This window comes from Martes martes, assembly GCF_963455335.1.
Source record: "Martes martes genome assembly, chromosome: 11".
Taxonomy (NCBI): Eukaryota; Metazoa; Chordata; class Mammalia; order Carnivora; family Mustelidae; genus Martes; species Martes martes.
Window position 1 is genome coordinate 673,888 of NC_137899.1, and position 71,756 is coordinate 745,643.

A 71,756-nucleotide genomic window follows, 5' to 3' on the forward strand; every position below is an offset into this window, starting at 1 on the left:
CCCACCTTCCTCCTTAATGACAGAAAATGCGATTTCAAAAGCCATCCCACGGTAAGTTTCTTTTTAAAGGAACCAGAGGGGAATTCAGACCCACTTCCCTGTGAGGAAACGAGTGAGGCCACTCACTTATTACCCAAACTCGCTTGGCCAGAACCTACTGCTCTTAAAACCACAGGAATTTAAAAGGAATAAAACCATAGGTAAAGATTCCCAGAAGAAAGAAATTAATTATAATTCTCTAGTATGACCTTCAGCAAGCACTCTACAGTTCTGCTTGAAGATGAGCAAAATCATGACAGACCCATCAACAGATCTGTGCCTTCATTTGAATATGGTCACGAAGAGAAAGGAATGTGTCCTCACCGCCAAGGGTCCTTACCAGCCAATGCTTCGAACTTCCAGCGACGGATCCCGCCGGTTTCACATCTCTGTCAGAAAGGATTATACTTAACCTCTATCAGAGCCAAGAGAGGACCAGATGATTCCACAGAAAATGCTGAAATCACAAAAGAGGAGCCAGGATAGTGCAAGGAGAAACTGTCTTCCTCAAGCACCTCCCAGAACAGTTTCCACCCCTCAAAACAACCCTACCTTCTATTGACCATATAGATGCTCTGTCCGTGTAAATCACACACACCAGATTTTAAGGATTAGGACCACAAAGAGAAGGTAAAATATCTCCTTTATATTCAACACACCTCATTGACATGATATTTGCATATATAGGATTAAATAAACATACAGTTAAAATTAATTTCACCTGTTTCCTTTTTTTTTTTAGGAAATTTTTAAATTACATAAGTGCCCACCTCTGAGGCCAGCACTGTGCCCTTCTTGCATAGTTCTGGTCTAAACAGAGCCCGAGTTCCCCCCAAGCTCTATAGCCCGGTTCCACTGCCCTATTACAATAGGACCTGGGTCTGCTCCGGCCGGCCACGGCAACAAAGCAACACTGACTGGGAGGTTTCCATAGAGGCCAGAAATCTAAAATCCAGGTGAGACAGATTTGATTCCTTCCAGGGGAAGGATCCATTCCAGTCTTGTCTCTGGCCTGTAGATGGCTGTCTTCTCTGTGTGTCTTTATGTGTCTTCCCTCCTTGGGTCTGTGTCCAAATCTCTCCCTTTCTAAGGACACCAGTCCTACTGGATGACAGCCCAGCCCAATGCCCTCAAAACAACCTGTTCCCTGTGTCAAGACCCTCCCTAAATAAAGTTGCCTTCTGAGTTATCAGGGGTTAGGACTCCAGCACGTGAATTTGATGGCGGGCACACGATGCAGCCCGAAACAGGACGTGAGTCTGGAGAAATCCCCCCTGGATGAACAGGGCACTTCATCGAATCAAAGGAGTGGCAGCACCCCACAGTGGTGCTTACAAGGGCGCATACCTCGTTCGGCAAATCCCGGCATTCTCCATATCCAGGTCGTTTGTACCATCCTCCAGCAGCTGCTACAGTAATTCCCCTCTGATGTCACTCAAAGCTTCCATTTCCTTCAGATTTCCCTCAAAAGACTCAAACTTCTCCTTTTTCTAATTTTTTCTGATTTTTCTAATAGAAGACCCAGCTATACCAATGCATAATTGATTATTAGGGTCACTATGGAAAGGTTCAAGCTTAGAGTGGTACAGGGTGGCAAAATTCTTTTTATTACAGTTCCTACAATTTGTTTTCATTTCTGTCTCAATTAAAATTTAAAAATGTGTCTGAATTTTTAAAGCTCAATTTCAAAATCTGCAACTTTGTTTGGCTGAGAAAGTTGGCAGTGTTACAAATGTGCAAAGCAGGCCAGTTTAGAATTTTTGATATTCTCCCTGTGCGTACTGCAGGAGGGCATAAGGAGCTTAAAGAAAGAAAAGCAGGGTTTTAAAAACCACTTCAGCAAATCCTGGGCCGGGGACGGGTTGCCATGGAGGCAGCATGGAAGGAATCTGTAGAAGCTAGAGACGTTTTTGCAAATAGGTATGAGACTGCCGCCTTCTGACTTGATTTGAAGTCACATCTGGCCCAAAGTCGACCCGATTTTAGAGCTGACCAAGGCTCGTAGGCCTGGATGTGAGTGGCCAGTGGGAACACTCAGATACCGGGAATCTTCAGGGACAGGGGGCCCCCCAAGAGGGTGGACCCAGATATAAGGGCTGGAGCTCCGCTTGTACACAGCGAGCCGCCCACTCTGCCGCCTGCCTCGCGGTGGGGAAGTCGCAGCGTCCAGGACGGCCAGACGGGTGTCCACCAGGGACCGGGTTCAAAGATGCCGAGCACAGCAGCTCAGAGCTGGTTGACTGAACAGCGCGACTGGCTCGATGCTTTCCCGGGCACAACCTGCTACACGCGTCCCTCCGGTGTGAGCTGAGCAAGCAAACCCTAGCAGGAAGCGGAGGGTCCGCGCTCCACAGAGTCCGAGCGGCTCCCGGCTTGCGACCGCCCGGGGCCACATGGAGGCCGGACGGAGCCGTTCCCGGGTTTCAGCCGCGAGCAGCGGGTTTCCCCGGCCATCTCCGTGCCCCGAGCCCGGACGGCACACCCGCGCCAGACCCGCGTGCTCCCCGCTGCTCCAGGCCCGGCGCTACGGTGTGGCTTGGGGCCCGGGGCCACCTGCCCCGCGGGGAGCCGCCGAGGGGAGCTGTCGGGCGCGCGTTGTGGGCTCGCCCCTCCGGTGAGGCGCAGGGGGATGCGGGCTTTCTCCCTTCCTAGAGGGCGAAGGCACCCCTTGCCCCTCCCGTTTGAGAGCACGGCTGGGGACAGCTGCGTGGGGCTTGTCCTGTGGATCGAGGAGCCCTGGGGGAACCTGTGTGGGGCTCACCCCACGTGCATGAACGAGCACGGGGGTGGGGGACCCCACGGGCTCACCCCACGTGCACGAACGAGCACGGCGGTGGGGGACCCTGCGGAGTGGGGGATTCGCGCACAGGGACCGCACGGACCGTTCAGCACTGAGATCCCACGATCTCTCCCGATCTTGCCTTGGCGTCCTTCAAGATCTAACTCCTGGTGCTTTGAAACACTTTACTGAAGAAGCCGAAACCAGCCTGTGCTGTACTTTGAAACAGCAGTTTGCTCCTCGCTGGGGGGTAAAACCTTATAGCGCAGCTAGGGAAGTCGCCCTGTCAGACCGGGCAGAGGAAAGTGGGGAGAAACCGCCTCTGCATGGAGGCTCTCTCGATTCCTTTTCCATTTGGTGGCAAGTTCTGACCATGCTACTGCCCATTCCACGCTGTTTTGTTTTACAGTGAGAAACTTGCGCTCAGAGCAATTTAATCCTAATCCGGACAGGTTATTCTAATGGCGTGGAAGCTTCTGGAAGAGCTCCGGATCAGATCCAGCCCCTCCTTTTCTGGGGGACAGAGAGGCGTCCGTAGCAACACCAACTGAACAATACGGGGAGTTCTTACCTCTCGGACAGAAGGAGGGAAAATTCACCATCACGTCACATCTGTGGGGCTCGGAGCCCTTCCTGTGTTACCTAGAAAGCTTGTCCTTTTTATGAACTTGAGAATTTAAATAAACAAGCAAAAGCGTCTTGGGTTGGGGTACAAGCCATAGGTGATGCAAGGACCAGATCAGGTGGGGGGGGGGGGCACAGCTGCATCAGGATGGCCCCTCTCCCTTCACAGTGCACTCAGCCGGCCCAGCCCCCTGGTTTTTTTCTTTTTTTTTTTTTTGAAGGTAAAACTTCACTATTCTTTTTTCCAACCTTGGTCTTCTCTTTGACCTAATTCAGTGACGGTTTTGCCCAGACAGGCTTCCAAAAATTAGTGAAAAAAGAAAAAAGAATAAAATTTAAAGCCCACATAGAAACTTCATCTTTTGAAATTCAGCGCCAGATCCAAATTCAAAACCTACATCCCTCAGATGATTTATGCGTGGACAGTGAGCCATAAGATTATTATTCCCTTGAAGGGAAAGGTAGCATCATTTCAAGGGAAGTTAAATAAATGAATGTGAGCTGCTCTGAAAGAGAAAGGAGATGCCTCCTCACATAGTAGCTCCCCATGGGATTTCTCTCATCCTGAACCCTGTGGGGTTTGGAATCTTAGAGCTAATGATGGAAAACAAAATAAACCAGGAACACAGAGTTGACAGCAGATACAAAGTCCTTAGAAGATCTGGCATTTCGTGTCCCCAGAGACAAGGGAAGACAGTTCTCAGACCACTTTCTTCATTAAGAACAGCCCTACAACATTATTTGAGGCACGAAAAATGGAAGTGGGAGAGAGGCGCCTCTTGCATGCAGTGTTAGGAGCCATACAGACAAAATGCAACAATATAGACTGAAACAGAAAACAGTTTATTAATGGGCGAAGTTTTAAGGAAAAGCAAAACAGGGGATAATGAATTAATCCACAAGACAACACTTGGTAGCAGACTTACAGGGGACCGATTTCTTTGGAGAGGATTATGAGAACCTACAGGTCATCATTGACGCTAAGAACTTATTAAATGGATCATAAGGCAAAGACTGAAGACTCTGATACTGTCATAAACTTAATTTACTCTTCTGTCTAGTTGTCTCATTTCTTTGTGTTGTAAATAATTTCCAGGAGAAATAATGACATCAGAGTTAATGTTTGTTTTTCCTGCAATTGATATACGCTCACCCTAAAAATGTCCCTGAATTTTCCAAGAGTAGATACATCAGTGAACACAGTCAAGGCCATCTTGTGTGTGGATGATGGGTACAATTCAGACCTGCTGTAGCAAGAGAGCCATCTTGGCTTGTGTAATCCAAATGCTCGAGATCAGGCTTCAGGTACAGCTGTATCCAGCACACCCACAATATCTTGGATTGGGTCTGACTATTTCCACCCTTGCCTTCTTTGGATTAGCGTCATTTTCTTCTGTTTTCTGCAGTGACTCCTCCCTGGCTTTCTTCGTGTGTTAGTATCTCTTAGTTACCTGCTCATGTTTGTGGAGTGGAACCATGACTGCTAGAGAGCTGGTGCCTATCTCCTGAGTCCAGATGAAAACCCTCTTCCCTGGACATGGATGTGGTTTGGATAAAAGGATGCTGGCTCTGGGTGATATGTGGAGGGTGCAGGCTTTCCTCCAGAGTGTGGGTATCTCTGATTCAGGTACTTTCCTGCTCTAACCTGCATTACCCTCCTGTGGCATTGCCCATCTCTCTTCCACTACTCAAAGGCAAAGGAGCATGGATTCTTCAGTTCCCAAGCTCTCACTCACCCTATTGGACTTCCGGGCCCCTCATGCCACCAAACAGCCCTCCAGATGATCCCCACCCCGCATCTTGTCATTGTCATTCCCAGCAGATCTCGAGCACCACTGTACCAACTCTCAGCACCAGGGGACAATTGTGACAGCTCACACCTCCTTAAAGCTCTCTCTGTGCCACAAACCCTTCTGGTTTACTTCCTGCCTCCCAGAATGTCACAACTCCCTCCAATTCCTGAGCACGTACTTCCTACCGGACTCAGGCCTGGGCATTCTCCTTTCCTTGTCCTCTGTCCACACCCTTGCCTGCTCCCCTCATCTATGTACAAAAGACACGATACACACAGGCACTCCTGTGCTGATGAATGAATGAGCTGCCAGGTTGGACTGAGCACTCCAGCACTCTAAGTAACTCCTTCCAAGCCTGGGGGACATTGACTTCTGCAGGACCACTCAGGACACCCCCACTAGGAGCTCCCCAGGGCATGACTTTTCCCTGCATGAACTGAACTGGCCCCAGACATGTGTCGTAGCAATGATGCTAGTGGTCCCCAAAGTTCATTCCCTGTTCAGGGAAGGAGCACCTGAGAACCTGATGCTAGCTGACTACCTCAATATATGATAAGTAAAACAATGACATTGAATTCCCACAGGTGTATCACAGATGACAATGCTTTCTTTAAAAATAAACACACCAAAAAATGTGTTTGATTTTCTGTGGTTGTCTTAAAACAAAAGTAACGAGTAAATGGTGACAAATAAAATCCATTCAGAGCAAAGGCCTTTTGAATTCTGTATCACAGCAAAGCAATATAAACACGCCAGAACCTTCGAAAGCCATTCTGACATGTAATGTTATCCTTCCTGACAGTCTAAGTTATCAATTTTGTGAGCAGCCATTGTGTAGACATAAAAAAAGAAATTTAAACTTTGTTGCTACTTTTCTAGTGGCCGAGAAAGAGAGAAATATATATGGAAATATCGAACGTTCTTTCATGACAAAAGAGGTCATTGTTTTCCCCCTGTAAATACTACAGTAAAAACCAAATTAAAACCACATTGAGATACCACCTTACACCAGTTCGAATGGCCAAGATTAGCAAGACAGGAAACAACGTGTGTTGGAGAGGATGTGGAGAAAGGGGAACCCTCTTACACTGTTGGTGGGAATGCAAGTTGGTGCAGCCGCTTTGGAGAACAGTGTGGAGATTCCTCAAGAAATTAAAAATAGAGCTTCCCTCTGACCCTGCAATTGCACTAATGGGTATTTACCCCAAAGATACAGATGTCGTGAAAGAAGGGCCATCTGTACCCCAATGTTTATAGCAGCAATGGCCACAGTCACCAAACTGTGGAAAGAACCAAGATGCCCTTCAACGGACGAATGGATAAGGAAGATGTGGTCCATATACACTATGGAGTATGATGCCTCCATCAGAAAGGACGAATACCCAACTTTTGTAGCAACATGGACGGGACTGGAAAAGATTATGCTGAGTGAAATAGGTCAAGCAGAGAGAGTCAAGTATCATATGGTTTCACTTATTTGTGGAGCATAAGGAATAGCATGGAGGACATGGGGAGATGGAGAGGAGAAGGGAGTTGAGGGAAATTGGAAGGGGAGGTGAACCATGAGAGACTATGGACTCTGAAAAACAATCTGAGGGTTTTGAAGGGGCAGGGGGTGGGAGGTTGGGGGAACCAGGTGGTGGGTATTGGGCAGGGCACGGATTGCATGGAGCACTGGGTGTGGTGCAAAAACAATGAATTCTGTTATACTGAAAAGAAATTTTTGAAAAATATCAAAGAAAAAAATAAAAAAAAATGTCCACTTCCACAGAACTTCTGCATTTGATTTTTTGTATTAAACAGTAAAAGTCTCTGGGTGCCCGGCTGGCTGAGTCGGATGAGTGTATGACTCTTGATCTCAGGGCTGTGAGTTCAAGCTCCACATTGTGTGCAGAGTTTACTAAAAAAAATAAAATATTTAAAAAGGAATAATGAAAAGTCTCTGCAAAAGGGCAGTGTGCTTCGCGCTGTGCAACACCTCCACCTAGTGACCACGTGGCTTCATTACATAGCAGCCCAAAATGAACTTCACCACCTTAAAGATAGATTTTTTTAAAAAATCATTCACAACCTGCATTGCCTTGGTGGCTTGGTAGGTTAAGTGTCTGACTCTTGATCTTAGCTTGGGTCTTGATCCCAGGGTTATGAGTTCGAGCTCTGTGAAGCCCACTTTTAAAAAATGGTATTAATTGTAACAACCATTAATACATGTAATTCATGGGGCACCTGGGTGGCTCAGTGGGTTAAAGCCTCTGCCTTCGGCTCAGGTCATGATCTCAGCGTCCTGGGATCGAGCCCCGCATCAGGCTCTCTGCTCAGCAGGGAGCCTGCTTCCTCCTCTCTCTCTGCCTGCCTCTCTGCCTACTTGTGATCTCTGTCAAATAAATAAAAAATCTTTAAAAAAAATACATGTAATTCATAAACAAAGACACAGAACCAGGATATTTACACGTGCAGCACACATCAAATACATTTTAACATTTTGTGACATGAGAATCTTTACATTCCTGAACAGGCTAAAATGTTCCTTTTCCTGAGGTTAAATTCTGACAGGAAAGGATGAAATAGTTCTGAACCACTAACATATAACAAAGCAAAAAGGAAAAGAAATGTAAGCTGATTTATCTGTGCAGAGTAACTTCACCCAGTGATTTACGGTCTTCTACCATGCGGGTGTCTCACCTGCCATGAAGCATGGCTGATGCTGTGCACATCTCTAGCCGTTCCCAATGTGACTTTGCGGAACACACCGTGAATTCCTGCCCGCTCGGGCCGTCCTGTTTCATATTCCTGCCGTGTGGCTGCGTCCCGCCAACTGAAAGAGAGCCGAAGCAGCCGCTGCCATTCCTTCAAGTACAGGAAATAAAAACACATTTGGGTGACAGTCAAAAAAACAAGAGCTAAAAGATCTTAGGAAGCTGAAATATTAGGTCCGAGATGATGTTATTAGACCGACCATCCTCAAGGCCTCCGGTGTCTTCACAGGCGGGGTGGCCTGCATTCTTCCTAGGTCCTAGCATTTCAGAAAACCTGTTTACAAGTACCATCTGCTCGACGGGAGACCAACCCTCAGAGGCCATGCGCCAGGTCCCTCTCAAGTCCACACTGGCTGTAGAAACTATTTCAGGCTTAGGAATCTCAGGGTCCAGCCGCAGGGCTGACCAGGCAAACACATCGTTGTGCTGGATAGTGCACGAATAGCAATATTTTCTTTTTAGAGGTTTTATTTACTTATTTGATAGAGAAGTAGAGCAACGACCACCTGGGGGGAGGGAGGCAAAGGGAGAAGGAGAAGCTGGTTCCCTGCTGGGTTGAGCTCAATCCCGGGACCCCAAGAACACAACCGGAGCCAAAGGCAGATCTTCGCCAACTGAGCCACGCAGGGGCCCCAGAGAACGATCTCCTGAGCACGAGTGGAGCTGGAAAGAGAGCAAGGGAGACTCTGCGCCCGGACAACACAGGGAGGTCGGGCACAGACTCGTCTCCGGCACAGAGACAGGGAAGCCGGTGCATCAGCAGAGCGCAGGGCACGTCAGCGGTCACTTCCACAGAGAAGGCACGGCCGGCGGGGGCAGCGCCACTGCACGCGGCCAGAGCCCTGGGAGTCAGGCGGGGCGGCAACGGGTGCGGATCGGCCTGCAGTAGAGCCGCTGTCCCCGTGCGGGCCACGACCCTCAGCGGGGAAGGGCGGGCGAGGCGGTGTTCTGGGGAAAGGACGTGCCCCGGAGGTCAGGACGGAGACCACGTCGCGGAGGAGGTTCCCGGGGCTGAGGGCTGGGCGGGGCCCGGAGGCGGCTTCGGTCCGGTCGTGTCTGACCTCCCGGATCCCGGCGGGGACGCGGACTTGGGCCCGGGTTCATGGAAGCCTAAGGACGCAAAACACGGCAGTTCGCCCACTTCTCTCGTGCCCCCGCCCCCGCCTCGAGGCCCCGCCGCGCCCAAACCCGTTCCCTGCCCCAGAGCGGTTCTCGGCGGCGGCGGCGGTGCCGGGGGTCGGGCCGAGCTCGGAGCGCGCGGACGTCCCCTCGGACGCACCGCGTCTGTCCCTGGCGGACCGCGGTCCCTCGGCGTCACGGCGGCGGCCCCGACCGCGCGGCCACGCACGCGGCCACTCCGTCTCCCGCACGGCGGCTGACCCGTCGGTGCCTCCGTGCGGGTGCGGGTGCGGGTGCGGGTGCGGGTGCGGGTGCGGGTGACACCTCCTCCCGCAAGCGCCCGGGCGCGCCCCGGGCTGTCCCGTCCGGGCTGTGGTCCGCAACGACGACCACGGCGCCGTCCACACGCGGCGCCGCGCCGGACCCCACGTGCCCGCTCCCCCACCTCGTGCGGACCCCCAGCGGCGCTCCCCGTGGACCGGCGGGACGCGGGGCGGCCCTGACCCGCGCTCCGCCCGCACGTCCGCGATGGCGCGGCGGCCGGCGTTCTCTGGCGCCCGCGGGCCCGCGTGGCTCCCGGGGTCCGCTCGCAAGCCCGCCCGGCGAGAACCAGGCGTCTTCTCCGCACCGACGCCCGCACGTGCCCGCGGCTCGCCCCGCGCCCGGCTCGCCCCCCCGCAGGAGCCGGCGCCCGCTCCCACCGCACCGCGCCAGCCCCGGGCAGCTCCCGCCGCCCCGCCCTCACCGCCAGAGACAGCTTCCGGGGCGGGGCTGCGCCTGCGCACAGGGCTCCGCCGGGGGCTTTCCCAGAGTGCTGTGCGCTGAGCTCCCGTGAGCCTCCGCGCGGCCTCGCTCGACGCGGCGACGGAGGGGACACGTGGGAGGCGCGGCGTGTGTCCCCGCGGGTGCCCACGAGCGTGGGGGGCAGTGGGCCCGGCCCTGCCTGCCCTCCGGGAGCCTCTCCGCTGGCCGACGGGGCCGAGCGCCGGCGTCGTGGGACCGTGAGGAGCGGTAAGCCCCGGGCTGCGGGGGCGGAGCACGGACACCCAGGCTGCTCGGTGGCCGGGACCGCGGGCCTCGTCCCCTGCGAGCGCGGACGTCCTGGGCGGCGTTGGACGGCGCGAGTGCCGGACCTCCGGGTGCGCGCCCCCGCGACGGTGCCTGGTTCCTTCCCCGTGCCGGGCGCTCCTGCCGCCCCACCTCCCTGGCGTCCCGGTAACCCCGACGTGCGCCTCCTGATGCTCCAGCGCCTGGAGGCCCAGCGTCCCCGCCCCCCCGCCCGCCCCCGAGCGCCCGGCCGCCGCCTCCGGACGCTGCCCCTGCGGGCTCCCCGGGGTCCCAGATTCAGGCCCTTGCCCGCGCCCCCGACCTCACGGAGCCGCGGCCTCCCCCGGCTCTCAAGGCCGAAACCTGGGCTCATCGCCCCGCATCCAGACGGTCGTTCCGTCGCGGGTCCCCTTAAAGCCCGTGCGTTTCCTGCCTCAGCTGTGGCCGCTGCCCCGCGCTCCGCCGCCCGGCTCTGGGGCCCCCGCGCAGCCTCCTCACGTGTGCTGTTGGCGACAGTCCCCAGTGAGCGCGCCCCGCGCTTTCCGTCCCGCACGGCGAGCTCCAGACCCTGCGGCGGTGCCCGTGGGGCCCTGGGCTGGCCCCTCAAACACGGCGCAGGTCGTTCCCGCCGCACAGACGCAGTTGCGGAACGAGCCGTGGTGCCTCACGCACCAGCCTCAGTGTCTCTCACCCGCCACACGATTCACATCTTGGGCCACTTTCTTCGTTGCGGGGCACTGACCGGTGCTCTGCAGGGCGTTCGGCAGCCTGCGTGTGCTCTGCCCACTGATGCCAGTACCGCACCCTCCCCACCTAGTTTCACAACCGCCAAAAGAACCCCACAAGCCTTGGGATTTTAGCAAATGTTCCCTGAAAAATGATCTCCAGGTGAGAACAACTGGTATTCGCATTTGCAAATGCTGTTCGTTTTGCCTGTGTATCATAGATACTTGATAGATAATCCCAATTTGAGACTATTCGGTGAAGGAATGAGAGCAATAAGAAGAAAACAAATTCACTGAGTCATTTTGCAAACAACAGATCTTATCTCTTCAAAAACAATGTCTTTTACCAGGCAGAACAAATCATTAAAAATGAAGACTGCCAAAAATGATAAATATGTGAGTAAATGTACATTGTTTTACTTTTTTAAAATAAGTTCTTGATAGCTTACTGTTTAAGCAAAAATAATACCCAAGTGTGATAGTGTAATAAAAATGGAACACCAGTACCACGCTGTCTTGGTGCTCACAGCTTTGTAGTAAACCTTGAAATCAGGCAACGTGATGCCCCCAGTTTTGTTTTCCTTTTTCAACATTTCCTGTGCAATTCGGGGTCTCTTCTGGTTCCATACAAATTTTGGGATTGTTTGCTCCAGCTCAAATAGTTAATGTTACTCATTCACATTTAGAATGCTAAAAAATTTTCATGTTTTATGTAGTCAGGGGTCCTTGCAAACGCTTTTCCCACAGCTGATACTGTTTAAAGCAGGACAAAATCTCACATAATTTTGACTACTTTCTTCATTCTATTCCTATATAAACTTTTTTTGATACATAGCTCATCTTATGTATAAATATCCCCAAATTTATTCTTTAATCTTCAGTGATCTTTTCTTACAAAATGGCAGTCTTTTATGTTTAAATTTTTATTTGTGTTTGAGATTATTTGTAGTAGAGATACACTTTTTTTATTATGAATTTATAAAATTCTAATTGAGAATTTTAAACAGAGCTTTGGTTTGTTTTTTTCTTGGTCTGCAAAACTTTCTTTTTCAGGATACACAAGTATACTAAGTGAAAATTAATAACAAGTAAAAGTAACTAAACTGAATGTGGCATGTAGCATCTATAGCATACGATATAAACGAATACATATAAATGTACTATTTGATCATAACAATGCTACTTTAATGTAAGTATGAATCACAAAATAACTTTTGTACTAGTAGCTAAATTAACTATTTTGGGTTTTGATGAGGATTTTCTACTCTCAGTTCAGCCTCCAAATTAGCAGATGTACAAATGAATATTCCTGCTTCCATTTTCAGTCAATAATTTTCATTAGTCACATGATCTCAATGTCAAATCACCTTCTTGAGAGGGACAGTCTGGATCCATTCCATGGAGTTCACATGAAAGATGTCCACTGCATTTTCACTGTACACGGAGAGATATGGGGCATTGTAACCTGGGAGATGGGGAGCAGGTGACAGCAAGTGTGGGCTTCAAGATTCACTTTTTAATTGGGTTTTTTATTAAGATAATTCTAAATTCACATGCAGTTTTAAGAATATGGAAAGATCTCTTGCACGCTCTGTCTAGTTCGGCCCAGTGTAACATTTTGCGAAACTAGGATACTAACATTGATAGCATCAACCTACTCATCATAGGCAGATTTCCCGTGTGTGTGTGTGTGTGTGTGTGTGTGTGTGTGTGTGTAGGTCTGTACAATGTTGTCACCTGTGTAGGTTCATGTATCCACAACCATAGTCTAGATACAGACTATTTATACTACCACAAGGATCCCTCAGGGTTCCCTTTTATAATCCCACCCACATACCCCTCCTTCCCTAACTCCTGAGAATCAATAACTTGTCCTCCATTTCTAAAATTTTGTCATTTCAAAAATGTTGTATGAGTGGAATCACAGAGCATTCTTGATAAATTTTATCTGCTAAGCCTTAATACATTAAAAAAAAAAGAATCCTTCAGATTGGAAACCTAAGAGAATCTCATACCATTATAACAGTCTAATTATCATATTGCTGCCTCAAATATTTTTTAATATGGTTAAGATAAGTAAAAATATAAATGATGATGTATATGGTTTACATTTTAGAATACGACACAGTGAAAGTCTGACAAAAAGCTTTCTAACATTTTCATCTAATGGAAGCTTTACTAAGTAATTGCATAACATTTCAAAATCTGTGGCCCTAAACTAATTCAGCTCACAGCAAGAATATAGTAGAAGATTAGAAAAGTATATGTGGAGAATGATGTTAATGAACAAAGCAGTGAACACTTGCAGCCACTGTTTTTGGAACTTTCTACATGACTAATAATAACTTACAATTATGAAATTCTCATATGAGCGTCTCCCCATGAAAACAACAGCAATGTAACAACTCTTCCTCTGCTCCAGTTGTGCCATCCTCCTCCCTTTTCCTAGAGCCGTGCTCTTAAGAGTGCCGCCACCTTTCTTCCCCACTTCCACACCTCAGTCCAAGCAGTCTGACTTGGGCCCTCACTCCTGCATTAAACTGCTCTCACGGCAAGTCGTCAACCACCAATCATTGCTGAAGCCGACACACACATTTTAGTCTGTCTGTCTTGACTGCTCAGTGATGCTTGCCTCCCAGGATTCTCCTCTGTCGGCTTCTTGCCTCCTGACCCTCCCTCTGACATTTGCGCTTCTTGGTTTTCTAACCTGTATCCTCTTACCTATTTACTGTCCCACTGGAGGTACACACTCAGCATGTCCAGGGAATCAGGCTGACCACATCAGAAACCAGGAACCCATTTGAGCATTGCCATGAGTAGATGAGCAGACATCACGTGCCCGAATGTGCTTCAGTGGGACATGCACAACACTATTAATGAAGTATTCTTCAAAATAGTCTTTAGAGCTCGTTTTCAGTTACAGGAAATTTAGAATATAAAGGAAGAAGCAAAGCACCATGAGGAAACATCCAGATTGTGGAATCTCCTGCAGGACAGCAAGTCAGCGGCATGGAAGACCGCTCAAGAGGGGACAATATCTAAGATGTAACAGTAACGAGGAACATGTGGACCTTCTTCAGACTTTGATTCCAAGAAATGCATTGTCAACAGAGACATCTTCGGGATAATCAGGAATGTTCGAATATGTATTTGATGATAATAAGGACCATGGGTAACTTCTTCAGGGGTGATAATAGCAATGTGGTTTTATGAAAATGTCCATATTTTTAGAGGTGTAATGTAAAATATATAAAGGTGGAATGATAGTGACTTCGGGGATCTGATTTAAAATATTTCCACACAACAAAAAAGAAAAGTTGAATGAGCACAACCTTGATCCCCTGTTCGAATCCTCTCTTCCTTTGGTTTTATTAGGAAATACTGGCATCCGCTCATTTGCTCAAGTTCAACATCTGAGAATCATTGCTGATTCTCTTGACCCTCAGCTTCCGCTTCCAACCAAGTGTAAATTTTGTCAGTTATATCTTCAGTATCCCTCAGATTCTCTCCTCTCCACCGTAACTGCCCCTGCCTTACACAGTTTTAATCCACAATTTCTACAGTGACCTCCAAGTTGGTCTCTTGGCCTCCAGTCTCACCTTGTATCATCTTTAATCTAACCATTGGAATCTAGGGGTTTTTCTGAAATTGCAAATCTAACCCTGTGCCTACAGAACACCTTCTGTGGTGTGGCTCATGAGGACCCCTCCAGCCCTGTCCCTTGAACTGTCATCTTGAACTCCATGTCTGAAACACTGAACTTAGAGGTCTTCACGAAGTGCAGTGTGGATGGCCTGTTCCAATGATGACAGAGCAGCTGATATTGGACATACCCTGCCACCATCAATAATTATAAAACTGGAAAAATATATATAAGCAGTAACTTAGGTATTAGTATACAGCACAAGACTGCCATTCCTAAAAAAAGAGAAAGACGTGAGGTAGATCCGACATTCCCCCAGCTTTCTACTAGGGAGAATTTCCAAACTGCTGTGCAGAAAAAATGGAGCCCAAGCAGAGAGTGGAAGTTTTGCTGAGTAGAGGAAACATACTAACGTGTCGGAATTTGCAAAGCAGGGTACACAGAGGAAAGAGCCACAGAAAAATTGTCACAGGTATGTGTACTCTGGTTCCCTCAAAGTCCCTGGCCAAATCCAAAGCTGCTCATGGACAGAGCAAAACTCCTTGAGACCTGCTCAGAGTGTTGAGGGATGAACAAAAATGTCGTATCTGCTTTGCATACACGGTGCCTGCTTGACTCTTTGTTCTTAAACTAAGTCAAAATACAGTCAGTGGCAGGACTTCATGGTGAAGGATAGTGGCATTTAATTGTGTTCAGGAGCCATTAGTGAATTGTTCAGTTTATTTTTCAGAATAGATTCTTTCTTTAATCCAGAGCAGTTGACTGAGCCATGCCTGCGTGTTTTATTAGGAGGGACATTTGGTCATAACATTCCTAGACCTGCCACTTCTTCTTACTAACCATCACGGGATTGCTTTTGCAGGGTAGGAGGGGACGCTCCTTGTTTGCACAGCTTAGAACGTTTCGGCAAGAATCACGTAAGATGCTGCACGTAAAAACATTTTGGAAAACACTCAGCCCTATACTTATGTTCTGATGAGTGCGTAAGTATATTATTCATACTTCTAAGAAAAGTTGTCCTTGTCTCCAGGGATTAAAAAGAAAACAGTATGTAACACAAAATACAGAAGCCTTAAGAAAAAATGTAGTTGGTGGTTTCTAAACTGTTCTGAAGTTGACTGTTTTGTAGTCTTTTTGGAAGACAACCAAGAAAGCCGAAATACTTCTTAGAATAAAAGAGGAGATATATAAAAGGGAAGGCGAAGGGAAAAATTACTATAATATGAGGTTCTTAAATACATGGGGTTTGGACAACTTAATTAGAAAATGTTGTAACTGCTTTTCTCCTTTTAAAAGAAAGCCTTTTATCCTACAAATACCGACTTACCTGTACAAACACTTAAACGGTGTATTGGTTTTTCCATGCCGGGTGTTACTGTGAGTGTTTCGTGGGCATTGACTCGTGGTTCTGGTAACAGTCCTTTGAGGCGGGTCTGACTGTTCCCTCTTTGACAGAGGAAGGACCTGAGAGGCACGGAGCAGTTTCAGGCCTGCCCTGGTCCACACCTGGTGAGGCGGGGGGCCGGATCTGGAACCCCCTGCGATGACTGCCGTGGCCAGGCCCTGCCGTGGGTGCCAGACATCCTGTACCGGCCTCAAATCCCTTCTGTTAGGTTCTGGTTAGGGAGCGGGTGCAAGAAAGGGCCGCGAGTGCCGGGAGGGACACAGAGCTTTCTGGGCACCTCCCCCCGTGGCCTCTGCCCTGCACCGGGTGTTCCTAGCGGTGAATCTGAGGGTGGAGTGCTCTGCCTGCACTCCGTGCAGATCCGTGGAGCAGGGGGCGGAACGATTCGTCTGCACGGAAGACCGACGTCAGGAGCAGGAGAGCACGGCCTGGCGCTTTCCCTGCTGGCTGCCTCCCCCTCCCTTGGCTGAGAGTTCAGTCATTGCTCGGAGTAGCTGTCACACGTCAGAGTCAGGCAGCGCTGCGCACCCGCCTCTCCCAAACCTGCTCTGCGAGGCTGCCGTCGGCTAAAGCCCCGTGTCTCCAGGTACGAGGAGGAAGAGGCCAGTCTTTGTAGACTTTTGGGAAAGGCAAGAATCGGTAAGTCATTGACTTACTGTAGTTTCTTCTTAACCACTTTTTGGCAGTGATGTAAGAGCAGTTACGAGTGTGTACGACGGTGGGAACGTTTCCAACATGCACTTTTCATCCACTGCGTAACTAATGCTAAAGCCCTGAGATTAAGCCAAGATTGTTTGACTTTCTCATCGCTCATCTGTGAAGAAAGGAGTCGTGTAAAGCGGAGTCTACAGAATGATTTAAAGTCTTTTTTGTATTTAGCAAAAATAGTTCGTGTCCATAGCAGGTGTTTTGTTTTTGAAATGGAGATACTGGATGAGAGCAGTTCTGGGGCTCGTCTGCTAACTAAATCATGGAGATGTGGGGTAGATAGTCCTGATTTAGAGGCCACGTTGCCATGTGCAGAGGGGGACTTGCCCTCATTCTGATCAGAAGTGGGGGTGACGGGGGCTTGCCTGTAGGCACGCTGCAGAGAGCACGCTGAGGAGGAGGCAGGAGCTCCTCGCTCGGTGCGGGGGAGGCCTGGTTCTCTAGCGTGTGGCCGCTTCCCTCGTTCTCGTCCGATTTTCCCCGAAAGCTTTCACTGGCAGCGAGTGGCAGAGGGCGGCCGTCAGGGTCAGGGTCATGTCCTCTGTGTCGGTGATGTCACAGGTCTGATGCTCAGGACCTACATACCTGTTTGATACCATTTGGATCACATGGGATACAGTCATTAACTTCGTTACTGTAAAGTCCCACACTTAGCTCATGTCAGTGTCACCCGTGCAGTGACCGTGACCTCTCGGGAATGGACGTCAAACGGCACTTAATGTGCTTTTTGTAATAGGCTGTGTTGGTGTACATTTTAACTGCCAGCAGGAAGAGGCATGTTTGGTCTTTCATGTACACATGTCTTGGAGGAATTGTGAAAATGAACTGTTTATCCCATTCCAATCAGGTCATGATAAAAGAATGGACTTTTAAAAATATGTTTTAAAAAGTGTTTAGATGAGGGAAGTCCGGTCACGTTCTCCGTTCATTTGTTAATCAGACGTGCAGTGGCTGTCAGGTAGAGCCGGGTAGTCTGGTAAGCACAGGGTCAGGGAGGGCAACTGGGTTTGTGCCACCTGACAGAGGGGCACGACTGAGAGGCAGGGAGCGGCTGGCCTGGGAAAACTCCAGAACTCCAAGCCCGTAGGAAGAGACGAGGGGCCAGGTCACGCCTGCGGCCTGCCTGCCTGAAGCAGCTCGGTCCCTCTACTCTCAGACCCGTGCCCCGTGATTCCTGACCGGAGATGAGCGCGCTTGCCCGTGAACCGAGGGCGCAGGTGGGAACTCGCCGCCGAGTGGCCGACGGCAGCAGGCAGGTGCCCTGAGCTAAACCCCAGCCCGATGGCAAGAGACCTGCAGTGCGGAGCGCGAAAACTGGGCAGCCATACCCAGCAAGTAGGCTAGAGCCCGCCTCGGGCATCCGCGTCCCTGACCCTCGACAGGGAGTGTGGCACGACTCTGACTGTTGTCCGGGTGTGGGCCCTGCTATGGTGAAAAGAGCTGGGGGAGGTTTTGAAAGTCCTCTTCTCTCTGGGTAATGCCTCGTTTTAGGACCACTTCGAAGTTTTCAGGTTCAGAGCCGGTCCGTGCACTGTTTCTTCTAGCCACCGCCGGGGCGTGTCGCCGGCCTGCTGGGGCGTGTCGCCTGCCTACTGGGGCGTGTAGCCCGGCGCCGGAGCCTGGGAAGGTGAGCGGCCGTGAGCCAGCGCGATGGGCGGTCCCGGGTTAGCGGGCACAGTGCGTTCCTGCTGTTACACCCGCATTCTTCTCAAGCAGCTCTTGTCAACGGCGGCATTTCTCCTTGTGCCGCGCATCTCAAGTCCCCGTACGCTCACGTGGCGAGTCAGAGGGAGAGCGAGCGCCGCGGAGCCGGAGCAGGTGCACACCGCGTGCGGGCGCCGCTGTCCGAGGAGGGAGCGCCGTCGTCTGCAGGGCACGAGGGCTCGTCGATTCGTCTTTTCTTTTCCTTTTAAAAGTCGGTTTCCAGTTGTCTTAATGTCTGCTGTGGTACCGTCTGCTAAATGGGAAAAGGCTTTAACACCGTGTCACACATTAGTAGAGCCTCCATGTGGTTGGTTGAGGGAAGTTAAAGCAGGTGAAGTCGCTGGGCCTTGTGTCGCCGAGCTAGCGCGGCAGAGAAGCAAGAGCCCGGTCGGCCCCACGGATACCTCGCGGGGGCGGAGGAGTAGCTGATGCCGTGCACAGGCTTGGGGAATCGTTCTGGCCGAGAGTCATCTCAGCAGATCTCATATCGTTTACAAGTCAAAGACGGTTTCATTTTGGCCATCAAGTGACATTACTAACTAAACTGCTTACGTTATTTTCTTTATTCTGTACTTAAAAAGAATGAGATGTTTTAACCACTTACCGTCTTATTGTAGATGTGCACTTGGATTTGGAGGACCGCCTGGCAAAATTCATGAAGACGGAAGAAGCCATCATCTACTCCTACGGTTTGCCACCGTAGCCAGTGCCATCCCCGCTTACTCTGAGAGAGGCGACATCGTGTTTGTGTGAGTAGCTTTACCTGCGTTGCCAGTCAGAGTTCCTCTGGAGGTGATGGTGACCTTCCTGGAGAATTCCTTTGTTAGAGGCTATGTGCCTTAGGTAATACCGACTTTCTGTTTAAAGAGGAATTTCCACGAAGTAATTGGTGCAGCATTGATGAGACCATTACTAGAAGGATGCCGAAAGCATTTTCTTTTTAATTGATTGGTTTTATTTATTGATGTCGGGAAAGCCAAACTTACTTCCCTCTGGAGCTCTGTGGCAGCGTAGTGTCCCTGACGGTCCGTGGTTGCCGCCCACGCAGTCGCTCAGCCGAGCCCTCCGTTGCCCAGCGCCCCAGCCCGAGTCCTGCTCTCTGCCGACCTTGCCCCGCGGCTTGCTAGGATCATAGAAGCCGCGAGCAAATCTGTGCGCTCGAGCCCACGGGCCCTGGCTGTGTGGCGTCTCCGCATTTGTGGAGAGGGAGAGCGGAGAGCAGTGGGCTGGGCTGGCCCGGCTGGGCAGCAGCCGCCCCCACCGCGGGCACCACCCTCTAGCCCAAGCCTCTGCTGTCCTTTGAGTGGATCATGAAGGGACTTTGAATTTTAGGTCTCAGATTTACTTTCGTTTCCTCTTTTCCTTTTTAACGCCATAGCCAGAATAATCTTTTTAGAAATGCTCATCTGATTATGTCATGCGTAAGAGCTCCCACCGCTCCTGAAACAAAGATCCAAGTCCTCACTGCAGTCTTCTGCGTTCCAGACCACCTTTCCAGACTCATTTTGTCCCCTTTTCCTTCAGGTGCTCGTGCTGTAGCCTCATTGGGCCTATACACTCGTTCCTCTCACTTTTGGGCCTTTGAACACACCAGTCCCTGTGCCTAGAATCGTCTTCCCCCTCCTCCTTGATGCCGGCTCGTGCCGCTCACCCCGCATGGTGGTGCCTCTGCAGGGCCGCCCGCCCTCACCTCGAGGACCGAGCCGAGACCCTGCCACGTGTGGGGAGAGTCTCACAGCCAGAGGGCTTTGGTCTCCTTGGGAACCCATGGTCACACGGGTGCTCGCACTGCCTGTCACAGTGCGGCTGTACCATTTTGCATTCCCATAAATAGTATTACGTGATACAGTTTCTCGACATCCTCAGAAGCATCTGGTACTGTCATTTTTTTTTAATTTTAGCCATTCTGGTAAGTGTAGAGAGAGATTTTATTGTGATTTTAATGTATATTTCCCTGATAGCTAATGATGTTTGCATTTTTTGGACTTCGGTCTTGTCATTAGGAGATGAGTCCGTAAAATCCCCTGGGATTCCTTCTTGTGTTTTCTGGAGAAATAGTATAAAATTAATGTCAACTCCTTCAATGTTTGGTAGATTTCTCCAGTAAAGCCACCCAGGCCTGGAAATTTATTTTTTGGAAGAATTTTAATTCTGAATTCAACTTCCTTAGTACTTAAAAGGCTGGTCAGATTGTGTCATATTGATGAGTTAAGATGGTTTGTGTTTTTCAAGGAATTCGTTCCTCTCTGTTGTCAGACTTATGTCGTGTTCTTTGTAATGTCTCCTTTTTCTCCCGAGTGTGATAGCGCTTCTCACCCCGCCCGGTGCTCCGGCTCCTTCTCGTCCATTTTGCTCCAGTTGTTTAATTTCATTCATCTTTGCAAAGACCCAGCTGTTTGTTTCAGTGATGCTTCTCCGTTGTATTTTCGTTTTCGATTCTGCCACTTTCTGCCAGTGTTTCCTGCCTCCTGCTCTTCTTTGACCTCTTTCTGCTCTTTTTCTAGATTCTTTAGTTGGGAATTTTGATTGTTGATTTGAGACTTTTCCTTTTTTCTAATGTGTTAGTGCTGTGCTCCTCTAGCATTGTGCCACACACCTTGGTCTGTTTATTTTCTTTGAGTTTGGTATATTTTATTTTCCTTTAGACTCTCTTTGACCCACAAATTACTTAGAAGCGTGTTTAATTTCCAAGTGTTGGGAGATGTTAAACTTGTTGCAGTTTGCGTCATGGCTCCCGATGTGATCTGCGTGAGAATATGCTCCCTGGTCACTAACGACAAGTATGTGGCCATTGCTCGGTGCTGTGTTGCGTAAGCGACACTCCGACCGTCTCAGTTCCAGCGGTGTTGAGGTCTGGTCTGGCCTGGCTGGTTTTCCGTCTGGTAGATCTACAGCTACGGTAGCTGTGATTTGTCTGTGCTCCTTTCTCTTACCTCAGTTTTTGCTTCTCAGCCTTTTGTCGCTCTGTCGTTTGGTGCATATTTTCTTGGTTAATTGATCCTGGTTATCACTGTATAATGTTCTTCTCTGTCTCTGGTAATTTTCTTTGTTCCAGAGTCTACTTCATCAGATAACAGTGTAGGTATCTGCTTCCTCCTGATGAGTGTCTGCATGCTGTATTTTCTGTGCGTATCACACATACGGCCACTACCATGTTCTTATGTACCCTGTTGTATGTTTTCTCATAGGCAGGATATTGTTGGGACATGTTTGATCCATTCTGCCAGTCTTTATCTTTAAATTGTGTATTTTGGCCATTTACATTTAAAGTAATTACTGGACATGTGAGGGCACTTTATTTTTTGTTGCATATTTGTTATCTCCTTTTTGTTTTTCTGTTTTCTTTTTCCTGCCTTTCTGGGGGTTAAGTGAATGTGTTTTGGGATTTTAGTTTGACTTATCCATGGTGTTTTTGCGTGTTTCTCATTGCATAGTCCTGTTTGTTTTTAGTCATTGCTTTCTTTTTTTTTTTTAAAGATTTCATTTACTTATTTGACAGATCACAAGTAGGCAGAGAGGCAGGCAGAGAGAGAGGGGGAAGCAGGCTCCCTGCTGAGCAGAGAGCCCGATGTGGGGCTCGACCCCAGGACCCTGAGATCATGACCTGAGCCGAAGGCAGAGGCTCAACCCACTGAGCCACCCAGGCACCCCTTTAGTCATTGCTTTCAATATGACATTATGTATGTGCATAAGTTATCACCGTCTGCTGGTCTCATCACTTTACCATTTCAGGTAGAGAAACCTTTACCTTCCTCACATGTCTCTCCTCTCCTTGCTTATAATTGTTTTCAGTGCTTCCTGCACATACATTGAAAACCGCATCAGACAGTGTTGTAACTTTTACTTAAATCTTCCAAAATAATGTAGAAAACTTGGGAAGGTAAGAAAAGCCTAGTGTGTTTGTTCATAATTTTACTTACTGTGTTCTTTCTTCCTCTCTGATAATCTAAGATTCTTTCGTTTTCTTTACTTATTTTTTTCTATGCGGAGAGCTTCCTTTACCATTCCTCTCCCCCCGGTCTGCTGGGGTCGTCTTCTCCCGGTTTGCCTTCGTTTGCCTTCGTTTCCCCTGTTCCCTAAGGGATCTTTCTGCTTGTTGCAGAATTCTTGTTTGCGAGTTCTCTTCTTCCAAGCGTGGAATATAACGCTTTCTCCTGACCTCCCTGGTTTCTGATTGGTCTCTCAAATTATTTTTCTCTTCTATGTAAGGTGTCATTTTCGGGCTGCTTTCAAGATTTCCTCATCATCCTTAGTTTTCAGAAGCTTTACTATAATTTTGGCATATATTTGTTTGGGTTTACCTGTATGAATTTCACCCAGCTTTTTACCAAATTGGAGGCACCTTCTGTCCTTATTTCTTTGAGTACTTTTCAGCCCCGCGATCTCTCTGTCCTCCAGCCCTCCGCTGGGGCCAGCGTGGCAGCTCTCGTTGCAGTTCCGCGGGTCCCTGAGCTCTGCTCTTTCGTGGTCGCGTGTTTTTCTCTGCTTGCCGTGGCCCGGCTTCTGTTCTGTCCGTCCCGCCCGGCCTGCTGCTGAGCCCGTCCACTGTACTTTTCCTTTTTTTCTTTCTTTCTTTTTTTCCTTCTGGCCGTGGTGTTTCTCAGTCCTAGCTTCCCCATGGGATGCTTCGTCTCCTGTTTCTTTCCTGGGTCTTTCTGTTTTTCCCTTGCTCCAAGCGTGTTCCTAAGGGCTCACTGAAGTATTTGTGTCATGACTGCTCTAAAGTGACTCTCAGGTAATCCAGACTCTGTCAGCTCAGCATTGGCATTTGTTGATTATTTTCTTTCATTCTGTTTGATACCTTTTGATTCTTGGTATGACAAGTGATACTCGAAATCGGGACATTTGCATATTCTGCTATCAGAGTTTATGCTTTACTTAAACCTTGGGTTTTAGTCGGCTTTCCCTGTCACTCTTCCGTTGGGGGTGGGGGGCGTTCACTACTGCCTCGTGACTGCCGGGGGGAGGTGCGAGGCCAGCGCCCCCCTTCCGCCTCCGCGGACACCCGGGTGGGGGGTTTTCATTTCCGTCGGTGTTCATGAGAGTCCCGCTCTCCCCTGAGCCGCCTCTGGCACAGCCCAAGCCAGGAAGAGGAGGCTGTCCCTCCCCGCGGGGGAGCGGAGGCTGGGGCTCTCCGCGCGGTCTTCACCGACGCCGCCGGGGGGGCCCTCGTTACTGGCTCGCGGGGTCCAGTCCCGGCTCCCTTCCTGAGGCCACCGGGGCGGCTCTTGGCGCACCTCCTAGTAGCTTTGCAGTGGGCCGAATCCGGGCCCCCTCAGCCCTCGCTGGTGCGGGGTGGGGAGCCCAGGTTTTTCTGTGGTTTGGCTGCCGTCGAGTCATTTCTGCTTGCCGGGCCGCCCCTTTCCTGTCCCTTGGGCCACAGAGGGCAGGTTCTGTGAGCCTTTTTGCCCGCGCCCCGGGCACTTGGAGTGGGTCGGCTTCGTCAGCTCCAAGTCCGGGAAGCCCACGGGACGGCGTGTCATCGGTCGTCAGCCGGCCTGTCATTTGCCTGCACTTCTCGGAGGCTTCTTATGTCTGCTCTATATGTAGTGTCCGGGGTTTGGGCTTGTACTTAGAAAAACAGGGAAAATAGGATGATTCCATCTTCGCGGCAGAAGCCTTGCACATACTTTAAAATACCGCAGCTTAATGTCAGAGACATCCTCCCTCCCTAACCAACTCGGTTTAGAAGATCTTACGGGAGTTTGAGCCGCCACAACCAGAGTCCACAGTCGGTATCGCTTCTCGTGGCAAAGTGAGGGCAGAGTCTGCGCCGGCCCAATCCGAGACGCCACCGAGGGTGAGATCACCGGCGTCGTGTGTGTCTCTCAGAAAGAAGAAACTGCCGTGGGTGAACAGATGTGCACGCTGACTTCTGAGAGGGTGAAATGAGGCAGGGGCGTGCTCCGTGCAGAGGCGTGAGCGTGGTCGCTCTGTGAAAAGGACGCTCAGAGTGAGGCACGCGCGGTGGCGTGTGCGCCGTCCGATGTCCCTCCCGATCTGCATGTTAGCAAGTGCGCGGTGAGCAGCCCCCGAACGCGAGCGCTCCTCTCCCGAGAATGTGGACCAGACCTTTTACAACCCCAATCTGGTGGGTCTCTCTTCCTTGCAGAGACAGAGCTGCCTGCTTTGCCATTCAGAAAGGATGACAGGCCTCACGGAGTGACATTAAGTTGTTCAAGCACAATGACGTGGCCGACCTGGAGCGCCTGCTGCAGGAACAAGAGACGGAAGACCAGAAGGTACGGTTGTTTTGAAGAAAAGCACGCGGTTCTTCTGTGCTTGCTGACCAGCCGAATTACGTGTGAAATGGTAATTTGTCATGAAAATTCGCCTGCGGATCACTTGTGGATATGAAGTTCCTGCTTATTAAACGCACTCCGTGTTGGAGAGGCGGGTCTGCCTGTAATCGCCTCCTCGTCACCCTAATTACTTTCGGCAGCTTCGGGGGGAGGTAGCGCGGGCAGCTTTCTGGAAGAGGAGGGCAGCGTGCGCGTCGGGGAGCAGGTGTACTCCCCAGTCTGCGGAGGGGACGCCGGAACGCGCTAGCGCTTATACCTGTGTCCGGGGCGCTGTCTGCAGAAGAGAACCCGACGTGGTCACAGTGTGATGTAAAAAAGCGAGAGAAGGGAAACCGCCTACACCCAGTGCTGGTGCCACAGTTACAGTTACTCTATGGTGTCTGCACAGCAGAGTAGTGTATCTCCATCGAAATTATGTTTTCAGTAATTATTAATTAAAATAACTTTTTTAAACTCAGGTTCTAACACTATGGCAGTAAAATCCTGATTTTAACAGAGTAAAAACTCTTATAAAAGAAGGACAGCCGCTATCAATGGGTCTTGTAACTACCTAATCTGTTAAAAATTTTGCGCACTTTCCCATATCCCAAGATTCCTACATTGAGTATTTTTTAAGTCGTAATAAAAATACTTCATTTTGGAAAGGTAGGGGGCGGCTCGCCTCTCTTCCCGCCCTCCCCCGTGACCCCCAGCAAACCCATGGCATTCGGGTCTGAGTCAAGAGTGCAGTGAAGGTGGTTAAGCCCGCTCGGGGGCATGCATTCCACGTGCTCTGAGCGTCACAGCCGTGGGTCCTGGCATGTCCCTCGTTAGAAGGGTAGAGGCAAGAAACCTTTGCGTGGGAAGATGGTGCCAGTTCTACCCAAGGATCGCAGTATTTTTTCAGCTTTGCGCGCCTGAAGCATCTACAAATTCCCCAGGGTGGGCGGCTTATTACTAGTGACCTGCCGTCAGCGGGGTGCAGGAAGGTTCTGTGTCGTCTGAAGTAGCCTCCGCCACTGCCTCACGCGTGCCTGGATGAGGTCATGGTTGGGTTTTACTTGACCCGGTGGTCAGGAAGGATTTTATCTGCTGTTGGGCAGGTGAAGGAGAACAGGGTGTGTTCAACTTTTTATCATGGAAAATCTCGGGTATATTCAACGGAAATACAGTAGTATAAGAAGCCTCGTGCCCTTCTCGTGTCATCAGAGCCTCTGTCACACTCCCGCCCCACCTGTGGTGATTGCCACCATCACTGTAGCTCTGTTTTAGGCAAACTTGGTAGATGTTGGAGTGAACAAATCCTGGCCATACATTTTGACCAGTGGATAATCCAGGTATCGTGGCCCCGTTGTGACCTAAAATGTGCCCATCTCCCCAGAAATTTCCCTGGGGCTATCTCAGTCATTCTGGGTGTGGGGGGTTTTGTTTTGTTTGTGCTTCGGCATTCTCAGAGCACCTAAATTGCGCGTGTGCGTGCGTGTGTGCGGTCACCTCACGGATTGAGTGAACTGGAAAACATGAGAAAAGAAAGCACTGTTGTCTCAAAATAACAGGGTATACAACCTTGAACTTGAAACTCACCCAGACTGTCTGTTGGTTTACTTACTCAGATGAATAGATTTTGTCGGGTGGAGTGCTGGGGAGCATCTAACAGATTCTGCATTTGGAGTTACTGAGATTTAAAATGTCTTTTTTTTTCCTTTTAAAGAATCCTCGCAAGGCTCGGGTCACCCGACGTTTCATCGTCGTGGAAGGGCTGTATATGAACACTGGGACTGTCTGTCCTCTCCCGGAGCTGGTAAGCCGGCACGCTCACCGAGCATTGCAGTACTCGGGCGGGGCGGTTGGTTTACGTGCCCTTCTCCTGTCCAACGCCTGCGCTGCTTGCGTAATGGGCGCTCGTGTACCCGGGAAGCAGATGAGCGTTACGTGCCCACCCTGGTCTTTTTTTTTTTTTTTTTTTTTGACAGAGATCACAGGTAGGCAGAGAGGCAGGCAGAGAGAGAGGAGGAAGCACGCTCCCCGCTGAGCAGAGAGCCCGATGCGGGACTTGATCCCAGGATCCCGGGATCATGACCTGAGCCGAAGGCAGAGGCTTTAACCCACTGAGCCACCCAGGTGCCCCCCCACCCTGGTCTTTAAGCAATAATCAAGACTCAGCTTTTTAAAATCTACTGTATTGAGGTGTAATTGACTTACAAGTGTACCGGGTTTTTTTGTTTGTTTATAGACTTTTATTTATTTGAGAACCAAAAAAAGCGCAAGCCGTGGGGAGGGGCAGAGGGGGAGGGAGAAGCAGGGAGCCCAACGTGGGGCTCAGTCCAAGGACCCTAAGATCATGACCTGAGCTGAAGGCAGAGGCTTAACCAACCGAGCCACCCAGGCGCCCCAAAACAGCTCCTTTAACAGGAAAAGCAATCTACTGGTTTTAGAAAGCACGACTGCGAGATTTCTCGTTCACTGAGGTGAAGCTCACGCAAGATAAAATTAGCCCTTCTAGAGAGTGCGGTTCGGCGTTTGGCACAGGCTCCCTGTTTCGAGGCCGTCAGCTGTCTGGTTTTCTCCAGTAGGCCCCCGCCGCTGAGCCGCCGCTCCCCACTTCCCCCTGCCCGTAGCCCCCAGCAACCACCAGTCCGCTTTCTGTCTCCATGGATTCACCCGTTCTGGAGGTTTCTGATAAACGGGATCGCACCATCTGTGACCTTTTGTTTTTGTGTCTGGCTGCCTGCACTTCCCGTGTTTTCGTCATTCCTCATAGCGCGGGGTCGCAGTCCGCTGTGGGGACGCGCTGCGTGGCTCCTGTGCCGATGGGGCTGGATCGCCGCTCTCTGGCTGCTGGCGGGCGGCCGTGAGCTCGCGTACAAGCTCTTGTTTGAATCCCTGTTTTCAGTCTTCCGTGTGTATTCTTGGCCGCACAGTTGCTGGATCAAATGGTGAGTCTGTGCTTAACTTACTGAACACCTGCCGGACGGTTTTCTGCAGCGGCTGCACCATTGTACACCCCCTGCCCCGCCAGCAGCACGGGAGGGCGCCGGTTTCCGCACAGCCTCACCGACACTCGGTGGTTGTTTCCGATTTTTGCTGTGCCGGTAGGTGTGAAGCGCGTGGTTGTGATTGCACTTCCCGGAAGACCGACGATGTCGAGCCTGTTTTCTTGTGTGTGCGGCTCTTTGTGTGTCTTTGGGGAAGAGACTTCAGAAGTCTTCGCCCGTGTTCCACGCGGGCTGTTTGTCTTTGTGACGTTACGAGAGTTCTTTCCATGCCCCGGATACTAGACCCTCACGAGACGCGTGACTTGCAAGTATTTCCCCCACCGTTCTGGAGGGCGTCTTGTCATGTCTTTGAGTCGTGTCCTTTGATGCGCTGAAGTCTGTAATTTTGACAGAGGCCAGTTGTCTAGTCTTCTGCTGCGGGTGCTTCTGGTTCCGCGCTGGGAAATTTGTTGTCAAATCCAGAGTCGGGAAGGTACACCGCTGTTTTCTTCTGAGAGTTTCGTAGCTCTGGCTTTGTTGCGGGGCCCTGATCCATCTCGGTGTTTTGTTTTTGCTTTTATAGATTTTATTTATTTATTTGAGAGAAAGAGAAAGAGAGCCCAGAGGGAGAGGGAGAGGCAGACGCGGACTTCCCACAAGCAGGGAGCCCAGTGCGGGGGTTGATCCCGGGACCCGGGGATCGTGACCTGAGCCGAAGGCAGACGTGTAACCGACCGAGCCCCGCAGGCGCCCCATCTGATCCATGTGGACTTAGTTTGTGTGTGTGTCCGGTTTCGTTCTTCTGCACGTGGTTCCCAGCTGTCCCTGGACTGTCCGCTGGAGGCACTGTTGTCTTCCACTGGGTGGTCCTGGTCTGTTGGCCACAGAGGGACGGGCTCTCTAGCTTTCAGGACTCTCTTGTCTGTCCCGTCGTCTTTGTGTCTAGCCTTATGCCAGTATCACAGCGTCTCAATTCCTTTGCTTTATAGTAAATTTTGAAATCAAGGCATGTGAGTTCTCCAACTTTGAGATTGTTTTGGTTATTTGCGGTCCTTGGAGATTCCTTTTGAAGTTTAGGATCAGCTTTTCCATTTCTGTAAAAAAAAAAAAAGCCATTGAAATTTGGATAGGGATCGTACTGAATCAGGACTGTATTGAATCTGTAGATTGCTTTAGGAAGTATTTCCGTCTTAATGACATCAAGTCCTTGAATCCGTGAACACAGAAGTACGTCCGTCTCCTTAGACCTTCTTTAGCTTCTCTCGGCAGTGCTTTGTGTTTATCACTATCAGGCCTGACATCTCTGGTTAAATTTATTCCTAAATATTTTATTCTTTTAGATGCTGTTATAAATGGACTTGTTTTAGGGATTAACTGCCAGTTTAGAGAAATACAACTGATTTTATAGGGCTTTTTAGTTTTTATTTCATTGTTATTATTTTTTTTAAGACTTCATTTTTACTGCATTCGCTATGCCCAGCATGCAGCTCGAACTCACAACAGTTGGATCCCGCCGACTGAGCCGGCCAGGCACCCCTGGTTTTGGGTCTCGACCTTGTATCATGGAATATTCTGTATGTAAGCTCCTGTAATCTATGTGTAGAGGTAGTGTTACCTCTTCCTTTCCGTTTTGGATGTCTTTTACTCTATTTTTCTTGCCTGACTGTTCTGGCTAGCACCTCCCACACGGTGTTGACCAGGAGTGGTGAGAGGGGGAAGCTTTTCAGGCTGCGTCCACTGACTGTGATATTAGCAGTGTGTTTTCCGTAAATGCCTTTTATCGGGTTGAGGAAGTTCCCCCTCGTCCTGGTGTGTTGTGTGTTTATTCCACGACGGGCTTGGATTCTGTCCGGTGCTTTTTCTGCATCGGTTGGTGAGTCGATCGTGTGGTTTTCCTTCATCCTGCTGACAGAGTCGAGGTTATCCTCCGGTGAACCGCCTCTGCCTTCCGCCCGTGAGCTGGGATCTGAGTCCGTCAGTTGAGTGGGGATTCAGAATAAGGCTTTCATGTCTTGTTTTTAAAGTTTTTCACTGTTTCTTCAGGAAATCTAAATGCATCTTTAAATATCCAGGAAGAGATATATCCGTTTTCCTGTTTTTACGCTGTTAGGGTCCGTGATCAAGGGAACGAAAGTCAAGCAAAGCTTTCTTTCGCGCCAAGCATCGAAAATCAAACCGACTGGTAGGGGCCGTCTCTTACGAAGAGGCCACAATGACGACCCCCACGAGGCCGCTCCCCGGATAAGGCCGCTCCCGACGACGAAGAGGCAACAACGACGAGGACGACAACCCCGACGACACAGACTCTGCTCCCCATGACGCTGCTCCCGACGAGTCCGCTCCCAGGACGAGGCCGCTTCCCGGACGACGACGCTCACTGCCCCGAGGCCACATGCCAACAAGGCCGCTCCAGCAAGGCCGCTCGCGGTGGCGCTGCTCCCAACGACTATGACTCCAACAACTACCCTAACGGAACCGACGACTATCACTCCGACTACCCTAAGTGCTATCCCAACGGCTATTCTAACTCCTCCTACCACTCCCCCCGCCCCAGCCTCACAGACTAACCTTTATAGAGGTGGTTGAGCCCCGCCCACACACGGGTGGCCAATAGGATTTCAACTCACCACAGTAGATATATGCGCGCCCCACGGATTGGATGTCTCCATCCGGCCTGGCCCGCCCCTATATCCGGGGTTTGCAGGTAAGTTCCTCTGGCTAACCAGGCCCTCATACAGGCCCTCACAACACCAAAGGCTGATAGAAGCATATCGGGGTGATGGTGGCCAAAAGATAGCAGCCTTGCGTGGTTAGCACTGCAGCAGTGGGGAGCAGTAGCGATGGGCGGATGCTGCACCCGAGCCGTGACACGAAATACCCAGTGTAAGGGACAGGTTGAATACATATTAGCCTTGAGTATGTAAAGATGACAGGATACAGATTAGGGTTTGACTTCGGAATTTGTTTTGTTTCACTGGTCTGTGTGTTTGTGCACGAGTATCGTCATACTACTATTAGAAATTTTCTAAAACCTGATTTTTAGAAAACTTCTCACTCATATAACATTCCATACATATTAATGGATGGAAACAGTATTGAAAAAATAGAATTCTCCCAGATTAGATTATCATTGTTAATAAAAATCCACCGAAATTTTAGTGGTTGATAATTACTATACTTTAATTCACTCGTGAAACTGATCACATTCATAGTGTTTGGGGGTAAATCAGGTAAACATTGGAGGGGGAGAAAGCTGGATGCAGGCATGCGTGTGTCAGCTTCCTGCTGTGTTAACAAAAAAGTAACATGAATAATAAGAAGAACCTACAGATAAATATACAAATATAAAAATATTTTTACTACCATTTTTCACTCTACAAACCCACTTCAAATATTGTGGAAATACTAAATAATTCTCCCGTTCCGTTCGCGTGCCTCCAAGCCTTCTAGTCTGTGTTTTTGAGAACGCCGTGCACTGAAAGTGACGTAAGTGTGCTGGGTGTCCTGATACAAGGGTGGTGTTTTCCACTTGATGCTGTTTCTCGAAGGTTCACTTCAGCCCAGAGGAGCTGCCGACATCTGCTGCTGCTCCTGTGCGGGCTCTGCCTGTCCCATCACGGGGCTCACCTGCCCTGCTCTGTGCCGCCGGCAGTTTACGGGACCGCTGCGGGTCTGTGTTCTGGGATCCTGGCTTCTCAGCTGGACCCACTGGGAGAGCCCTGGAGACCACATGATCTGCCCACAGAGTCCTGCCACGGCCCAGGGTAGTAACAGGGGAGATCAAGGGCAGTGAGAACGCTTAGCACTGCTTCCCCCGGGCCCCCTGCCCCCATCGCCAGGGCAGCACCCCACCTCAGCTCCTGGCCGCCACTCCCAGGACGCAGTGGTGGCTGCTGCAAACGAGGGTTATAAGAGCCTTCTGCCCACTTGTGACATACGTGTAGTCTTAGTGAAGCAGTGACGGACCAGGGAAGAAAACAGTATCTGTTGAGAAGCTCTAACGCAGAGTTCCCGCCTGTCCTACGGCGTCCGTGCGTGAATCTTTGACTCTTCGTGGACGTCCACACTTGCCATGCAAAATCGAGGGGACAGTGAGGCCCTGGCTAGACCCCACCATGGAGGAGGGAAGGAAGGGGTGCTTGTGACTTCTAGACTGAGAGAAAGCACACGAGTCCCATGGCCGATGATTTGTGGAATGAGGCCAAGTAGGAAGAAAGGAGTAAAAGGAACAAAAACAGGAAGGCACAGTGTCCTTTTCTTTCAGACAGTAACAGATGCACCGAGGAGTCTGAAGGGTGGCCAGGAGCTGGCGTCCAGGGCCCGGCGGACACCACGGACCCCTGAGCCTCAGCAGAAGCACAAATCTCAGTTCCACGTCTGTAATGGACACCTGCTCTGGATATGTAGTTTCCTTCCCTGCAAACAGTGCCTCTGCTAAATCTACTATCCTTGCACTTAAGGAACGCTTTACGCATTGGCATGGTGTCCCACGCGTGTTGCCCCTGGCCAAGGAATGTGTTTCATAGCAGAGGAAGGGCAGCAGTGAGCCCATGATGGTAGAACTCATGGTCGTGCCATGCTTTCCACCACCCGAAGCAACTGGCTCGCTAGAACAACGAAATGGCCTTTTGAAGACTCAGTCACAGAGCTGGCTGGGTGGCCATCACGTGCAGGCAACATGTGTCCTGGGGCAACGTTCCTCAGGAGGCTGGGCGTGCTCTGAATCGATGCGTCCGCATGTGATGCTCTTTCTCCCATAGTCGGGATTCACGTGCCTGGGAAGCTAGCGCTAGAAATGGAGGGACACCTGTATCACCCTAGTGACGTCCCTAGGAAATCATTACTCCTTGTGTTTCTGTGACCTCACGCCCTGCAGATCTAGAGACCCTCGTTCAAAGGGAAGAATGCTACCACCAGGAGACATACTGTGATTCCATTAAAGTGGAACTAAGACGGCTGCTCGGCCACCTTGGGCTCCTCATGCCTTTGAACAAACACATAAAATGAGAGGTAAGGTGTTTAACGATCCTGACTACGCAGAAAAATGAGGCAGTTAATCCACCGTGGAGGAAATGGCGGGCATGTCCGCAGTACGAGAGATTCCTTAGAACCACCAAGCCCTGGGAAGAAAGTCAGTGAAAAACGACAACTGCCCAATCCTACACTAGAACTAGACTAGAACTGACTGAGAAACATACCTGGAAGGTTTAACTATTTCACTTTGTTTTGTACTTCCTTAGCTTTGTGAATTTGGAGTGATCGTTAATTTTCCAAGTCCCTCTAGCTGAAGTTAGTGAAGATTAATTGAAACAAAACATCTTAAGATGTTTTCAAAATGCACATGGCTAAAGAAGCACAAAAGAAATTTGAGTTTCATTTGTACTAGGGTGATGCAAGGCGAGAACGTATATGGGGAGATTGGAGCCGCCAACAGAGGACCAGAAGATCCTGGGAATTAACCAAAATTCCAAGGACAACTGCAGATTTTTAAAAGCTATGAAACTGATGGAGCCCAACTGGAGGTCCCAAGGGGAACAGGTATTCTCTGAGCTCCACGCAGGATGAAAGGCAAATTGACAAAGGTCTGTCTCTATCTAGCAGGGTGAGCGGGTAGGAGTGTCAGGCCTGGGAGGGTGGAGGGATGACGGAGCTCCAGGGCTGGCGGTGGAGAGGGGATGTGGTCCAGCTACTTGTGTCCCTTACCTGCCCTCAAGGGCCCTTTGTGACCAGACCGCAGCTCTGTGATGTGGGCGTGGGGCTTGGGTCTGCACCTCCACACCCAGGGCTCAGTTTCCTGAGGGCAGCAGCGCGATGGGTCACTAACTCTGGGCTCAGTTGCCTGAGGGCAGCAGTGCGATGGGATTAATACTTACCAGAGGAAGGAGATGGAGAACTTTCTCTTCCCTCAGGAATTCCTTCCTGACGGTTGGCTGAGCCCCAGTCCCACTACCTGGGCAGTTAATGCCATCTTTGCCTTTGTATGGGGACTGGGGCTCTTCTTCCTCTTACTTTCCTATTTCCAGCCTGATCCGTCCTCACCACCAGGCAGGAAACTCAGGAAGAGCCGGAAGGTGAGGAACCCTCGGGCCAGACCCAGCAGAGTGTGATTCTATCTTCTTTTCTATTATTCTTTCCACTTGTCCGAGTCACTGGGGAGACTCCTGAGACGGCAACGAACAGAATTGTCAGGAGAGAGTAGACCACCATCCGTCCAGGACAAGCCAGACCAGGCAGGGGTTAGAGGCACACGAGGATTCCTCCCCGAAGATCTCGGGCCGGAGTCCGGTGCGGTGGAGGGGCCCAGGACAGCGCCCCAAGCACAGTGACCGGGGGCCGAGGACCGGAGGTTAAGAGCTGCCTCTCTAGCGGAGGTCAGGCCCCCCAAGGTCAGGCGGGGGTCGCAGCCTCCCTCTGTTCTCTTATCTCAGTACCAAGCGGAGCCACGGAGAAGGAGCAGGAGGAGGAGGAGCGAGAAAATCCAGACTCTGAGAGGTGAGCGTCCACCACTCACCCCCGCGTGCCCCAGTTCTGTGCCCCCTGCTCTGAGGGCCCAGCCCCACCGTCTCCAGGACACCCGGGCCTGAGCCCATCCCCCAGGAAACAGAGCCCTGGGTGGGGGGTTGGGGGCTCCGAGGAGGGAGAGCGGAACCCGGAGGCTTCCCAGATTCTGCGCCAGAACAAAGCCCTGAGGGACTGGAAACCAGTATGGCTCAGCAGGGGCCCCAGGGCCTGGACTGGGCCGGGACCTCCCCCTCCCGCTGTGGACAAGCTGTTCAACTGCGCTCAGATTCCTCTGTGAGGCCACGTGGTCCTTCCTCCCCCAGCAAGGTCATGAACGAGGAAGCACTTTGGAAAAGACCAAGCGATCCCCATCGTGAACCCTGTCATCACCGTGCGGGCACGTGGCCTCGGACAGTGCTGTTTGGGGCTCCACAGTCCGATCCCCAAAGGTCTCCCCTAAAGCGACATTGTCCCCAGCCTCCTGTAAGACCCCTGGGCCCCGCCTTCCGCTGTGACCCGGTCTCCTGTTTCCAGTTTTCAGAGATTGCCTACAGGATCTGGAAGAGGTCCAGGACCTGTTCTCCCTTCTGCAAAGGTAAAGAACCTGCCCCCTTCTCCCCTGGGTGGGCCCCGGTGGGCCCCCCCAAGTCTATGGTGTGACCCCCGCACTGTGGGAAACGGCCTCTGGGGCCGTCCGGGGAGCTGGGAGGAGCCGTGGGGACAGGCTGTGACCACAGCCCCGGGCCGAGGGACAGCGGGAGCATTGTGACGTGGGTGTGGGGCGTGGAGGGCCGTGGGGCCCGCTCACGCCCCCGTCCCCCGCAGCCACCTGGCGAGGCTCTCTGACCGGGGCGGCCGCCACCAGTCCTTGCGTCAAGCGGCCCCTGGGCGGGTGCGCCGAGGGGCACCAGCGGGAGCCGGTCAGCCATGCGGGGAGCCTGTGGAAGACGCTGCTCCCGCCGGGGCCCCATCACCTGCCCACGCTCCGCGGACGGGGCCCCCTCGGCCTCCGGCCTCCACCCTGGCAGCAGGACCCATGACCTCCTCCATTTCCGTCTGTTCACGCTCCTCCCTGAGTACTTCCCGGCTGGCGGAGCCTTTCCTCGCCCCGGATGGCTTTTCACACCAGCCCCTTGCTCGTCCCCCTTCCCCGCCATGTCTCCCTCCTTCCGGGGCCTCCCCAAGGGCACCCCGGCCGCGCCCCATCGCTCAGAGCTCGGCTCTGCACACGCCTTGGGCCGCGGACGGCTCAGCTTCTCCTGCCCCAGCCGTCTCGGGCCTGGGCCGCTCACGCTGCCCCGTTTCGGCCCTGTCCTGGTGGCAGGCGGCGGCCAGGGCCTGGAACCTGTCCACCTCCACACGCCTGGAGTCCCGTCAAGCGCCTCTGTCCCACGGCCCACCAGAGGCCTTGCTCTGGGGAGACGCCGCACGCAGACAGAAGGAGACGAGGATCCCCCCTTCCATCAACCCGGACGTCCAGAAGCTTCTGGAGATACTAATCGCCAAGAGGACAGAATGGAAGTTTTGGAGGGAGAAGGAAAAGCAGGAAAGGTCAAAGTACCAGCTGACCTCTTTCGGGAGAATGCTCAAGTCCCCAGGGGACGGGCAGGACACCACGCGCTGCCCATCCTTCTGGACCATGAGGGGCAAAGTGAAACAGCTGCTCGGTCCTGAGAAGCCCCCACATGCCAAGATTCCAGCGGACAGTTTGGAGCAGAAATGCAGCCAGCTCTTCTGGGGTCTCCCCTTTCTGCACAGCGAGTCCCTGGTGGCCACTGTCAGGGTGACCGATCCCCCACTGGCGCTCCCGTCCGTCATATTCAATGAGCTCTCTCTTGCCTTGCCGCCCCGGAGTCAGGCCAGCGGGGCTCCACACCTCCCCCTGACCCAGGACTTACAGGACCCTTGGGCCCCGCCCCAACCCTGGACCCCGAGCCTGTCCCAGCCCCCGCCCCTGCCTCTGGCTCAACCCCAGCCCCTCCCTCGGGACCAGCCCCTGCCCCAGCCCCTCCCTCTGGACCAGACCCAGCCCCAGCCCCTCCCTCTGGACCAGCCCCCGCCCCTGCCTCTGGACAAGCCCCTGCCCCAGCCCCTCCCTCTGGGCCAGCCCCAGTCCCAGGCAAGCCTTGCACCCTCTGTCCCAGTCGGACCCCCTTCTCTGCCACCCGAGATGGGGAGCTGGGAGGTGTCGTGCCCTGTAGCCCAGAAGACACCGTCTTACGTGTCAACTGCCATTCAAAACCTGGAATGTCACTTTCTAAAGAAGCAACTAGAAAGCGGCCAGGTACCCCCTGTGGTGAAACGATCTCAGGAAGTCTTTAGCCAAGGTCCTCCCGACCTTCAGGGTGGCCAGGCCCCCGAGGGCCATGGGTCAGGCTCTGCCCTTCCTGGGGACTTGATCGACTCGGAGCTCCGGGAGCGACTGGAGTGGCACCTTTGGAAGAGGCTCATGAAGCAAGAAAGGGGCCCGCCCTGCAGGATCCAGCTATCCCTGAAGATACCGCCTCACCAAGACTTCCAGAAGGTGCCCCGGGCACGCAGCTGGCACAGCCCCGCGTCCGAGTCTGAGTCTCCGGATGGAAGCTGCCAGGCCACACAGAAGACTGGGTCCAGGCGCCCAGGAAGGACTGTGCCAGGAAAAAAGCCTGGGCAAGGGTTCAAGGTCCAGTGCAGGGAGGATCCGGAAAGACCGACACAGGGGCACAACAGGCTCTCCAGGGAAGGCTCCGGGAAGAAATCGTGAGGAGTCAGACACAGACGTGAAGCCCTCCACAAGCAGCGCAGACGAGAAACACCCAGAAAAAGACCTGAGAGCCCATTTCAGGAAGGTGGGGCAGTCCAGAGAGGGGCAGGTCCCTTCCAGGCTCGCTGCCCACCACGCCTCGGGCCTTCCCAGAAAGCCAAGCCCTCACGGGAAACCCGGGAAGCCAGCACTTTCCAAGTGCTGGGAACCCTGCATGACCACCTCCCACGATTTTTCCATCCTCAGTCCGCACGCTCAGCGGATGCTGGAAGCACACATCATAAGGCTCCGGGTGACGCACCGGTGGGGCCTCCCCCTCAAGGCTCTCAAGCCCGTAAACGTCTTCAAGTCGAAGAAGGGCTTCCTCCTCGCCCGGGCCTCCCCTCCCCGCGCAGCCGCCTGCGCATCCAAGGCCGGCTCGGGCACCAAGTTCGTGGGAAATGCTCCTCAGCCCCACCCAGGAGAGGTGATGAGAGAGTCTTACCCCACCCGGGGGGGTCCCCTCGGTGCTCCCCAGCCTACGTGTGAGGAAATCCAGCAGGCTCTGGAAGGGACCTCACCTGGGGGTGGCCCTCCGGCTGGGCAGGGGGCCGGGCCAACTTCTCGGACCTTCGCATACAGCTTTGTGGGCAGAATCTGGCACGGTGAGACTGCCTCGAGGACTCTTACGAACAGCACCTTGGAGTCAAGTCCAAGTCCGGCCACAGCCACGGAGGAGCCAAGGAGGGCGATCGGGGGTCGGGCCTCAAGGGACGTGACCGTGCTAGAGCTCAACGTAGAGCCCCAGGATTTGAGAGCCGAAGAGCCCGGGGAGGCGGGGGAGGTCGAGGAGGCCCCTGCCTGGGGAGTCCCCTCAGGACCCCGTGTGCTGGCCAACAACCCAGGCCTCCGTGGCGAGCTGAGATCAGGGTCGTCAGGGAAAAGCGACAGCCCCCCGCCACCTACAAAGCTGGTCGCCCGAGACCCCGAAGAGCTATGCCTTGAGGCGCGGCGCAGGGGATCGGAGCCCCGGACGTTGACGGAGTCAGAGAACCGGCCTCGGGCCGCCAGCCCCGCCGTGCTCCTCCAAGACTGTGAGACTGGGGTCCTCCTCCAAGACTGCGCGACTGAGAGTCTCCTCCAAGACTGTCAGTCCAACGTGTTCCTCGCTGCCGACGTCTTGGCTTCTCGGGGATGTCTGTCTGGCTCCCAGAGCGGGTCCAGTGAAGACACGTCTACTTCCCAGGGGCCGCGTGGCCGAAGATCCCGCGGCCGGAGCCCCCTCAGGCAGCCGGGACCCCCGGGACTGCGACACCCATGTAATGGCCCGAGCAGGCCACGTGTGCCCCCCGAGGAGAGCGAGCGCGCCGGGAGGTCCCCCTCGAGAGAGCCTGCCACGGGGTCGGCGGAGCTGAAGCTGCTGCAGATCCGTGAGGTGAGACGCCGCGTCCGGAGCCGGGAGTCAGCAGAGGCCTCGGGCCGCAAGGCCCGTGAGGTCCCGCTGAAGGAGGAGGAGGCGCCCCCGGAGAACCACCTCAAGAGAAGGATGAAGCACCTGCTCCGGTGGCTCCTTCCCAGCGGAGGCAAAGGCCTGGAAGATTCCCTTCGGAAGGGCAGGCCTCCGTCATCCCAGGGCCGGGGACGAGCCACGGGCAGGTCGGCCACGGACGGCGCTTCTGCCGAGGCTCAGGTGGTCGTGACCGCTGTGGGGCGGATCCTAGAGGCGAAAGTGGTGCCTCACCAGGGACTCAGGGCCCCGGACCTCGGCTGGTGCCAAGAGGATCTCCAGGCTTCGGCGGACCCCAGTGTCTGCTACCACAGGGTCCTCTCCTACCGAGAGCAGAGGAGGGTGACGAGGGAGACGGCCCGCCCACAGGGCACTCCCTGGGGCCGCAGCTATGCCAACAGGACCGAGTGGATCGGGTGGCCCTTCCCCAGCAGGGTGCCAGGGTGCCCGGGCAGACCCTGCCAGTACGGGTCCCCGGTGCCGGGCCCTCCGGGCCGCGCCCTGCGGCCCCACTGCCCCAGGCACTGCCTCCTTCAAAGATACGCCGCAGCCGGCCAGCCACGGTGCGCGTCTCACGCCTTTCCTGGGAGGACAACTTTCCTCCAAGAAAAAACGCAAATGGTGCAGAGAAAAACCTTTTTTTCTCACATTAGCACATCCTCTATGGGCTAATGGCTTCTCCGTGCCACAGTCACTTTGCTTCCCCAAAATACATGTTCTTTCCCTCATGAGTGGTGCTGGCCTCTGTGCGTGCCCTGCTGCGGGGGGTGGGAAGGATCAGGGTCCGCTCTGCCCGAGGGCCTGCTTTGGCTTCCAGAACGAATGGGGCCTTGGAGGACGGGTGACCGCGGGGTCCACGCCCGCCCCCTTCCTCGTCGCCTCCGGTTTCCACGACAAGGTGACCACGACCCAGACCGGGACCTCGCTCTGCCCGTCCCCTCCTGCTCTCCCTCCACCTGGAGCTTGTGTGGCTGTAGGGGGGGGTTGCCGAGGCAGAAATCCCGCTCAGGCTCCAGGAAGACGGAGCCCTAGGTCAGAGTGGGGCCCGCAGTTGGGAGACGCAAGGCTGGCCCTGAGGGCAGAGGTGAGAGGGGGTGAGGGGGTGTGGGGGGTGCCACAGAGACCCCCGGGGGCCAGCCTGCCCAGCCCCACGGCACTGAAGGGGCCTGCTCGCCAGCACCCCCTTCCCCTTCTGGGCGATGGAGGGGGTGTGGCCGTGGGCGGGGGGACCCTGCCCTTAGGGTGGGAGGCCAGGACGGAGGCCCAGGGACAGGGTGTGCCCGTGCCTGGTGTGACGACTGAAGACCCTTGGTGTCCCACTGCCACCCAAGGGCCCCGAGGGGAGAAGTTAGAGGCCCTGGGGCTGTCCCCGCAGGGTCTCCGCCCCACTCCAGCTGCCAAGCCCAGGGGTGGGGGGGTTGGGGGTGTCCAGAAGCCACCTGAGCTCCCACACGGGCCGCCAGGTGCCCAGAGGCAGCAAGGCCTTCAGGCAGAGAAGTTAACTTCTGCACAATCTGATAAGCTTGTAGGTCTGTGGGTCCTGGGACGGACTTGTGGTCTGTGACCTTTACGTACACGTGTGGCCCAAGGGCGGCTCCCAGGGGACTGGTGGGGACTCAGGGGCCAAGGGACGGGCCTGGCTCCTGGTCTTGGTTACCCCAGAGCCCGGAGGGGCAGGAGGCCCTCAGATGGGGCTTGTCCCACCCCGGCTGGAAGGGACGTGTCCAGAAGGAGGGTGCGGTCCAGGAGGGGCCCCCGCCGCGTGTCCCGCTCCCGGCCCAACATCGTCCTCCGGGGCCCCCCACACATCGCTCTGACGGAGACCCACACAGAGACAGTGCATAGAGACCTCTGACGGAGATGCACACTGTGACCCCACACAGAGACCTCTGACAGAGACCCACAGAGACCCCTCAGCACGACCCTACACAGACACCTCCGCCAGGACTCACAGGGGCAGGGGCTAAGTTTCTGCTTATCATGTTACCATTACTTATTATTGTCCACGTTGTAGACAGCAAGGCCTTCTCAGAAACACCCGGAGACCAAGCCCGTCCCGCACCGAGAGACGCCCGGCAGCTGTTGCTGTTGGGCTGTGACAAACACCACGGTAGGGGCCGTGAACGCCCCGGTGCGAACGGGAGAGTGGGGAGGGCGCCCCGAGGGCAGGCATCCTGCACTGCCGACTCCTATGAGGAGGAGCTCCCCCGGAGGCTTGTGCGCACCCCACTACGGACCACGCTTCCCCCCGTGATGGAGGAGCTTTGCTAAGCATCCTCGCAACCCATTTCTGATGGTGTTTGGACACTTGCGTAACGGAAGAGCATTGGTTTCCAAAATTTCGTGAAATTTACATTAACTGAAAACCTTGTTTTTTAGACTCATATGGGGGGGGGAGGGCAGAGGGGGAGGAGCAAAGGAGGGAGGGAGAAGGACAAGCAGACTCCCCACTGAGCGGTGAGCCCGGGCCCGCCGGACCTCAGGACCTGAGATCATGACCTGAGTTGAAACCGAGAGTTGGTGCCTTAATCGACGGAGCCAGCCGGGTGCTCCTGAGATTTTTGAACGAACTTTCGAAGTACGCAGAAGAGGAGAAAATACATTACCGAAGGATTCACAAAATGGTAATGACGGTGATGTTCTGTGCTTGTGGAGGGTCTCCTCCCCATGAAGCCCTGAGTCAGCACCTTGGCTTAGAGCACCTAAAGATTGATCTCACTCATGTAAATGCTAAGAAAGCAAGACAGCGAATGAGTGACTGAAGCCTCACACCTGAGGCTTGCGCAGACGAGCAGAGGCCTGCAGCCGGTCAGCTACAGAGAAGGACGGTACACGTGAGCGACGCCGACTTTGCAATCACGGGGAAAACTGTGATGTGGGCTTTGAAAAGTCCTAGAAATGGTCACTGTCTTTCAAAACCTCCCTCCTATTCTTCCCCAGAGTCCGAGGGACCGGCGAGGCCTCGAACTTCTGATTTACCGTGAGTCGTAACAGCTTTTCAATATGGAGAAGCCCCTTTCTGAAACGGGACCACCCTTTGTGGCATCCTTTTAAGTCAGGTTCTCTCCTTCGTCTCTTCAACCAGACGTATTTGTCGAACAGCCAGGGTCGGCATGGAGTCTGGAAGAGGACCCCCCATCAGCCTCTTTGCTGGCTTCAACCAGACAGACGGACATCTGAAGAAAAGGGCTCACCTGTGCTGAGATGTGACTGTTTCCAGGACACTAAACGTGATTTTTTTCATAAGCAGGATCTCAATAAATCCATGCCATGACCCTGTGGGTTAAGGTTAATCAGGCTGTTTTTTCTGGAAAGAAAGGAAAACAGAGGTTGAGGTCGGGAAAGTTTCTCAGCCAAGGGGTCATCCCGGGAGAGGCCTGCCCCTGAGACTGAGAGCGGGAGGTTTCCAGAATAACGTCCCCCACACTAGGGCACGCACTGGGAGGAATCCACTTCCTGACGGGAGGTTTTATCTACACATACTCCTCGGCTTTCCTACCACATAGGACTGCTGAGCGATGGAAACACTAAGTAGGAATTCTCAGGGGAAACGCCAAGAAAGAAACATCGAGACTAGGGTGCTGAGTGACTGTCTGTCTTAAGTCAATCCTTCAGTCTCGTGCCTTCAACTACCCCGTCAGCACGCGGAGGGTTCGGACGGGTGGGCTCAGAAGCCCCACAAACTTTGACTAAGAGAAAGACCCCATGACAAGATTTCGCCGATGCCCACAAGCTTAAAGGACAGCAGAGAGCGCCAAGATTCCGCATCCGAAGAAGCCAGGGACATCCGGAGGAGAAAAGTACAGCTTAGCCCCTCACAGGCCTGCTTCGCATGGAAAGGAAGGCAGAAAATCCTGCCACGCCTTCCCGTAAGCATCGAAAGACCATCCCTCCTTCTTCAAAACTTACCACCCAAAAAACACAAATGAACAAACACACAAACGAAACACGCAGACAGGCCGAGCCAGGGGCAGTGGTTTCTACCCCAACTATTCCTGAGTTAGTATGATGGTCTTACAATACCTCACCTTTATTGTTTAACTGTCTCCGCTCTGAGTACATTTCAGAGAAAATTCTTAAGTGAGCATTCAAGGGAAGCCATAAAAGTGTTCTGTACTGTGATCAAGCGGGCGTTTTAACGATTTATAATTACACTTCTTTTTTTTTTTTTTTTAAGATTTATTTATTTATTTATTTGTCAGAGAGAGAGAGAGGAGTGAGAGTGAGCACAAGCAGACAGAGTGGCAGGCAGAGGGAGAAGCAGGCTCCCTGCCGAGCAAGGAGCCCGATGTGGGACTCGATCCCAGGACACTGGGATCATGACCTGAGCCGAAGGCAGCTGCTTAACCAACGGAGCCACCCAGGCATCCCTATAATTACACTTCTAACGTAGGAAACGCTCCGTGCCTCCCAAGCTAAGCTTGTTAGGAGTCAGACAGATTCATGAATGTGTTCAGTCTCTGTTATATTTCCGTCCTGGACTGTTTTTCTTCTAAATGTTTATAGTTGCTTAAGCAGTGACTTAGAAAAAATAGTTTGACTACTTTTTTTAACTCTATGAACCCACTTCAAATATTGTGGAAATATTAAATAATTCTCCCGTTCTGTTCGCGTGCCTCCAAGCCTTTTAGTCTGTGTTTTTGAGAACGCCGTGCACTGAAAGTGACGTAAGTGTGCTGGGTGTCCTGATACAAGGGTGGTGTTTTCCACTTGATGCTGTTTCTCGAAGGTTCACTTCAGCCCAGAGGAGCCGCCGACATCTGCTGCTGCTCCTGTGCAGGCTCTGCCTGTCCCATCACGGGGCTCACCTGCCCTGCTCTGTGCCGCCGGCAGTTTACGGGACCGCTGCGGGTCTGTGTTCTGGGATCCTGGCTTCTCAGCTGGACCCACTGGGAGAGCCCTGGAGACCACATGATCTGCCCACAGAGTCCTGCCACGGCCCAGGGTAGTAACAGGGGAGATCAAGGGCAGCGAGAACGCTTAGCACTGCTTCCCCCGGGCCCCCTGCCCCCATCGCCAGGGCAGCACCCCACCTCAGCTCCTGGCCGCCACTCCCAGGACGCAGTGGTGGCTGCTGCAAACGAGGGTTATAAGAGCCTTCTGCCCACTTGTGACATACATGTAGTCTTAGTGAGGCAGTGACGGACCAGGGAAGAAAACAGTATCTGTTGAGAAGCTCTAACGCAGAGTTCCCGCCTGTCCTACGGCGTCCGTGCGTGAATCTTTGACTCTTCGTGGACGTCCACTCTTGCCATGCAAAATCGAGGGGACAGTGAGGCCCTGGCTAGACCCCACCATGGAGGAGGGAAGGAAGGGGTGCTTGTGACTTCTAGACTGAGAGAAAGCACACGAGTCCCATGGCCGATGATTTGTGGAATGAGGCCAAGTAGGAAGAAAGGAGTAAAAGGAACAAAAACAGAAAGGCACAGTGTCCTTTTCTTTCAGACAGTAACAGACGCACCGAGGAGTCTGAAGGGTGGCCAGGAGCTGGGGTCCAGGGCCCGGCGGACACCACGGACCCCTGAGCCTCAGCAGAAGCACAAATCTCAGTTCCACGTCACCATTAATGAACAGAAATGCTTCCTCTCTCTCAGTTTCAGGTGATGAAAGACTGTTTATATATTTTGGGCCTGTCCCGGCAGAACCAGAGTCTTGGTTCTCTTACCTGAGGAGGAAAATAAGGTTGAAAATGAGAAGAAAGGGCGAAGACTGGATGGTAAACTGTTAGCACTTCCTCTCTCCCTGGTGACTCAACATCACCACGCAGAGCCCGTGAGCCCCCTCCCGGGCCCACCAGGGTGGTCAGGCAGGCTCCTGTCACAAGGTCCCCATCTCGCCCTCCCCTGTCTGTGACCCAGGGACTCCAAACATACCAGTGAAATCCCCTCAAGGCTTTGTGGCCATCCCAACCCAGAATACAGGGAGCTGCCCAGGGGTTCTCAGTGGCTCAGGTCTGCACCTGCTGGATACGGTTACCTCCTGGGCCCACCTGCCATTTGGCCACCAGCAAGGAGTGCCCGTTGTGCCTCCCGCCCTAGCACCTGTGAGCGTAACAAATCCGGTCATTTCTTAGCTTTCCTGCGCGTGACTTCCACAACCACGCTGGAATGTTCCTTAAAGACCCCACAAAGGGGACTGACCTCCCCCACTCACAACACAGTCATATTGGCCAAAAACAGAATCTTCATTACAAATACTTGCTGTCCTGGAAAGCTAAGTGATTCGCTAAGCCAGACTTCTAGAAGGTGTCCTGCATCCCAGATGCCTGATGAACTCAGAGAGCCCATCTCCTGCTCAGTGGATCACAACAGCTCAGTTCCTCTCCGCCCCAAATCCTTGCTTCCCTGCTCATGACTGACCCCGTTCTCATGACCATCAGCCGTGGCTTATGACTAGTCAATTCCGATTGTGTAAAATACACTAGAAGGAGGACCTTGCGTGACAAATGATTGAGACCTAAGAAGTCATACCTCTGCCACAGTCTCTTAAAACACTAAGAAACTTCTTAAAACATGAATTGGAAGATGTCAGGACATCTAGCACAGGAGGCTATGCAGCTCCGTCTGAGCGGGCCAGTCCCTCAGATCACTCACCATCTACGACTGATTTTAAAAAGACAGTGTGTGCTGAGTAAACATAATTTAACTTACATAATTTTGGAATGCTTTACAAAAAGGACAATCACAGTTCCCGATATTATCTTATTATGATTATGAAAAGAGTTAGCTTGACCTTTGCTCAGTATTTATTCAAGAGTGATTCTTTTTAAAGATTTTATTTACTTATTTGACAGACAAAGATCACAAGTAGGCAGAGAGGCAGGCAGAGAGAGAGAGGACAGAAAGCAGGCTTCCTGCTGAGCAGAGAGCCTGATGCGGGGCTCAATCCCAGGACCCTGGGACCATGACCTGAGCCAAAAGCAGAGGCTTTAACCCACTGAGCCACCCAGGTGCCCCTCAAGTGTGATTTTTAAGCCTCATTTTACTAATGGAAGGAGAACCCGTGCAGAGAGGATCTAAGGGCAGGGGACAGAAACAATGTGCTTGTGGATGTTGTCACCATAGGCTTATGTCACACATGACTTTTCAGTCTTACAATGAATGGGTTTTGTGAATTCAAAATTATTCTGCAGAAGCTGTCATAGCTGTCCTTGCCTTCCGTCATCTCTCTGGTGACTGGGCACTAGGAATCCTGTAAAATACTTTACATCAGCCCTGCCCACCCACCAGTGATAGAACTACGATATGCTCTATACACAGGGAATCAATTAAAAAGGTTATTTTCTATGAGATGACAGCTGCTTTCACCCGGAAATGCCACATTTATTTTTTGCTAATTCTGTAAATATATTTATTAACAAACCCTATTGTGCTTCTTCACTAATCTTTGCATTAATATGCTAATATAAACAATATTAAGTAGTTTCAAACAGCTACATTTAAGCTTTGTAAGGCATTTTACTAACTTAATAGGAATAATTCCCTTTAATACTATTCTTTTTACCAATTGCTGTGGCTACTTCTGCATGCAAACATTTTAAAATGAAAGTTAGAAAGACCTCATTTTAGGGGCGCCTGGGTGACTCAGTGGTTAAGCATCTGCCTTCAGCTCAGGTCATGATCCCAGGGTCCTGGGATTGAGGCCCGCATCAGGTTCCCTGCTCAATGGGAAGCCTGCTTCTCCCTCTCCCAACCCCCTGCCTGTGTTCCCTCTATCATTGTCTCTCTCTCTCTCTCTCTCTCTCTCTCTGTGTGTCAAATAAATAAAATAGAAAGAAAGGAAGGAAGGAAGAAAGAGAAAGAAACAAAGACTTCATTTTATTTTACTTCAGGGTTAGTTAAGGATGAGCATACATCATATATCATTACACTACCAAGTCTTTATACCCAAGGAGAAGGATTAATCTCACTTTTCTTTGATGCCCCTTAATGGTGTTTTAAGTATTTTTTGGAGCATTTCTTATCAATTTTATTGTTTGTGATTCTATTATAAATGAAGTCCATGGTTCCTTTATCATTTAACTAATTACTTACAGGTACAAAGAGAAATTAATTAATTTTGGAAATTACTTTCATGAGGAGATATATCACTGAGTTATTTTATTTTTATAAATTATTTCCCAGGAGATTTTCTATGTTTCTTCAAGAACATATAATGATAATTTATCTTCATTTCTAATTTTTATGCCTCTTGTATTATTTCCCTCTCTATCTGAAAGCACTTCATAACTTGAGAACCTAAGTTTAGAGGCTTAGAAAGGAGGGCTTAACACATTCATCTTTTTTTTTTAAGATTTTATTTATTTGACAGAGTTCAAAAATAGGCAGAGACACAGGCAGAGAGACAGGAAGGGAAGCAGGCTCCCTGCTGAGCAGGGAGCCCAATGCAGGGCTCGATCCAAGGACAAGACCCAAGCCGAAGGCAGAGACTTTAACCCACTGAGCCACCCAGGCGCCCCATCACATTCATCTTTTAAGGTCACGTGAGATAAGTGCTTTTAAAAAGCCCTCCAAATTCTCAAAAGTAAAGGAAATCCCAGATTGATTATCTCTGAGACAGGTTCTGAAATAAGGCAGAAGTAGAAGTTTAAAACTGAATCCGGAGATGAGCAAACAATAAGGGGAAAGACTACTTTTTACCTAAGTAAGACGACCCATTATGAAGACAAGTCACCCATAAGACCTCATGACAGAAACGTGAAAAACACTGGTCTCCTTCAGATTGCCGAGCAGGCGTCTGTTTTACATCCATGTTAATCCTGTTTCCTGCGTAACACTGCTCAGTAAATGATACCGTAGCAACTAGGCAGCCATCTGGAAAAATCCATGAGCACAGATCCCTACCTCACACCTTAGACAGATACAAAATGGACTAAACCAGGGATCAAGCAACATGTAGCCCAGAGCCAAATGCAGCCGGTGCATGTTTTTGTAAATAAAATTTTATTAGAACACAGCCACACTTGTTCACTTACACAATGCCTGTGGCTGCTTTCATACAACGGAGGAGCTACAACAGAGACTGTATGGTCTACAACACTGAAAACATTTGTTATCTGCCCCTTAACAGAACAAGCTAGCAGACCCCTGGAACACACCAGCAGTCCTCTCAGCGTGAGAAATCTGAACTATTTAGAGGACCTCCAGCTTCTCAACTGATGCCCCAACAGTACTGGCTGGAAATTTGAGGATTGCTAAACATAAATTCTCATCATCTCGGAGTTTTAAGACCAGCTACATTCACATTTTTTTAAATACTGAAAACCTGTCGTCCTCTTCTGCAATATACTATTATTTATTTCATCGCTGCCTTTGTCTATACAAATTTACAAAATGTGCTCTGCATCAAAGGTGGAAAACTTTCTAACCTCAGGCGGGCACAATTTCTCCAACTTGCAGAGATACTGTACGTATACAGAATGCATAAGTACACACCACACTTGTGCATTCTGTATATTTATGGTATCTGCAAGTTGTAGAAAGTGTAGAGTTGACGGTCACTCCATCTGAGACCAACTGTTGGTACATCATCCTCTGAAGCTCCACTGCCCGTGTTGCAAGGCGCTGGGAAGAATCCCCAGGAGACTCTGCTAGAGATTCCCTGAGCTTCCCTGCCTTCCGCCTCCCCGAGACTCAGCTCAATGACGTTTCCTTTCCATGACTGGGCTGCTGCAGAAATTTTTCTGTAAGAACTTAGTTTTTCCATTGTTCACTTTTCCTGCTTAACACAAAAAGGATCTTTTTATTTTTATTTTTGTGCTCTTTCAAGGAATTTTTTAAAAATCCTACTTTTAATGAAGTAGGTACAAAGGATAGACAGAGAAACAAGCCAGAGACCCAGACTCCAGAGCCGACGTGAAATATTCATGAGATGAATGAGTGGAGTGAAAGAGAGTAGTGAGCGAGACACGAGAGAGTAGTGTGCCAACATGAGTGAGTAGTGAGCGGAACATGAGAGAGCAGGGAGTGTCCAAGCAATTTCAGTACGGAGTGAAGGTTCTCGGGTTGGGGAGGATTGTCATTGACAGAGGAGGAAGGAAGGTGGGAAGGGAGGGAGGGAGGAAGGGAGAAGGGCAGCTTTCCAGGACGGAATCCAGCATTTATCTGCTGTCACTGAGACCTGCAGTTAAGGGCACACGGGAGACCACCTTAGGCTCAATAGGGATCATCCTTGTACAACTTTGTGGGGAAGAAGTGTTAAACTTCTCACTCTCATTTTTGGCACCAAAAGCCTCCCACTGCATAAGCCGCATCCCATGGGTGGCTAAGGTTTCCATATCGTTAACTACCCATCTGGTTGAGGCCTATTTGAGCACAGCAACTTTCCCTTAATTCAACCCAACAGCCCATTATCGAGAAACCATAATAGGCCCGGGCTTCCCCGGAGATCAGTCCCTGACCTAATGGCCCTCAGAGCCCGGGAAGGGAAGACACACATAGAAAATCCAATCACCGTCCACAACGGTTAAGCGCCATCCACAAAGGAGGGTAGAGCGGGGCTGCCATGGTGATCAATACGCTGTAGGTGAGCAGCGGGACAGTTAAGCGGGAGATACCCATGTCCCCGCAAGGCTGACTACACAGAAGTGACCGATAATGGAATCGTCAAGTGCTGCTCCCATTCTGCTATAAACCGACCGGTCTCAGAGCCGCACTTGGACCTGGTGAGCCTGGCATTGGCCCAGACCCCCAGTCTGACCTTGCAGACCCTGCACACCCTTTCTGCAACTGCCTACATGGGGTGGGGCTTGGTTCTGTGTGGCCGTCAACTCAATAGTGAGCGTGCGCACCCAGACCTGAAATACACCGGCACTGACTTAGCGACTGAACTCACAGGGGCTGCGTCCGGTGAGTTTCCACTTCGGCTCCTGGCCAAGCTGCCTACTCAGCAGAGCGCCGACTTCCTTGCACACACGCTTCCTTATTTCTAATCAAGTTGTTCTTATGATTGGACACGTTCTTATCCCTCTTTATTCTGAAATCACGTACGGGTCTCATGATTTTTCTACTTACACCAAGTAACCATGGTTCATTTAAATCTGAATTCAGTATTTTGGGATTTTTTCATGGCGATACCATGTTTCAAACATATCCTGAACCACAAACACACATGTGCCTGTGATCTGGACTTCACAAGCAATTATTCTCCTGGAGGCGCACCAGCCCCTTCCCTCAAACACACGAACCAGCGGCCCCATCCCATCTGCGTTGCTCCCAGCATTTTCCTGTCATTTCTTCTACCCTAAACCTTTGGAGTCACCTCTGTCACTCTTGGAGAGCACTACGAGGTTGTCCTGTCTTTCCATGTAGTGTTACTTAGCCTCACTAATTAGTCGACACTTTCTGCTTGGCTCAGGTTGTAAATTATCCAAAGTAGAACAAAGTTTCAAATTCTTTGCTATTCCTCTTTTATTTTCACCTGAGGACCTACTGATACACATTTTCTCAATGTGTATCAGTCAATAGAATTATTATTCTACTGATACACATTTTCTCAATGTGTATCTAGTCAATAGAATTATTATACTAGATCCTATGTTTATTTCAAATAATTTCTTTTGTTGTTTTTTTCTCCAAATCCATTTACCAGTCTATCCTTAGACTAGGCCTTTCTGGTGCAAACATCCTGCAGAGGAAGAAAACACCACTTAAATTCTAAGTTGTCAATATGTTCCGGGTAACAGCCCTATCTTGAATTCCTAAGAGATACATAATCTTTGAACTTGAGTTCTCAGGAGTTAAGAATAAAGCCCTAATTAATGCAAAATGCACAGGTTCAGGAAATAATCTAGTTCCCAAAGATGGTACTAACTTTAAGCACTTGGTCGTTGTTGATAGAAGCAACAAGAAGACACTCTGGGCTTTGTTCCACTAGGTTGGTGACTACTGGGGAGAAAGAGAGTGTCCTGCAGCCAAAGGACAATGGAGTGAGGGTCCTAAGGTCTCATTAAAGGAGGATCACGGGTAACAGGAGGCCGGGACAAGCTGCGTCCTCTGTCCTCTGGTAGGTTATAATCTCCTGCGATCCAGGCAGGTAAGGTCACTAAAGGAGCAGAACCACTTCTCCCACAGATGGGACATGGGTCTTTTCAGTCAGCGCTTCTGGGATCCTCTGGGAATCTTGTTAAAATGCAGATCTGTGGGGCGCCTGGTGGCTCATTGGGTTAAGCCTCTACCTTCAGCTCAGGTCATGATCTCAGGGTCCTGGGATCAAGCCCTGCATTGGGCTCTCTGGGTGGCTGAAAGGTCCTTACACGGCTCTTCCCACAGCCCAGGACCCTCGGTGCCTAGTGTGGGGAAGGTGGGACCACCCGGTGGCAAGGAGTCTTCCAATGAACACAGATGGGAGTTTTCAGATGGCCCCTCCGCTGGAGCCAGACAAGTCCAAGCACTTCCCCGGGCTTCCGAACCCATCCGTCTGCACCGGGAAAAACAGTCGTGTATGCAGGCTGGGGCGGAGACAGCACCACTTGCGCTGTGGGGATGGCTGAAGCACGTGCAAGGAGGAGGGCCTTTCCTAGAAGAGACCAAAATGCAGAAGGAATTCCTGCCCTGGAGGAGCTTCAAGAAGCCCTGAGCCTCAAAGGGGGCAGAGCAGGGAGCTCAGGAGAAGCGTCCTACCTCAAGGGAAGGTACATTCCACCCCTGCACTCATCCAGCAAACATTCACCAAGGCGGGTCTCTGTGCGCGAGCTCCCCGGGTGTGGGAGGAAGGCCACCACACCAGTCTTGACCATGCGACGGCCAGTGGGACCGAGGAGTCCAAGCATCTGTCCTCACCTGCATGGTCTAGGGTCCGTAACACCACTATCCTTGGTGCTTACCCCCCTGGGCTCCTTGAAACAAGGTGCCACATGGTGATGCTTGGTTCGGGTCCCCTCAAAACCGCTTAGCTAAAAAACAGTAATGGTCAAATTGTTGCATCCGTGTATTGGGGTGGGATGGGGGTAAAAATATCAACCTTGGTTAATACAACCAAGGATAAGCACGCATTAGTGATCCATTACCTGATTTCAAAAAGCAAGATTTAATTTGGAACAAAAGCTTTCTATATAGGGGCACCTGGGTGGCTCAGTGGGTTAGAGCCTCTGCCTTCGGCTCAGGTCATGATCCCAGGGTCCTGGGATCGAGCCCCACATCGGGCTCTCTGCTCAGCAGGGAGCCTGCTTCCTCCTCTCTCTGCCTGCCTCTGCCTACTTGCGATCTCTATCTGTCAAATAAATAAATAAAATCTTTTTTTAAAAAAAGCTTTCTATATAGGTAAATGCTTCCTTAACTTTTAACTGTTACTCATTCTTAATTAATGTCGGTCCTAACCTGGTTTGGACCTGGCGTTCCTAGCTCAATGTCGAGATGTCCTTCCGATCACACACTTGGCAACTGCTTGTTTGGGGTATTAAAGTCAGCTGGTCCCCTAAACACAAATTCTCTCCCATTTTGTTCTTTTACCCAGTGTTAGACAACTGACTAGTTCTTCCTAATTCAATTTAAATCAACACCTATTGATGAACTAGAAAGAGGTCCAGAGATAAAAATTTAAATAGGCCATGATCTATGAAGTTATACTAAGTAACAGAGTTCTAAGGGAGTTCAAGTGAGACCAATTTGTTACCCAACGAGTAGTATCATTTTGTTGCTTGTTAGCGTTACAGATAAGCTAACGAGCTACCAGGTAACAAGTAACGGCTTTTTTGCTGATACTTCCCCTCTTACCATGACAAGACAATTTTTTTTCTTTTTTTAAAAGTCTATTCATACGCCTTTCTTTTGCAGTATTTGAAGAATTGTGATTTCTACATTTGTTAATCACTATTTGATCAGTGTATGCCTCTCTCCACCTGAGCACATATTCCCTGGGGACTGCCGGGTCCCCATTGCACTTACAGGTGTCTGGGCCCCTAGAACACAGGACAAGACAATTTTTTAAGACTTACCTAAATATCCTTATCTAAATTAAATGGAACCTAAACTGTATATGTTTTATTGTGCGTAAATTGTCCTAATATAAAATTCACCACTTTGGCCACTTGTAAGCGTGCCGTTGTGTACCACTGACGATCACACGGCTGGGCAACCGTCACCATCATGCATCCCCAGAACTTTCTCATCTTCTAAACCGAAGCTGTCCCCATTAAACAGTAATTCTCCATTCCTCCCTTCCCCTAGCCCCTGGCAACCATCTAAAGTGCATTTTTTCAAAGATTTATTTATTCATGAGACAGAGTGTGTGGGAACAGGGAAGGGGGGAGAGCAGTAGGAGAGGGAGAGAGAAGCTCAAGCAGACGCCCCACTGAGCGCGGAGCCAACAGAGAGCTCGTGAGAACTTGCCGGAAAACCCCCGGCAACCTCCCTTCATGCGCTGCACGTCTGCAGGGCCGCCCACTGGGCCTAGCCCAGGATCCCGAGTGGTCGTGGCTCAAACCCCAGCAGAAAGCCCTCCATGAGCCAGGCGCAGGCGAGGCCGATGCCTCCTGCTCCTCGGCCTCTGGGGGTCCCCTCCCTGGCGCTGGCAGATGGGGCCAGGCCTGCCCCTAGGCCCAGGCCCTAACCCTCGCCTGCTTTTGCAGACTTCCGTTTCCAGGGTCTTGTCCCTCGGGCCCTCCAATTGGGGAACCCTGAGTCCCGCACCGTGAGTCCACCTGCCACCCAGGCGGAAGCGGTGCCTTTCGGAGCTGCGGGAAAGCCTCGGAGCAAGAGAAACCTTCGTGCCCCCACTGAGGCCAGGCCCAACCTTGGGCACCCCAGCGGCCCAAAAAGTCAGAGGCAGACGCCCGGCCACAACTCCTCCCTCAACTCTGCTCCGGGAAAGCTCCCCTGAGCCGGGGCCCGCAGGTGGGCAGCATAGTCTCAGCCTGTTCTCCCAGTGGCTGGGACATGAACCGAGTGAGAAGTCGCTCTAGGCCACGGGGAATAGTGCAGTCCAAATGGCCGCCCAATTCCAACCAATTCTCACGAGCTTTCTGCCCAAATCGATATCGATTTGGGCAGAAAGCTCGTGAGAATTGGCCTGAAAGCCCCGGCAAGCTCGCTTCTGTCCGGCAGGGGCCTTCAGGGGTGCCACCTGGGATCGCTCCAGGGTCCCACATATGTCGCCCGAAGCCTCCGGGAAACGCTCTGAGGGCGGGTGCACATGCGGCTCCCGTCGCCTCCAAATGCCGGCCGAATCCGCCCTCGACTCAGCCCCCCGGGGAGCCGCCTCAACACGGGGAGGGGGGCCTGCCATGCCGCTAGGCCCGCGCCCTAACCCTGGGTTGGGTTCTCAGACGTCAGTCCCCATAGCCCTGGCCCTCAAGCCTTCCAGATCGGGGACCCCTGAGCCATACCGTAGATAGCCGCCTGCCGCCCAGGAGGAAGCTGTGCCGTTGAGCTGCGGGAAACCCTCAGAGCCGGAGAAACCCGCATCCCCATCTCAGGCCACCCTCACCTTCGGCGCCCCCTCTGCCAAAAAAGCTCAGGCTCTCACCCTACCTCAGCTCTGCTCCCAGAAAGCTCACTTCTGTGGGGGCCCACAGGGAGCTGCGTGGGCCCCGCTCGTGGACGCACCCAGCCGCATCATGCACCGAGTCAATGTGGATTTGGGCAGAAAGCTCATGAGAATTGGCCAGAAACCCCAGCGAACTCGCTTCCGACGCTGGGGGCCTTCAGGGGAGGAGGCACCTGGGCCCGGCCTGGAGTCCCGCGTGGTTGCGGCCCGACGCCCGGGAGCGAGCACTCTGGACGCCGTGTGCAGCCTGGTCCGGGCAGACTCGGAAGGCCGGCCAGCTCTGGCCTCTACTCAGCTCCCCAGGGCAGCTCGCTTCCAGGGTGGCAGGCGGGCCCTGCCAGTCCCCTAGACCCTCACCCTAACCCGGGTTGTGTTCTCTGGCTTCTGTCCCCAGGGGCCTGGCCTCCTAGCCCTCCAGATTGGGGACCCCTGAGCCACCCCCCAGGAGTCCGCTTGCCACCACCCAGGAGGAAACCGTGCACTCTGGAGCTACGCGGCACCTTCAGAGCCACAAAATCCTGCATGACCCCTGAGGCCACCGCCGCCTTCGGCAGCCCCCCGGCCACAAACCCGCAGCCATACACCCCGTCCGACGCCCGCCCTCCACTCAGGCCCCCGGCAATCCGGCTTCAGTGCCGGCAGATCAGGCTTGCGAGGCCCCAAGGCCAAACCCTGGCTCTAGTTTGGAATTTTGGACTTCCATCCCCAGAGGCCTAGCCACCCAAGCCCTCCAGACTGGGGACCCCTTAGCCATACAGCAGGGCTCTACCTACCACCAGGGAGGAAACCGTGCCCTTGGGAGCTGCGTGAAACACTAGAGCCGGAGAAACCTAGATGCCCCCTTCAGGCCACCCTCGAGTTTGCTGCCCCTTTTGGCAAAAAACACGGAGGCTGACGTTCAATCTCACCCCCTCCCTCAAATCTGCCCCCGAGGAGCTTGCTCTGTGGGGCCCTCAGGGAGCCGCGTGGGCCCAGCTGCCAGTCCCCCATGGCCCCAACACGCACCCAGCAAGAAAGAACTCCCAGTACAGCACTGGTGCTCGGCCAGTATCACCACACAGCGCTGGCCAATTTTCATGAGCTTTCTGCCCATGTCGATTTGGGCAGAAAGTTCATGAGAATTCGGAAGAAAACCCTGGCAAACTTGCTTCTGGGGGCGGGGCCACCAGGCGAGCCGCCTGGGCCGGCCCAGGGTCCCGTGTGGTGTCGCCCGAAGCCGGTGATAAAGCGCTATAAACACTGGGTGCACCGGCGGCTGGGATCTCCTCTGAATGCCAGCTAACACCGCCCATTACTCAGCACCCCGGGAGACTGATACAGCACCGGCAGGTGGGGCTCGCCATGCCACTAGGCCCGATCCGAACACTGGATTGGGTTCCCAGGCTTCCTTCGCCAGAGGCCCAGCCCTCAAACCCTCCAGATTAGGGACCCCTGAGCCACACCTCAGGAGTCCACCTGCCACCCAGGAGGAAAACGTGCCCTTTGGAGCTCCGAAAAACCCTCAGAACGGGAGATACTGCATTCTCCTGAGACCGCCGCCACCATCGGCAGGCCCCCTGGCCACAAACCTGGAGACTGAAGCCCTGTCTGACGGCCGCCCTCCACCCAGCCATCCGGCAATGCCACCTCAGCGCCGACATACTGGACCTGCCATGCCCCCAGGCCCTAACTAGCTCTGGGTTGGGTTTGGGCTTCCGTCCCCAGAGGCCTGGCCACTCCAAGCCCTCCCGATAGGGGACCCTGATCCCCACCCAGGACTCTGCCTGCCGCCCAGGAGCAAACTGTGCCCTTGGGAACTGGACAAAACCCTCAGGGCCAGAGAAACCTGCATGCCCCACTCTGGTCACCCACATTTTCAGCACCCCCTTTGGACCAAAACCCCTAAGCCTGACACTCACCCTCACCCACTCCCTCAACTATGCCCCCGGGGAGCTCACCTCTGTGGGGGCCCTATGGGAGTCACGTGAGCCTGGCTCATTCCCGAACGGCCGAAACATGCACCTAGCAAGAAAGCGCTCCCAGCACAGGCCAGCAAGCGAACAGAATCGCTGACCAATGCTGGCCAATTCTCGTAAGCTTTCTGCCCAAATCGACATGCTTGTAAGAATTGGCTGGAAACCCCCGGTGAACTCGCTTCCCAGTGCCCCTCCGGGGGAGCCACCTGGGCCTGGCCTGGGGTCCCGCATGGTCGCGACCTGATGCCTGCGACAAAGCCCTCTAAACGCCAGGTGCAGGCCCGGCCCAGATCACCTCTGAACGCTGGCCAACCCTGCCCTCTACTCAGCCCCCGAGAGCCCAATTCAGTGGCAGCAGGTGGGCCCTGCCAGGCCCCGAGGTCTGAACCCCAGCCCTGGTTGGTTTCCCATACTTCCATCCACAGAGTCTTGGCCCTGAAGCCCCCCATATTGGGGACCGCTGGGACACATCCCAGGAGACCACCTGCCCCCCAGGACGAAACCGTGCCATTTGGAGCTATGCAGAATGCTCAGAATGGGAGAAACTGCATGCCCCCCCCCGAGGCCACCACTAACTTTGGAGGCCCCCCAACCACAAATCCGGAACCTGATGCCCCGTTTGACTGCCATCCTCCACTCAGCCCCCCAGAAATCCCACCTTAGTACCCACAAATCATTCCTGTACTCCCAGACTCTCATGGGAGAGTTCATATACTCCCAGACTCTTCATGGGGCATATTCTGGGAACAAAGGTCATGTAAGGGCCACAGAAACCTCTGACACTGGTTATAATGAGACTCTGGGATGTCAATGGAGTCCCAAGCCATGGGCCATCTCAGAGTTTGTCTGCAAACATGGTTGGTGGGAAACCCACATGCTGACAGAGGGTAGAGGAAGATGGAAAAAGCTAGGCTTTTCCATCATGACTGCACAAGTGGCCTAGGCCAGGCCCATGCCAGTGCCACAGAGGGCCCAGGAAGCCAGGTGCCCCATAACAATGCTGAGGGCTGAATCACACTCGTCCTGAAGGCCACACATGCTAGATCCTCTGCTACGTCAGGAGAACCCTCAATGTGCTCATGGTCTTGGCCTGAACAAGAGGACCACCTGTGTGGTATATAACCCACAAGATATACCGGCCTGGTAATGGGGCCTTACCCAGCCAAAGAGTACCTACATGGAATTCAACCTCAGATAAACCTGTTGGGGGAAGCTTGAGGCCTACAGAGAAATGGAGGGGGGATTCCTGAGGCCTGAATTGTTGGCAACCTCACTATCATCTTTTTTTCCTTTCAAGTGCAGGGGATGGGGTCAGGCAGGATAGATCCCAGAGTCTTCCCACTCTGCCACTGGAAAGGAAGAGCCCACTCCTGCATCATCCATCGTGTTGCAGATCTGGGGTGTAGGAAACTACCACCCATGGGCAAAATGGGACCTCCCCCCATATTCTCGCAATCAAGAGTGTCTGGAACATGAGTTATGGACGGTCTCTGGCTGCCATCAAGCCACAAAGCAAGAGTGGAGTCGTTGTCAGAAACAACACATGGACTGCAACACCTAACAGAAAATCTTTACAGAAGACATTACAGAAAAGACTGTGCCAATCCCTGGTCTCAAAGATCCTAGGATCACATCCCTTCTTTAAGTAGAATGTAGCACTTTCTGGGTCAACTCTAATTTCTTCACAACCAGAGGCAAGAACTTCCATCCTTTTAGCCAGAACCCCATCTCCATCCTCCTCTATTTGAACCTTGAAAGGCACATGTGCAGGTCTGCAGCCCAACGGGAATTCACTGTTGTTTCCACGCTCGTGATGCTCAGAAACGGAGGTGTCAGTGTGAACGTGTGAGGGTGAGCTTGTGTTTCCTCTTTGGTAGCCACGGTGTGCAAAGAGAATACAACACAGTAGCATGTTTTCTGTCCCACAGGAAGGGCCACGCAATGTGGTTGCACAGCGATCTCAGAAGGAAGCCACCTTCATAAAACATACTTCATCTGGGAGGACTCCCAAGTCCCTTATCCTGGACACTAGGTTCCACTGAGGCTGGGGGCACTCAGAGGGACAGAGACTCCCCCTGCCCATCAGGATTTTGAGGGATGCCTGCTGTTCTGGGACAAAAGATCCCGACACCATTCATGGGCCTGTCATCCAGCCAGGTGTCTGGGAGAGAGATCTACTCCAAGCAGGAAGGACAGACAGTGAGACAACAACTGGCAGCCTTGTGTGAAAAGTGCCACAACAGGAGACACTCAGGAGGACTGGAGGTGTGCAGGGTTGGCCAGAACAGGGGACAGGGAGACCAGGAGTGCTCCGGGAGAATGTGGCAGCTGTGCCCTTGTGTGGTTACATGTGTCAGTGTGACTGGGCATTGGCCAGACCAGAAATGACAGTGCCAGTGAGGGAAGGTGTCCCTAAACTGTCTTCTGCAAGGCAGAAGTTTGGTAATGAGATTTCTTTTTTTTTTTTTTTAGATTTTTTTAGTTTATTTATTTGACAGACAGAGATCACAAGTAGGCAGAGAGACAGGCGGAGAGAGAGGGGGAAGCAGGCTCCCCGCTGAGCAGAGAGCCCGATGCGGGACTCGATCCCAGGACCCTGAGACCATGACCTGAGCCGAAGGCGGAGGCTTAACCCACGGAGCCACCCAGGCACCGGCTCATGGTCCTTTTATTTTTTTATTTTATTTTATTTTTTAAAAGATTTTATTTATTTATTTGACAGACAGAGATCACAAGTAGGCAGAGAGGCAGGCAGAGAGAGAGGGGGAAGCAGGCTCCCACTGAGCAGAGCAGCTTCAGCTAGAGCCGCAAGCACCCATTTATCTTTCCTGGACTCCCCGACTCCCATGGGACTTTTCATGGGGCCTATTCTGGGAACTAAGGTCATGTCAGTGCCACGGAAACCTCTGACACTGGTTGTAACGAGACTCTGGGATGTCAGTGGAGTCCCAAGCCATGGGCCATCTCAGAGTTTGTCTGAAAAAATATGGCTGGTGGGAAACCCGTATGCTGACAGAGGGTAGAGGAAGATGAAAAAGCTAGGGAAAGAAGGCTTGTGCATGTCACATCTGGCCCCGCATGACATGTGGTGTTCAGCAGTGCAAGCCCCCCAAATGCCTCCCAGCAGCTTCACAGAACTCACCCCTACGTTTTGAAGCTGAGCTTTATACATGGGTCACGAGCATCCCGGCCAGCTCAGGGGAGCATGACACAGGACATAATGAAGCCACAGCCTTGGCAGATGTATAGTCATGGAGCAGTAGCTTTCTCCAAGTATATTCTGATATGGTAAAAAAAAAAAATCATTGATAAAACATGGATATTTTTGATTAAAAAGAAAGCCATACTTGTTGAATTAATAAATATTTATGGAGTACCTACTTAGTGCAAATGGATAGCTCTCATCTTACCTGGGAGCTTGCAAAGAGCATGGGATATAATCAATAGATCAACGACAGGAAGGAGTGCAGGCTAAGGGCTAAGAGAACCATTCCATTCAGAGACGCCCATTAAGGAAGCCGACTGGGGAGATGCTTTTAGCCAAGACCAGAAAGACAGGGCCAGCAAATTCATCTGTGAGAAGAGTCACAGAGCAATTCGATTTTTAATTATTTTGATGATAAAACATAAATGTCAAAAAATACTGTCTTAAATGTTGCTTTGAAACATTTTGTTCTTCTCTGTAACTATTTGTGTTCCATGCTAAACTTTACTCACTGTAAAATACTCTAATAAATGTCTTATTTAAGCATGGACATCTTGTATTAAAGGCAAATAAATTAACCCTAGCAAACTCCTAAACCCTAACCCTAACCCATGACCCTAAATCCTAACCCTAAACCCGACCATAAACCTGACCCTAGGTTGGGCTCCGAGGGGTCTTTCCTCAGAGACCTTGCTGGCACCACAGTCCCAGGGACTGGGGACATCTGAGCAATTTCAGAAGACTCCGCCTGCCACCCAGAAGAAAACTGTGGTGTTTGGAACTCCAGAAACGATTCAGAGCAGGAGAAATCCGAATGACATCTTGAACCATCCCTGCTTATTTATACTTTCATACCAGACTGAACACGGAGCGTGAGCCTGAAACTCTCCTTAACTCCAGCCCTCAATTCAGATGCCTCTGAAGCAGATCACAACTTCCACGCTCCTGGGACTACCCCTTATCTAGCTTAAGACATGAGTGAAAACATGAACACACTTTTCTACCAAAGGACTTACAAGAGACCAAGAGAGAAATGAAAAAGTGCTCCGCATCAAAGCCATCAGGGAAATACAAATTAAAACCACAATGAGATAGCACCTCACAACAGCTGGCATGGCTAAAACTGAGGCAGGGAACGACAAATGTTGGCGAGAATGTGCTGAAAAGGGAACACTTACACTGCTGGTGGGAATGCATGCTCGTACCACATGTTATCGAGTTTCTTCAAGAACTTAAAAATAGAGCTACCCTATGACCCAACAATTGCACTACTAGGTATTTACCCCAAAGGTACAGACTGTGGGGCGCCTGGGTGGCTCAAGCCTCTGCCTTTGGCTCAGGTTATGATCTCAGGGTCCTGGGATCAAGCCCCACATTGGGCTCTCAGCTCAATGAGGAGACTGCTTCCCCTCCCCCACCTGCCTCTCTGCCTGCTTGTGATCTCTCTCTCTCTCTCTCTCTCTCTGTCAAATAAATAAATAAAATCTTTTTTAAAAATACAGATTGAGTGAAAAGTAGTGGCACCTACCCCCCAATCTTCATTACACCATTATCCATTCTAGCCAAACTATGGAAAGATCCCAGATGTCGATGGACAGATGAATGGATAAAGAAGATGTGGTCCATATCTACAACAGAATATTATTCAGCCATCAGAGAGGATGAAGATTAATCATCACATTCACCTGGGTATTATGCTGGAACTGGAGGGTATTATGCTGAGCGAATTAAGTCTATCAGAGGAAGACAATCGGCACACGGGTTCACTCATAGGTGAGATAGGAGAAGCACCAGAGAGGATCAGAGGGGAAGGGAGGGAACGTTGAATGGGAAATCATCAGGGAGAAAAAACCACAGGAGACTCTACATTACAGAAACAGAGGGTTGCTGGAGGGGAGGTGGATGGGGCATGGGGTAACTGGGTGATGGGCATTAAGGAGGGCACGTGATGCAATGACCACTGGGTGTTATACACACCTGATCATCAATTATTGAACATTACGTCTGAAACTAATGTTGTACTATAAGTTGCCTCATTGAATTGAAGTTAAACAAACAAACAAAACAACAACAACAACAACTCAAGGAAACACTCCTAAAAATTTGTAAGGAAGCATCAAAGATACTGAACAACCAATGCAATGTTGAGAAGAGAAACGAAGCTGGAGGAGTCAGAGTTCCAGATTTCGAGTTCTACTACAAAGCTGTGGTCCTCCTAACACTATGGTACTGGCACAAAAATACACACTGCAACCAAGGAAACAGGACAGAGGCTCAGATATAAACCTGCAATTATGTTGCCAATTAATTTTCCACAAAGCAGGCAGGAATATCAAAAGGAAAAGGACAGTCTCTGTCAATACAAACTGTATTGGGAAAAACAGACAGCTATGCACAGAAGAATGCAATTACTCTGCTTCCTTATGCCATACAGACACATAAGCTCAAAATGGTTTCAAGACCTCAATGGAGACCTGAAACCATAAAAATCCTACAAGAGGGCACAGACAGTAACTTCTTGACATGGACCAAAGCAACATTTTTCTAGACTGTCTCCTGAGGCAAAGGAAATAAAAGCAAAAATAAACTACTGGGACTATATCAAAATAAAAAGTTTCCACACAGCAGAAGAACAAGGAAGAAGTAATAATAATAATAAGACAACTTACTGAAAGAGAGAAGAGGGGCGCCTGGGTGGCTCCAGTGGGTTAAAGCCTCTGCCTTCAGCTCGGGTCGTGACCTCAGGGTCCTGGGATCGAGCCCTACATCGGGCTCTCTGCTTCCTCCTCTCTCTCTCTGCCTGCCTCTCTGCCTACTTGTGATCTCTCTCTCTGTCAAATAAAAAAAAGTTTAAAAAAAGAGAGAGACAGAGAGAAGATATTTGCAAATATCCTATGCAATAAGGGGATGGTGTCCGAAATATATAGAATGGATACAACTCAATGCCCAAAAAAACAAATGATCCAATTTAAAAATAGTCCAAAGACATGAACAGACATTTCTCCAAAGAAGAAATACAGATGGCCAGCGGTCCCAGGACAAGAAGTTCACCGTCACCCAAGCTCAGGAAAATGCAAACCAGAAGGATAATGAGATACTAGCACATACGTCAGAATGACTCCCATCCACGGCACAAGGAACAACAGGTGCTGGGAGGGTGTGAAAGAAGGGGACCCTCATGCACGGTTGGTGGGAAAGCAACCTGCTGCAGCCACTCTGGACAACAGTGTTGAGGGTCCTCAAGCTGTTACAAATAGAGCTGCCCCGGGATCCAGCAACCACACTACTGGGTATTTACCCATAACACACAAAAACGATAACTCAAAAGCATACATGCACCCCTATGTTTCTTGCAGCATTATTTACAAGATCACAATATGGAAGCAACTCGAGTGTCTGTGGATAAAGTGACAAATGAGATCACACACACACACACACACACACACACACAGAGTGGAATATTACTCAGCCAGAAAAAGAATGAAGTCTTGCCACTTGCAGCCACATGGATGGATGTAGAGTATTATCCTAAGCGAAATAAGTCAGTCAGAGAAACACAATACCATAGGACGTCACTCTTGTGTACAACTGAAGAAACAAACATACATAAATAAAGGAGAAAAAAGACACAAACCAAAATACAGATTCTTAACAACAGAGAACAAACCGATGGTTACCAGCGGGGCGGTGGCTGGAGGGATGAGTGAAGCAGATGAAGGGGACTGAGAGCACACTGTTCTCGATGAGCACTGAGTGATACAGAGAGTTACTGGCTCATGCTACTGCACACCTGAAACTCATACACTGTATGCTAACTCTCCTGGAATGAAAAGAATAAAAAAGATTTTTCGTTCAGTAATGTATTTGAAAAATCTTTGGTACACAACGTTCATATGCCCTACTTGGGAGTATTTTCTCATCAGTATTTGTTCACTCTATGCCTTGAATTCAGATTTCACTGAATTCTTCCATTTTCCCTGTTAATCCCAGCCCACAGGAGCCATGGTTCCTTTCCATCCAGGATCAGCACCTGTGCATTCAAGAGAGTGTAAGTAGAGATAGAAGCCACGTCATAATCCAGAAAGCTATTACTGTTTGTTTTAGGGTCAGATGGCCACAGAGTGAGGGACAGGTTTCAGAGCAGGTTTGTTCCCTCTCCTGGGTCGCTAATTCAGTGGTCGTTCCCTGGATCCATTGGCTAACAGGTTCCCTGTGGATGAGTTTGCTTCCAAGCACATCAATGGAAACACAAAGGTGGGTGGGCTCAGTACGGGATAGGAAGCGGATAAAGTACAGACAAGGGTATGATCCCTCCCCTGATCCAGGAACTGCCATGGGTGCGGGTATGGGAGACAGAAGCAACAGGAAACCACCAAGCTCATCAGCTGAAGGCAGGAGGCACAGGTCAAGGCATCTCAAGATGTGGGATGTGGAGGCTGCTCGAAGCTACCTCTGGGAGGGAGGCGGGGGAGGAATGAGAAAGAGAAACTGCCTGCACCTGGCCCGTGCCACCTGCCCACCACTCCTGGCACACATCAGTCTACACAGCTGACACAGCCTGGGCTCAGGATGGGCTGGTTCGTGTCCCTCAGCACTCAGTGGGGCAGCTGGCTCCAGGGCTTAGGGACATGCTGAGGGACGTGGCAGGGAAGGCCCCCCTCCCAGGTCATAACCTCTTTGAGCAGACAGCCCTGCAGGACGGCTGAAAACCCACTGAGAAGTTTGAGAGACATGCCATGGATGAACCAAGGCATGGAGACACAGAAAACAATATTGTTATTAAGGTCAGAGCTATCAGCTCAGGAAGTGGGGACAGCTTCCCAGAAAAGGACTCAGGCCAGGGCAGGCCAGGCTGAAAAGGGAGACGTGGCTCTCCTGATTGGAGACCTGCAGCCTCCTTCCGGGGCAGGGCATCATCCTCCCCTCACAGGGGCCCGATGGAAGTGTTCCACCAGGGGACTGACAGAGCTGCCTCTTGAGAAGCCTACCCTGGCATCGGGTTGCACAAGGCAGAGGATGAGGGCCAGAGGGAGGGAGGGCAATACCCCAGGGGGGCCACGGGGCAAGAGCAGAGGCTCATGACCATGAAGGTGATGAAAAATAGGAGGCGACAACATGGGAGCCCCTGGCGTGAAAGTCCCACAGGCACAGTGCCCACAGCTACAGTGACTGGGCGCCTTCTGTGTCAGGCACGGGTCACGTCAGTGGGCTCCAGTTTAGTGCTGACCACAACGCTAGGAAATGTGCACCGCCTCCGCCCTCCCCTCCCTGTGCTGCTGCTAGGAATCACAGTCACCAGATCCCGAAAGTTTTCATGGAAACTGAACAGCGGCTCCCACCGCACACTGCCCCTCTGGTGGTGGTCTAGTGTGACCCTCGTGCCTGGCCAGAGACTGCTGTCTCCCTGTCTCCACACAACTCAACAGGAGGGTGTCCCTGAATTCCACAGGTTCTGATGAGACAGATCCACAGGCCCCACTTCCCCACCACCAACAACCAGTGGGTCACTCAGGACCTCGGCTATTGTCATGAAGCTCACCATGCTCTGTTCCTGTCACTTCCAAGAGAAAGTCAGGTTCTGGCCCCCCGATTTACCATACATCCTGGTTGCTGACTTGGGGCCATGCATGAACCCACACGGCAGCTTTCTGTTAGAGAAGGCCACCCTGCACCTCCTGGAAAGTGTTTCTAAGAAGCGCATGTCCACCAGGGCTACAGTGTGAATGAACAGTGGTACACAGCTGGCACGGTAGTGATCAATAACCTAACAAGGGCTGGTGACCTCCTCCAGTCTCACAAACCTCCCTCTGTCCCCATGGAAGTCATGGTCTGCCCTCAGAAAATACCCCCAGGAAACTAACTTCAAACTGAATGCTCCCTTCACGCTCTGGTTCAAATCTTGTCCAACCACAACAGTATGAAAGTAGAAATCAGGGGGATCAGGTCAAGATGGCGGAGAAGCAGCGGCTGAGATGACATCAGATCGCAGGAGGTCAGCTATAGCTAGCTTATCTAGCCGTTGCGAACACCTACAAACCCAACAGGAGATTGAAGAAAAGAGCAACAATTCTAGAAACAGAAAATCGACCACTTTCTGAAATGTAGGACCAGCGGAGAAGTGAATCCAAAGCGACGGGAAGATAGACCGCGGGGGGAGGGGCCGGCTCCCGGCAAGCGGCGGAGCGACGGAGCAGAAAATCACGATTTTTAAAAGTCCGCTCCACGGAGGGACGCCGCTCCAGAGGCTAAACCGGGGGGAAGCCCACGCGGGGTCAGCGTAACCCCAGGTCCCGTGGGGTCACAGAAGGACCGGGGGTGTCTGAGTGCCGCAGAGCTCACAGGTGTTAGAGCGGGGAAGCCGGCTACAGCGACAGAGCCGAGGATTGAGCTCTCAGCTCGGGGTTACCTTGAACCGGTCACAGGCCAGGTGAGCTCGGAGCGCGGCTGGAGGCCAGGGAGACAGGAGTGATTGAGCGCTTTTCTCTGAGGGCTCACTGAGGAGGGGGGCCCCGAGCTCTCGGCTCCTCCAGGCCACGGAGACTGGGCGGCCGCCATCTTCATTCCCGTCCTCCGGACTCTACGGAAAGCGCTCAGGGAACAAAAGCTCCCGAAAGCGAACCCGAGCGGATTCCTTAGCCTGGCCCCTGGCAAGGGCGGTGCAATTCCGCCTGCGGCAAAGACACTTGAGAATCACTACAACAGGCCCCTCCCCCAGAAGATCAGCAAGAAATCCAGCTAAGACCAAGTTCACTTACCAAGGAGAACAGCGGAATTCCAGAGGAGGAGAAAGCAAAGCATGAAATTCATGGCTTTCTCCCCATGATTCTTTAGTCTTGCAGTTAATTAATTTTTTTAATTTAATTTTATTTTTTTTCTTCTTCTGCTAAATGTTTTTTAACTTTTACCCTTTCCTCTTTTAGCATTTTTTAACCAGTTTATCTTAACAATACCTTTCAAAAAATAATAATAATAATAATCTTTCTTGAACCTCCATTATTATAGTCATATTTTATCCTTCATTGTATTTAACTTTATTTTTTGTATACACATAAGGTTTTTTCTTCTAAAACATTTGGGGTACAACTTCTCCTAATAGATCAAAATATACCCTAAGTCTAGCACAGGGCTTTGTTCTAGTCTCCAGCCTGAGCAAACTCTCTCCACTTTCTTTTTCTTTATTCTCCCAAACAACTTATCAACTCCTTTTTTAGAAATTAAAAAAAATTTTTTTTCATCTTTGTAGTCCTATTCCATCCCTTCATCGAATTTACCCTTATGTATGTTTTTCACTCTTTAAAATGTTGGGAGGTAGTTTCTTCTAAGAGACCAAAATACTCCCAAAATTAAGTGGGTGACCCTGTTCTAGTCACCAGTCTAATATACATATCTTTTCTTTTTTATACTTTTTCTTTTTTTTTTTCTCTTCTTAATTTTTTTTTTTCTGAACTTCTTTTTGCCCCCTTTCTCCCTGCCGCCCCACGATTTGGGGTCTCTTCTGATTTGGTTAAAGCACATTTTCCTGGGGTCTTTGCCACCCTTTTAGTATTTTATTTACTCCTTCATATATTCTTATCTGGACAAAGTGACAAGGTGGAAAAACTCACCACAAAAAAAAGAACAAGAGGCAGTACCAAAGGCTAGGGACCTAATCAATACGGACATTGGCAATATGTCAGATCTAGAGTTCAGAATGACGATTCTCAAGGTTCCAGCCAGGCTCAAAAAAGGCATGGAAGATATTAGAGAAACCCTCTCCAGAGAGATAAAAGCCCTTTCAGGAATAATAAAAGAACTGAAATCTAACCAAGTTGAAATGAAAAAAGCTATTAATGAGGTGCAATAAAAAATGGAGGCTCTTACTGCTAGGATAAATGAGGCAGAAGAAAGAATTAGTGATATAGAAGACCAAATGACACAGAATAAAGAGGCTGAGCAAAAGAGAGACAAACAAATACTGGTCCACAAGGAAAGAATTCGAGAGATAAGTGACACCATAAGACGAAACAAACTTAGAATAATTGGGATTCCAGAAGAAGAAGAAAGAGAGAGGGGAGCAGAAGGTGTATTGGAGAGAATTACTGTAGAGAATTTTCCTAATATGGCAAAGGGAACAAGCATCAAAATCCAGGAGATGCAGAGAACGCCCCTCAAAATCAACAAGAATAGGTCCACACACCATCACCTAATAGTAAAATTTACAAGTCTTAGCAACAAAGAGAAAATCCTAAAAGCAGCCCAGGAAAAGAAGTATCTAACATACAAGGGTAAAAATATTAGATTGGGGGGCGCCTGGGTGGCTCAGTGGGTTAAAGCCTCTGCCTTCAGCTCAGGTCATGATCTCAGGGTCCTGGGATCAAGCCCCACATCGGGCTCTCTGCTCAGCAGGGAGCCTGCTTCCCCCTCTCTCTCTGCCTGCCTCTCTGCCTACTTGTGATCTCTGTCTGTCAAATAAATAAATAAAATCTTTTAAAAATATATATATATTAGATTGGCAGCAGACTTATCCACAGAGACCTGACAGGCCAGAAAGAACTGGCATGATATATTCAGAGCACTAAACGAGAAAAACATGCAGCCAAGAATATTATATCCAGCTAGGCTATCATTGAAAATACGAGGAGACATAAAAAGCTTCCAGGACAAACAAAAACTGAAAGAATTTGCAAACACCAAACTAGCTCTACAGAAAATATTAAAAGGGGTCCTTTAAGCAAAGAGAGACCCTAAAAGTAGTAGATCAGAAAGAAACAGAGACAATATAAAGTACCAGTCACCTTACAGGCAATACAATGGCACTAAATTCATATCTCTCCATAATTACCCTGAATGTTAATGGGCTAAATGCCCCAATCAAAAGACACAGGGTATCAGAATGGATAAAAAAACAAAACCCATCAATATGCTGCCTACAAGAAACTCATTTTAGACCCAAAGACATCTCCAGATTTAAAGTGAGGGGGTGGAAAACAATTTACCATGCTAATGGACACCAGAATAAAGCTGGAGTGGCAATCCTTAGATCAGATCAATTAGATTTTAAGCCAAAGACTATAATAAGAGATGAGGAAGGACACTATATCATACTCAAAGTGTCTGTCCAACAAGAAGAGCTAACAATTTTAAGTATCTATGCCCCTAACATGGGAGCAGCCAACTATATAAACCAATTAACAACAAAATCAAAGAAACATATTGACAATAATACAATAATAGTAGGGGACTTTAACTCTCCCTTCACTGAAATGGACAGATCATCCAAGCAAAAGATCAACAAGGAAATAAAGGCCTTAAATGACACACTGGACCAGATGGACATCACAGATCTTTTCAGAACACTCCATCGCAAAGCAACAGAATACACATTCTTCTCTAGTGCACATGGAACATTCTCCAGAATAGATCACATCCTGGGTCATAAATCAGGTCTCAACCGGTATCAAAAGATTGGGATCATTCCCTGCATATTTTCAGACCACAATGCTCTGAAGCTAGAACTCAATCACAAGAGGAAATTTGGAAAGAACCCAAATACATGGAGACTAAACAGCATCCTTCTAAAGAATGAATGGGTCAAAAAGGAAATTAAAGAAGAATTGAAAAAATTCGTGGAAACAAATGATAATGAAAACACAATGGTTGAAAATCTGTGGGACACAGCAAAGGCAGTCCTGAGAGGAAAATATATAGCAATACGAGCCTTTCTCAAGAAACAAGAAAGGTCTCAAATACACAACCTAATCCTACACCTGAAGGAGCTGGAAAAAGAACAACAAAGAAAGCCTAAACCCAGCAGGAGAAGAGAAATAATAAAGATCAGTGCAGAAATCAATGAAATAGAAACTAAAAAAACAAAAGAACAAATCAACGAAACTAGGAGCTGGTTCTTTGAAAGAATTAATAAGATTGATAAACCCCTGGCCAAAATTATCAAAAAGAAAAAAGAAAGGACCCAAATAAATAAAATCATGAATGAAAGGGGAGAGATCACAACCAACACCAAAGAAATACAAACAATTATAAGAACATACTACGAGCAACTCTACGCCAACAAATTTGACAATCTGGAAGAAATAGATACATTCCTAGAGACATATAAACTACCACAACTGAACCAGAAAGAAATAGATAACCTGAACAGACCCATAACCAATAAGGAGACTGAAACAGTCACCAAAAATCTCCAAACAAACAAAAGCCCAGGGCCAGACGGCTTCCCAGGGGAATTCTACCAAACATTTAAAGAAGAATTAGTTTCTATTCTCCTGAAACTCTTCCAAAAAGTAGAAATGGAAGGAAAATTTCCAAACTCATTTTATGAGGCCAGCATCACCTTGATCCCAAAACCAGACAAGGATCCCACCAAAAAAGAGAATTACAGACCAATATCATTGATGAACACAGATGCGAAAATTCTCACCAAAATACTAGCCAGTAGGATCCAACAGTACATGAAAAGGAGTATTCACCACGACCAAGTGGGATTTATTTCAGGGCTGCAAGGTTGGTTCAACATCCACAAATCAATCAATGTGATACAATACATTAATAAAACAAAGAACAAGAACCATCTGATACTCTCAATAGATGCTGAAAAAGCATTTGACAAAGTGCAGCATCCCTTCCTGATTAAAACTCTTCAAAGAGTGGGGATAGAGGACACACACCTCAGTATCATCAAAGCCATCTATGAAAAACCCACCTCGAATATCATTCTCAATGGAGAAAACTGAAAGCTTTTCCGCTAAGGTCAGGAACACAGCAGGGATGTCCATTATCACCGCTGCTATTCAACATAGTACTAGAAGTCCTAGCCTCAGCAATCAGACAACAAAAAGAAATTAAAGGCATCCAAATTGGCAAAGAAAAAGTCAAACTATAACTCTTTGCAGATGATATGATACCATATATGGAAAACCCAAAAGGCTCCACTCCAAAACTGATAGAACTTGTACAGGAATTCAGTAAAGTGTCAGGATATAAAATCAATGCACAGAAATCAGTTGCTTTTCTTTTTTTTTTTTTTCCTTTTTTTCTATTTCTTTTCAGCGCAACACAATTCATTGTTTTTGCACCACACCCAGTGCTCCATGCAATACGTGCCCTCCATAATAGCCACCACCTGGCTCCCCCAACCTCCCACCCCCTGCCCCTCCAAAACCCTCAGATTGTTTTTCAGAGTCCATAGTCTCTCATGGTTCACCTCCCCTTCCAATTTCCCTCAACTCCCTTCTCCTCTCCATCTCCCCATGTCCTCCATGTTATTTGTTATGCTCCACAAATAAGTGAAACCATATGATACTTGACTCTCTTTGCTTGACTTATTTCACTCAGCATCATCTCTTCCAGTCCCGTCCATGTTGATACAAAAGTTGGGTATTCATCCTTTCTGATGGAGGCATCATACTCCATAGTGTATATGGACCACATCTTCCTTATCCATTCGTCCGTTGAAGGGCATCTTGGTTCTTTCCACAGTTTGGCGACCGTGGCCATGGCTGCTATAAACATTGGGGTACAGACGGCCTTTCTTTTCACTACATCTGTATCTTCAGGGTAAATACCCAGTGGTGCAATTGCAGGGTCAGAGGGAAGCTCTATTTTTAATTTCTCAAGGAATATCCACACTGTTCTCCAAATTGGCTTTACCAACTTGCATTCCTACCAACAGTGTAAAAGGGTTCCCCTTTCTCCACATCCTCTCCAACACACGTTGTTTCCTGTCTTGCTAATCTTGGCCATTTGAACTGGTGTAAGGTGGTATCTCAATGTGGTTTTAATTTGACTCTCCCTGATAGCTAGTGATGATGAACATTTTTTCATGTGTCTGATAGCCATTTGTATGTCTTCATTGGAGAAGTGTCTGTTCATGTCTTCTGCCCATTTTTTGACATGATTATCTGTTTTGTGTGTGTTGAGTTTGAGAAGTTCTTTATAGATCCTGCATATTCTCAGATCACAATGCTTTGAAACTGGAGCTCAATCACAAGGAAAAGTTTGGAAGGAACTCAAACACCTGGAAGCTAAAGACCACCTTGCTTAAGAATGCTTAGATCAACCAGGAGATCAAAGAAGAACTTAAACAATTCATGGAAACCCATGAGAATGAAGACACTTTGGTCCAAAACTTATGGGATACAGCAAAGGCAGTCCTAAGGGGGAAATACACAGCCATCCAAGCCTCCCTCAAAAAAATTGAAAAATCCAGAATACACCAGCTGTCTCTACACCTTAAAGAACTAGAGAATCAACAACAAATTAAACCAGCTCCACACACAAGAAGGGAAATAATCAAGATTAGGCAGAGATCAATGAGGTAGAAACTAGAGATACAGTAGAACGTATCAATGAAACTAGAAGCTGGTTTTTTGAAAGAATCAATAAGCTCGATAAGCCATTGGCCACACTAATCCAAAAGAAAAGAGAGAAGGCCCAAATTAATAAAATTATGAATGAAAGGGGAGAGATCACAACTAACACCAAGGAAATAGAAACAATCATCAGAAGTTATTATCAACAGTTATATGCCAATAAGTTAAGCAACCTAGATGCAATGGATGCATTCCTGGAAGACTGTAAACTTCCAAAATTGAACCAGGAAGAAATTGATGACCTGAATAGACCGATATCTAGTAACAAGATTGAAGCAGTGATCAAAAACCTCCCAAAAAACAAGAGCCCAGGACCTGATGGATTCCCTGGGGAATTCTACCAAACTTTCAAAGAAGAAATAACACCTATTGTCCTGAAGCTGTTTCAAAAAATTGAAGCAGAAGGAAAACTTCCAG

The 71,756-nt window shown here is 50.6% G+C and overlaps 1 pseudogene across 1 annotated transcript; it reads left to right on the forward strand.

Moving 5' to 3' along the window:
- Window positions 1–24,454: 24,454 nt before the first annotated feature.
- On the forward strand, window positions 24,455–39,228 carry LOC308352041 (spermatogenesis-associated protein 31E1-like; annotated as a pseudogene). The gene is made up of 8 exons (XR_013968502.1): window positions 24,455–24,584; window positions 26,335–26,424; window positions 29,709–31,362; window positions 31,863–32,608; window positions 32,985–33,136; window positions 34,027–34,090; window positions 34,634–34,694; window positions 34,925–39,228. The product of XR_013968502.1 is annotated as a spermatogenesis-associated protein 31E1-like (transcript).
- Window positions 39,229–71,756: the final 32,528 nt, after the last annotated feature.